Below are 72,089 nucleotides of genomic sequence, written 5' to 3'. Positions count from 1 at the left end.
TATTCAAGACTGTTAGAGATTTGGAAAATGAATTAAGTTAGCGACGTCTAAAGGGAAAAACCGTAAACACGATTTTTTCGTGACTATATTTTTTCAAACGGTTCCCATGATATCTTCAATGATGACCGAATAACTTGAAATTTGGAGTGAATCGTGAGGACATGTTCTTTTAACACCCAGGGCATAGTTTTCATAATCTAATTTTTTTCTTACTTATTTCATAAAGATGAATAAAAATCGTCTTCTGGTGTTCCCGATGTTCCCAGTTTTTTAGTTTTTTATATTTTTTAATCATCTTGACTCAAGTCATAGCGACACTCATATTGATCGAGATATTTCTTGACTTTTTCATCTCAGATAAACATAACGAGCGACAACCACAAACATACTTTTTCCAAAAGGGACTGTACAAGATCACTTGCATTTCGTTTAATTCTGTTGTTATTATTATTTATCTTTTACTGGCGTGATTAATAACATTTCCTTTTCTTTATAGTTTTGTGTTACATTTATTTGGATAATATAAACCTTACAACTATGCTTATAAAGTATCCATTTAGCTCAAAGCAACAACTCACATACACAAAACCTAGCTACCAACTAAAGGAAGCCATTATCGCTATAACAAATTCTAATTATTTTCATCAAAAATAAGTTATATACATTCTTGAAATATGAAATATCTCAACAAATTCCTTATGGATAATAAAAACTTGCAAAAGTGTACCTGAAAATTGACGATCTAAAGTTGAGTACCCCCATAACGCATCCTGTGTATCAATTAGTTCTGATAAATAATCTGTACCATGCTGTCGTCAAAATTTAATTCCTCTATCTATTTGGTGAACTGGAAAGTAATGTTGTTTTTGCAATTTTAAATATTTGTTTATCACTCATCAACTCATGATTTTTATCAATCTGGCATTGAAAATTTGGCACACCTGATGGCAAAAGGCTGCTGATAACGAGGGCGATTTCATAATTAATTAAAAATAGAGATTTATTAAAAATTTGTTTGAATTTAATGTAAAAGAAACGACATTACTTTCCAGTCTACCTAATACAATTGCAAAACCCGAAATAAATTCCGAATTCCGTAACACGTCCGGTCCCGAGGATCTCCGGTAAGGAATCGTGTGTACCTGTACCGCGGTCGGCGTAGAAATTGGACACGTGGGGAAGCGTCGGGTCGAGCGATGCGTGTCCCACGCGAGTGGTCGCTCGTGACGACGATTTTCGTGAATCGAGCGAACGGCGTACACACAGGTACGGCAACAGCATCTGAGGATAAAGCAATTTACGTGTGGACTCCTTGCCACAGATGGACGGGACCACAACCACGGAACGCCCCTTGCGTTACACATATGTTACAAGTTCCCTTCCGTCCCTTACTCTTCTCCCTTCTCGGTTCCTCAGCGAGCGGCACTCCTTACCGTGCACTCCTTCCTGGACAGATTAATGTTTCGTTCGGTCAGCACGAAAGACGGCTCCTGTGGGAACACCAAGGCATGGCTTTGTCGACGTTAATCCCGAGCGACGAATACTTGGCGAACGGTGACGAAGAACTCCTAACGAGACTGACAAGAAGTGTACGACTTCTTACGTGTCCTCTATCACTTTTAAAGAATCTTTGAGCAGTAGTTTTGGAAATATCAGGTTGTCTCGAAATTTTTTTTCACGACTTATTTTCATTATTCAACTGTACACGACTACTTCTTTACAAAGCCGCTATCATTCCAATATGAACGTATGGAATTCAACTCTGGGGATGCGCCAAGAAAAGTAATATAAATTTAATTCAGAGATTCCAAAACAAAACACTAAGGATCATAACTGCTGCACCATGGTATGTCACTGGTGATACCCTCCATAAAGATTTAGGGATATAGTATGTCAATGAGTACGTAAACAAATTTGCAACTACATATAAAAATAAAATAACAAATCATCCGAATGAATTAGCTAAGATGCTAAACCAAACACCAACAACGAGAAGACTAAAGAGACAAAAGCCAACTGATCTACAAATGTAATTGATAAATTTTAATCGTTACTGGAAACGCTGCTGAGCGTCGCCCACACGTGCGACACACACATTGATCAAATTTGCTAGTCTCCAAGAGCTAGTTATAAATTTTCTGTTTAAAAAAAAAAAGACTATACTCGATTAATACTCGATTTATGCGCTATTATATTGGAGTAACTCCAATTTTTGCGCTCCATCCCTTAAGGGACTTTCTTTCTGGTGCAAATCTAAATTTTGTCTCCTGACTTGTTAACATTAATAAAATGACATTATTCAATTATGCACGACAGATATTCGAATTAAGTTATTATTTAGTTATTGTTATTATTTGGATGATTTTAATTCTTGTGCTTCCTTATTTCAATTTTGCATGCGGTGTGTGAGCTTGTATGTACTTACAATTATTAGGATATATTATTTGTACATTAATGTATACATGAAAGCACTGTTATCTTTTATAATAAACTGTTTAGTTAGTAATATTAGCAAGTTACGAGACAAAACTTGCATTTGCACCGAGAGGGAAGTCCCTTAGAGGATGAAGCGCAAAGATCGAAATTGCTCTTATACGATAATTAGCGCATAAATCGCGCATGCTTTTCTGTCAATATTGCTTACCGTTAATATGTGAGGGGTGCTTACTGGCAGCCTACTCAACCCTCCCATTTAAATAAATTTTTTTGCATCAAACGGAGTGACCGCAAAATTTTTTTCTTACGGATTTGAAGAGCGCATACATAGTGCATTATTATGCAATTTTTTCCTTAAATTTTATTTAAGTGAGCGGGCTAGTTAGTTATACGCTTTACATCCGTAAATCTCAGTTAGTATCAACTATGCTTTGCGTTTCATTAACAACAATTTGCTTGATGGGTACGTGCCAATTTACCAACACTGCTTGTTATCAGTTACTACTGATGTATACGCTACTGATATTTACACAACTCGCAAACATTCACGTTTTGGGACTAGATAGTTCGAACTGAAGAAGTAAGAAACCCGTAGAGAGAGAAGAAAATAAAAGAGCGACACTTCGAGGAATCGAAGGCTGCTTTCTGTCCTTTAGCGAGGCATTAACCAAAATGTTGCAACCATCACGCAAACATTTGTTACTGGGAATCACAGGCGCGCGAAATGATGAATAATTCGGTTGCCATGCAGCTTTGTACGCCACGAAAAATAGTGAGGAAAAAGTACGAAAATAAAAGAAACGTCGAAGGCTCGTGGTCGCTGCAACTCGAGCCACAAAATTGCTTCCAGGTACGGAAACAGGCGAAGCTGGTCAATTACAAAAATAGCAGAAGCTTCTTTATTCGAACCTCCGTTACCCAAGTGCTTTACTATCGAAACACCTGATTTTGCGACAGTTGTGTTATCCGAATACTGTGTGTTAGGTTGTTTTAAGTGGCAGGGTACTCTAGAAGGCATAAAAATGTTAATATATTCTAAAAGGCATAAAGGTTTGTACAACAACCAGAAATCGTCTTTTTTGTACATTGTTTTGAAACTGTTTGTTGGATTATCAATACGTTTAACGAAGAATGAACTTATTGTTCTTTGTTCAAAATTGAATCGGCGTTCTCCGAAGCGTTTCACTCCTACGTATCGCCGTCGATACTTTGTTTTAAAAGTCGAACTGTGGCGACGTGAAACATAAACACTCGGGAGATATCAGAGAACCCTGATTTTCATCTGGTGTCCAAGTTTAGTTAGTTGAGGATGAGATCTCATAACGTAATGACGTCCATGCCGTCGTGAAAAATAAAATTTATTTCTTTTAAAATCTAAATGGTATTAATAAATTTGGTCTCCCATATCCAATACCGTTGCACAACTAGCGTATGGCATATCTTCAGCCGGAACACGACAGAAGCTGTGACTCTCCACGGACATGTAGGGTTTAGGTACTCTTTGAAAAATGTCGTATTTTTTGTTAACAAGAAAGGCGTATCACCAAAATAAGAGCAATTGTACATCATATTCGAAAGATATGGAGGTCGTTTCCAGCATCTTACACCGAAAAATTAATAATGGAGGAGATTGGACACCTTACTAGGTAAATGCGTATTAGTGTTTTAGGTGTAGATTCGACCCATATAAAATTATGTACAAATATATAAACATTCACAGAAATATAGCCGACACGTTCTTATGTGCAGCCTGTAGAATATGACCGCTGTCAGTGTTTATCTAACAATGGCGCCAAGAAGAAGCAGGAATCTAGGGATTGTCGCCATTCATTGTTAGCCAACCATCATTTGTTTTCACGTACTCTACCCAAATATGAAGCAAACAGAGATGGTGCGTTTTCATCGGGCGACGGACACGTTCCGTTCCAGTTTCGCCGCGGTTGTCCGTACGATGATCGTTGGATAACGGTGACCCTGAAGGCGGCAGCGGGTAACCCCATAGCCGTGAACCTTCTTTTCTCGTGCATCGTTGACAATGGAAATCCACGATCGTCTCGCGGGGGTCTGCACGCGATGACCTCCGCACTTCCTGAGGACGCACGAGGAGGAAACGTTTCTAACGGGAGCGTGGCCCCGGCTTTCTGGCCGAAGGCCTCGCCCTTTTGTTCTGCGACGGGCAATTCCACCTAGACGAAATCGCGGCGTTAGACACGCGAAAGAGTTTGCGAAGGAATACGGACGGCAAAATCGCGAAACCGATTCTTCAAGTGGCGAATCGAAACGACGGCAATTGGTAGAATGAACTACAATAGTCCTCGACAAAATGAGACAAATTGAGACTAGAAATTTTGAATTAGTGGAGGTAGGTCGAAATTTATTCCAGGAATCTAGATTTCTCACCTGAGGCTGAGATCTAGGTACGCTTGAATCGTTTTATGAAGACAGCGAGCCGTTAAGTGTGAGTACAACAAAGTGTTGCTTATGATTTGGCAGGCAAAAACGATCCCAGAAAACTAGATACTATAAGCAATTCTCCTTTATCGAAACGACGGCAATTGGTAGAATGAACTACAATAGTCCTCGACAAAATGAGACAAATTGAGACTAGAAATCATAAATTAGTGGAGGTAGGTCGAAATTTATTCCAGGAATCTAGATTTCTCACCTGGGGCTGAAATCTAGCAACGCTTGAACGTTTTATGAAGAGAGTGAGCCTTTCAGAGTGTGTACAACAATTTGTTATTTATGATTTGGTTGATATGATTGACTCATGTCGAATGTTCAGTAGCAGAAAAAGATGAAAATATTTGTGAGTTTTGTTAACAAAGCTAGGAGTAAAACTTTGGATTTGTATTCTCAATAAATCATTTTATTGCGTAACTAACTATTTTAATTTTTTCTTATAAAAACGTCTGTATTAGGCTGTTTTAATATGAGAGAAATAGGAGGGCGGCCAACTTTGGAGCACTTTAAAGTGTTAACTACGATTATTTTCATGATAAAATAAATTATCTCAATTCTTAAGAAATTAATGAATATGTGTGCAGGACTAGGGTACAACAAAAATTCCTTATCGATTTAAGGTGGAAAAAATCCAACAGAATACTTGAAAATTGACGCTCCATATTAGAGTACCTCCTAAGATACCCCATAAAGGACACTCTATTCGACTGATGCACCCCCTGGAATCGTGAAAGGGATGAATCCGGTGGTCGCGTGTACTCCAGCCGGCACGGTCGCGAGATTACAGGCCAGCTCGAGGCCTCGCTTCGATGTAAATCAATCTGCCGTGGAGCTTCCCCGAGGGTTTCGCCTAAACCGTTCGGTTCTGCAACGAAAGGTAGAATGGCAGAAACGTGGCACGGTGTCGGGCCCTCCGCTCGAGACTGCGTCCTCTTCTTGTTGCTCTCGCGCGTCGATCCGAGCACCGCGAGGTTTCGAAGCTAGGACGGAAGAGAAAAAGGAAGAAAGCCGACCGAGCGTGAATGGCGGGACTACCGTTGGTCGTTCATCAACTAGAAGACGATCAGCGACAAAATCGGGCCGGCTACATTTATTGAAAATTACTGCTCGCGTGCGAGTCGCTCGAACGCCGATGAAGGAACAGGGGTGAAAAAGGTGCAGCAGAGCGGTCCTCGCGATTATGCTAACCGAGCGGCGCTTGCCTCAATGAGTCGAAACAATTTAAAGCGTGATATCTTTACACCACGGACCATCCGGTGTCGGATCTTGCCCGCGGGCGCTAACCGAAAATTCACCGGACGATCTGCTCTGAAAGAAAAAAATTAATCAACGCCGAGTTTTCGTACTTGAACTAGATCTGAGTATATTTCAATAGAAATATGAATTTCTAGGTAGTTTATGTTGCTTCTCGAGCGATTCTAGTCTGAAACTTAATACACGATCTGTGTAAAAAGAAACCGAACTTTTGCTATAAAAAGAAAAAAGTCTCCCTCTGCGTCAATACAGAGTATAGACCGCGTAATGAACATTTCGAAGGACCTTTGCAGCTCCTGTTTTGGTACCCCGTTTAGTACGGTGGTTACAGTGACCTGAATCTCCGAAATATTGCTATAATGTGTTTCTTTCATTGGAATTGGCATTGTTACCTTGGATCATTCACCCTACACGCCTGATCTGTCTCCCTGCGATTACTTTCTTTTCGCAAAATTGAAAATTCCAATGAAAGAGACACATTATAACAACATTTCGAAAATTCAGGCCGCTGTAACTGCCGTACTAAACGGGCTACCAAAACAGGAGCTGCAAAGGTTCTTCGAAATGTTAATTACGTGGTCTACACGCTGTATTGACACAGAGGAAGATTATTTTGAATAAATAAACGTGTATGTAGAAACTTTACTTATACTTTTTTCTATTTATTGCAAAAGTTCGGTTTCTTTTTAGACAGACCGTGTGTAAACTTAATAATATTTCTAGTCTGAAACGTCAATCAGTATACGACTTAACCCTAGGTAAATGTATATGTATAACTCGGTAAATGTATTAGGTTGTCCCAAAAGTTTCTTTCGCTTTATTAATAAGTAATACGTGCACAATAGTTTGTTTTATATTACATTACTGATTTGTGCACGATTCATTTTGATCCATTACTGTCACAACAGGAATATCTATGAAATTAGATTGTCTATTTCTATAAACACCACCACATAAAATAATTGAGTGCAATTCGCGAAAGAAACTTTCGGGACTACCTAATATAATCGAAGTTATTTCCCTTCTATAAGAAATTCTAATAAAATTATTTATTGTCCTCGTTATTCTATATAAAAAATTAATTGCAATATGTATAAACGACTACGCGTTGCACATACTTATTTTTAATTAATATTAATATTGATTACATATTTAATTTTGTTTAGCCTTTTCCTGCGTATATTTATATCAAACAATTTGCAATCTAACAAAAGTTTCTTGCTTTTGTATAGTTCATAGTATCTATATGAATAATTTAAACAAAAATAGTTAACTGTAAATTCTTATTTACATAATTATTATAATAAAAGCAATAGTCAAAAATTCTATGTTTTACAGACAAAAATTTATTTTCTTCTAAACTATAGTCAATATTGAAACAATACTTTAAGCGCTTATTAAGTGCATACTAAAGTATTTTTCAGAATTTATTTCTTGGTTAACTTTTTTACTATAAATAAATAATCTCTGAAGTACATCTGAATCGGATTCTTATTTTTCAATTTGTTCGAAATACATTATGTTAATTTATTTTTCCAAGTAAAATATGTTTTATGCACTGAACGCAACAAAATTATAATCTGTTTAATTTTCATATATCTTCTAGTCAATGAATTTCATCGAAGTATATAAATGAAGATAACGGATTACAATCAGCAGCATGAATTAGAATTTAATTTCATTTATTCCAATGGATTTAGCAGTGTAAAAAAGATTAAACCGCTATAGCTACAGAATAATAGGAATCACTGTACTTAATATTCACTTGATATGCTCAGTGGAAACTAACAATGGAGATTTAAACCGAGACTCGATTCAAGCTCCCTGTAAAATTTAAATGATACACAAAGAATTAGCTTTCGTTCAACCGTATAATACGTACATTTGGATTTTAATATCGACCCTTATTGTGGGACCATTTAATAAAAGAAGACAATTTAAAATCACCTACGATTAATACTATTAATAATTAGGAGTGCAGTTTTTATATTACTTTTATAAATAGCTACATTAATACTCAAAAGTCTGGGAAGTAGAATAAATATAAATTATTTCTAAAAGAATCTTGACAATTAAAAATAGAATAAATATAGTAGAACCATGGTCCTAATTAATTAAAACTTGTAACTTGTAATAGTAGTATAAAAATTATACTCCTCTAATTATTAATTTGACTAATCATAAATAAATGTTTGAGTCAAAAGTTAAGAGTCGAAACGTAAATTCAAATACACAAATACGCATAAATTAACTGCGTATGCGTCACTGTAATTACACCAGAAAACATTTATTCGAGGTAAACAAGAAAAACTGATCGTCAAATTGTATTTTTTACTGACACGCAAAACCGAATTTTTATACAAAGTAACGCATGCGTACATTCGGTCGACAATACAATTATCAGGATTTTTTTTTTCTACTATTCTCGCCGAGTGAAAATGTCTATTCCACGCACGAGTTGCCATCGAAACGAGCAATCAGTAAAATGGTACAAAAGAAAACGCAAAGCATGGCCATTTAGCGTCGCGACGCATCCAATTTTCCGGGCTCTAATTCGGACGATGGTCAACGCGTTTCGTTGCATGCCCCGGAGCCTCGTGTTCTCCGTGGCGAAAAGAGGGACGAAATCGCGAACGAGGGACGTTTTCGTATCCACGTTTTCCGCCTTAATTAATAACGTGTACGTTTATGCGATCACCGCAATTCATTACGCTGGTCGCTTCAAAGCGACGATTCTTCGCGGAATGGACGAACAAACTTGCGGGCGGACATTAATTATATTCCAAATTATCGTGCTCATTTGCAATCGCGATTGCAACGTTAGTTCGTTTTCCTCTAAACTGCTGCAAAGTTGGCTTATTCAACGATTAATTAACTTCTAGAGATTCAAGTTTTTAACACGTTGATACACTCTCAAGTTTGACTTCGTTTCATAAACTGAAATAACATTGTTGATCAAATTAATTATGAAATCCCTTTATTTATATTAAACTGTAAATAGTTTTGGGTCCTAATGATCTAATAAAAGGTTTGGATTATGATTTGAAAAAAAAAGTTCCATGTAATATGTGATTTATTTGAAAGAAAAATTAATAAGCAGAGTTTTAAAGCATGTTCTTTGAGTGTTGTTTTAATGCTTGAAATATAAATAAATTATAAATTGAACTTATAAATATAAACGATTTGTAATTTGCAAGGGTATGATATTTTTAAAACAATTAGCAGAATGTAAAGCAGGTTAGTGATGACAATTTTTGCTATTGGAAACTATTGAACACACTGGATGAACAACTTTGTACCTAAATATTTTTTTATTGTTTTAGAAATTTATTGTCGTTTATTATCATAAGCTGCGAGTTTTATGCATTCATGACATACAATACTATATTTAACATCCATAAAATACACATAATGTATGTGAAAGACATTCTACAATGAATGTAATAAGTTTTTGTTGTGTTTAGCATGTATTTATTATATTAGTTTATATCATAAATGCATAAAATCTCTAGTCTAATTATCCTTTAAGAAACCATTACAACTTTAAGAAACAGTTCACAACTCACATAGATCGTTACGTCTACTCTATTTTAAGATTTTTGCAAACAAAAGTGAAAAAACAAATACTTATAAATTTAGAAATCAAGTAACATCGATGAGAAAACGTGATGAAATAATTTAATAAATAACGAATGTGAAAATCAACGCGGTATTCGCTAATGTTGAATAATAAATGGCATAGTGACTCTACCGTTTTATGACTTTATTTTGAAGTTGTCATCCCAGTCGCTACTTGTTAACAGTAACTACTTAACAAAATAAGTCGAGAGTTCGACGTAAGGAGAGAGACCCGACTTTGGTTACTTCCCTCTATATATTAATGTGTTGTAATCATTAGACTCCGGATCTTACTAATGCAAAATAAAATCATCGCGAACGTGCCTACAAAAATTGAACCTAAATGGGAATTTTTTTTATTCTGCAAATGTTATAACATGAACTTTACTTTCAATCGTTTTTATATACTTGCATATTGTTTGCATGTTGTAGGTTCTTGCGTATTCAAATTTTCTATAAATGCATAAAGATCCGCAGTCTTGTAATCATATTTATGAAAGTTGTATTAATAAATATATTTCTCCTTATTATATAAATAGAATAACACGTTTCTCTAATTTTTAAAACCCTATTCCCTTTTTTCCACTAGTTCTTTGTTTCGTATAACCTAGATTTGCATAAGATAGCATTTTTTAGAACCGATAACAACCGTGTTATACAGATGTTACTATACGGTTTGGTCACGCGTATCGCTAAAGAGTTGCCAGTCCAAGAAGCTAAGCCCTCCGTCCATCAATTTAGAAAAACGAACTCCAATCGAATTGTTCGAAACTTGTAAGTTACAAGTTTGAGTCAAAGTTTGAGTACGTTTACTTCGAATACATTTTTTTATCCGGCAGTAATCGAATAAAGATAAAGTTACGTATCTTTATTCAATTTTCTATTTGTTCAGAAATATATCGACAGTGGCTTGGATCGTGGCAGCGACATCGGCTGATGTGGATTGTTTATATTGTTCCTTATGCGTTCTATGCGTACCATCGCGGCAATAATCGAGGTTCATTTATATACGATCCTCACGTAATATCTTTATAAAGTAAATAAATATTTACTTTATACAGTGCAAACCGCGCGTGAACAGTTCAGTTACACCTTAACCCATTAACCAAATCTGACACTATTTAAATAATTTTTTTATCTAAATAATGCCCATCTCTGCTTGTAACCCGGTGTAACTGCGTGATCGTCACGAACAATTGGACCCCGAAATCTCGAAAACTGCGGAGCTCCGGAATTTTTAGGGCTGCGAAGCGATGAAAAGAGACCGCCGCTTTAGGCGGTCGCGTCTCCGGGCACGGCCATCGGCATATGCGGCTCGCGTGCATCGATGCAACCGTAGGATCGCAGTAACAGGTGCAGATGCAGAGGAAGCGATCGTTAGCCCGACAGCCCGCGGTGCATGTGCGCCTATTATGATTTCTTTCGTAATTAGTCTCCCTCCTCTGTCTCTCTCCTCCCTTCTCCGCGTCTCTTTTAACGCGTATTCGGGTGTGTACCTATTATTTATTTCGTTGCACGCATGCACGGAACCGAAGAACATGTGCCAGCCTTTGTCGTTCGCGGTCCTCTCCGAGTTGTCTTCGGGGACATTGGTGCTAATGTCAAAAATGACCTTGAACTTTTCAACGGAGGTCTCTACACCCCATTCGCAGTGACGTTTATCCCTCTGGCTGGAACTGACGTAAGTATTACGTTATTTCGAAAGTTTCTTTCACGACTTATACTCGTCATCTGGCAGTGTTTATATAAATAAATAATCTTATCCGTCAGAAATTGGTTTCATCCTTTTCAATCGTCGTCTAATTATTGTGGAGGACATTTAACCCTTTGCGGTCGTATTAAATTTAGGCATGGCTATTGTTCTGGTCGGAATTAATTTCCGAAGAACGAGCAGTGATATTAATTCTTTTGTGGACTTTAGATATATGTTTACACAATAATCTGTTTTAATGCAACGTTATTATGTAAAAATTATATTTTATAGTTCTCCATCGTGTGGTATCTTTCGGTAACTTTCTTCTTGCCATTTTGGAGTATTGTTTTTGTAATATTTTAAGAAACCAGAATGCTTAATTACACTTAAACACAATTTGTAAAATATTATTTGGAATTCTACCAAATATTTTCGACTATTTGGTATTTATTACAATCTGTTACAGAAAAACTGACAATATTCAATCTATTTGTCCTTGAAAAATTTAACATGTAGATATTTCATCCACTGGTTCCTATATTCTTGTATAACTTAATATAAATAATAAATTACACAGTAATATAAAGCCTTAAGTCACTCTAATAACTCTATAATAACCCATGAATACCTATTGAACAAAATGAAACCATCACAATGTAATCCCTCTGCAACAAGCAAAACAATTAAACGCCTACCGTTTGAGTGTAAAAGATTTGGAACTGAAAAAGAAAGTATCGACTAAGTTTAAACAAATCCTAATGTCTCAAGACCATAGACGAAACACCCTAAACTATCTAAGAGAACTTCACTTTAAGATAAACCTTTACAATCAAATTTAACTTACAATTAGACATTTTCGTCGCAAATAACGAAGGCAGTCAATGCGACGTAAAGAACCTAATTAAAACAATCCAAAAAGCAAATTAACGTACGCGTGCTTGCGTCACGAATTCCACCTTGAAACGTGTAGAAAATGGACGATCTGTTTCGCGCGTGCCCCGAAAATGTTACTAGTCCACCTCCAGCACCGAATGACGCTGTTTATGGCAAGGAAGCGATTTACATCGTCACGTTACAATTTCAATCGGTTAATTGCTCACGTTTACAACGTGCTATTGTCGCTACAGCCACGGGAAATTTACCGAAAGCGTTAGCGAAAACAATGAAGGGAATGTATGACGCACTAACTCCACGAACGGTCTTGAAATTTATGGATCTTTTGAAATAAATCGTAAGATCGATTGAAATATAGACCGATGAACGAAAGTATTAGCCCGACACATCGTGCATTATACAATGTGCACTTATAACAGATCACCTGTACAACTCGTTTATTTTTAACCCTTCACACTCGTGTATTCTCTCTGATGGAACATCGTTTAATAAACTTTTTGAAAAAATGCTTCCTTGAAGTTTTCTATTCAAATGTCACGACAAAGTAAATCAAGCAGTGGTATACACGATGCGTAATTGTCTCCCACAACCGATCCCATGAAAAAACATAAAACGTAATAGCAACCTACATTTTTGTACATTTTCACTATATTATTATTTTTATTATTATTATTATTATTATTATTATTATATAATATTAATAAATATTTTTGACGATGACCGATGTGCATTCAAACAGACAAATAACAGATCGTATTTGTTGTTATAACGTCATTTTTTTTTTATTTTAAAATGAAGCAGGCAGAAAGTTGCGAAAAGTGGATAGGAAAAGAATGATGTGTACGATATACGGATATAGTGCTGTGAGTGATTGCAAGTGCCTATATTAATCCAATAGGTTCAAAATTGGTGATTTTGATATTATCGATAAGTTTCGATTAGGACGGCCTAAGAAGATGAAAGATGAGAACTGCTGGCTTAGTTGATGAGGATTTGGGCCAAACACAATAGCTGCAGAACAACTAGTTATATAAAGCAAAAAAGACCGTTTACTAGCAAAGGATGACATCCAATTATTCCATAAAAATATTTCGTTATGACTAGACTGCGGATCTTTATGCAAAATAAAATCTTCACGAAAGTGCCTACAAAAATTGAACCTAAATAATTCTTGCATATTGTGTGCATTTTGTAGGTTCTTGGAGATTCAAATTTTCTATAAATGCATAAAGATCCGCTATCTAGTTATGACGAAGAAACAAACGTTATTGGAACTTGAATGGGAAATTCTAACCATAGAGATATTATAGATAAAACAGGAGAGACATAGGCCAGCCTGTAACTGAAAATATCTTATCATTAGAAAAAGAAAAAAACCTCGATACTCTATCTCTATGCTTTTATTAATGTGAATATAAAATATATATGTAACTATTAAAAGTCAATCTTCTGCCCTAAAGATGGCAAAAGGTAATAGAAAGCTAGGGAAAATATTGTAATCAAAAGTAATGTACAGATTACAGTTAGTTGATAAAGTAATTCGGCGGAATCTACAAAACTTTATCCAAACACCTAATAAATCCCAAAGATCACCGGAAAAACAACAATTCAAACGAGAATATAGCAACGCATCAAGTGCCAATTTAAGTATGCTCGTTACAAAAATTACCTTTTTCACTCGCGGTTTTCTCTTTGTCGTTGGCAATGTTACCCGGCTACAATTCGAAGACTCCTCGATAGGACTGGGTGCCCATCGAAACGGTGCAATGCTCGAGTTATGCGATAGACCCAAGATTCCGTGAGGTATATATCCGAGAAAGCGTCTTGCCAAGGGATTTCGCCGAGGGTTGGCTGTTTGCGCCTCTCGACAAATAAGGGGAAGTCGTTATCCCCTGAATGGGAGGAGTAATTAACTGCTTCTACCTCCTTTCTGTCCGCTCCACCTCTCAGCCAGCATCCTTCCTTTCCGGCTTCGGCTTCTACTCGAAGGAGCAGACTTAAGGAGGCCCGCTTAGGCTTTCACGGGGTCGTGTCTTCATTATTCACGCTAATCTGCTTCGCCTCGCGCTCCGACCGCCTCGATCTCACCCCTTCTACTCCTTCAGTCAGCGAGCTCTCTCGGTTAGTTTATAATTTAACGAAAATTATACAACTACGATCTATTGCTATCAAACGATCCTTTTCTACCTTTCTCCTATTCCGAGATTCAGGAACCTACCAGAATTGAAGAACACACTTTATCAACAGTACATTTTATCAAGATTATTAGAAAATATACCTAAACATGAATTACTACCTTTTTAGGAACCTATGAATCAGCGAATAGTCTTTTAATTTATGTCTTTTTACAATTCTCTTGTATACTACAGCTAAGCAGACTTATAAAATTATCCGAACACGCTGGTGACTCAAATGTTCTACGAATGTGACTGTAACACTTAATTATTTGAATATTTTGAGCACTGATCAAGCATATGAATATTTGCGGTATTTGCATAATATGATGTGGACTATAAATCAAATAATTTCAGTCCTGGAGCAAATAATTGAATATATACAGCAAAACCTCCGTTATGTGAACTAATTAAAGTACAAAAGTGTTCAAAAGATAAGAGAAAATAAGAGAATTTTTACGTAACAGAATAAGGAGTCAACTTTACTTAATACCTACTTATAACAAAATGGAATAAAATCAAGGCTGCTTAATGCTGGGTAGTTGGCCGGAAGCCCCACAAACTAGAGGTCTAATCGGGTACGTTGATCTCAACTGTTGCTCAAATACATTTATAAAAATTAATGTGAGTTTTGGCGACAGTGGTTATCAAAATTTCTCATCGTCTTCCGAACTATATCAACGTGTTTTTAAATGGCTTCCACTTATGTGTATAAATCGTGATATCTTGAAGACCATGAATTTTACGCAAATTAATTACGTAAAATAAGAATATGTAAATTTGCCCAGGACTCCATAATGGATTCAATTCATTTCTAAATAATTTCATGTATAGGACATGAAATTAAAACGAAATAATAGTGTTAAGTTCCCCTTTTTTTTAAGAAAATTAAAGAAATGAATCCTATAGAAGAGAAATTCTCGATCTTTTTTAGAAAGTAACTTATGGGTATTTTTGCATTAAACAAAGCAAAGTTTTTAAACTGATTGAAGTTGTTGGACTTTCTCCACAATCAAGTTTTTCAATGATATCGCATAATTCTTTAATTGCCAATGGTACGTCAATACTACCATTATACGTTCTACATATATCAATTAAATAATGCATCATCGAGGGTAGATTTCATTCTATAGAGAGGAATATGTAAACACTTGTATGTTTATGTACATATAGTATCGTGATAAGAAATATACGATCCATAAAATAGAACGATCATATAACAGAGGTTCTACTGTACTTTCATATTTCAATAATCATATTCAACGTTTATTCGCAATATTTGAATATTTATAAAATACTTAGCTGTTGAATTATTCAAATAGAATGAGATTAACGAAATATGTAACAACGCAAATTCCCTATCCCAGCACTAACGTTTCTTCCTCTCAAAAGTACTACCAAGCAAAAGTAGCTCTAATAAGTAAGACAATTAAACGTAGACTCGTCAACGCTCATTATCAGTGAAATCGTTAATACATGCAAATAATTCGGAAATCATAAAAAAAACTCAGCGACAAAAGGGATGCAATAAAAATTCCATAGTTCAGAGAACACTATTAGCTGTGATGTCCCAATGATTTCCCTAAATTCCACGTGTAACTTTAAATTCTGGCATATAGTGTAGTAATTATAAAGAACCTAAGAAAGTATAAAGTTTAATTTGAGGTAACAACAGAACTGAGCAAAATCTTATTCGAACAATAAGTAACGAATAATAACATTGTACATTTATGAACAATTATTTAAATAAACTTTTATTTGTTCAACATGAAAATAAACTCGTTTTATAATACAGCATGTAATTGTTATCGAACGGATAAAAGATAAAACGTTGTTTACCTTTTATTATTATTTGAGATTTCTATCTAGATAAGTATTTTGCCCACCTCTGATTAGCAACAAGTATTTCCAATTTTCGTTGCGGACCACCTTCGAAAGACACCCCGCGGTGTTCACCAAATTATGATGAATTGTTTTCTCTATTAACTGACAACGCCGACAAACGCGGAACCACAGTACCCCCTACTGAGATAATTCTTCACCAATTTTGAGCCGCTGATTGATCATTCTGACCTAGCAAACAACTCTTGCAAATAGATCGCCGTGATGAAACCTCCATGTCCTTTTCCTTGATTGTGCTTGTACAAACGAAAAGAAAACTCAAAGTTTCAAGCAACATAAGGTGCAAACCAAATAAAATGTGCAGCTTTCCGTTCTAAAAAATAACATTTAAGTTGGGGAGACTTTTACAATAATAGTTACTAACATTATTCACAGAATTACTGTGTTTGTATACATAATTACTACGCTAGAAGCATATTTGTATCACCCTGTTTATAATGTAACAATACAGGGCGAGTTGACATGTTAAAAATATAAGTGTTGCATTGCTGACTTCGCATTACAAAATCTTTTTTTACAATCCGTGACCGCATACGTGGTATTATAATTCTTAATTCTGCGGCACATAATACCTGAGATGTGTAAAGATTTAGCCGTATGTCGATTGTTTATACATGATGTAACGTAAATTGTAACAAAATTATAGAAATATGATAAAAAAAAGCAGCTTTTATTACTTGACACTGAAACAAGTGGTGCTGTTATTGCTTGCTAGCTCATATGATTTTTACAACGAGGTAGAGAGCCAAAAATTGGTAAATCAATAAACACCAGTTTAAGAAGAACAGATAACAAATCGGTGTATCGGTATATTGATAACATAGGGAAAATGCTCTCCTCATTCTGCAAAGCAATCAAAATGAATCGTAGATAGCAATATACAGATGCGCTTCCAGGTTATCGAGCAACAACTATATAACCAAAGAAAGGGGTCTGTAAAAGTATACACCTGGAAGTATAGAATAAATTGTTCAAAATTGTTTGAGTATGGTAAAAAGTACAGGAACGTATTCATGTATAAAAGATGTAAATCTAGAACTGAAATATAAATGCTATGAAACGTTATATATTCCTGTTAACCAACACTTTTAGGGAGCTTCCGATAGCATCTACTTATCATACACCATTGTAGCATAAAAATGCATTTGTTATGATATAAATGCACGACTTAAGTGTACAATGTCTGTTCCAATCTATCTCTTTATTGTGGTAGGTTTAGTAAGACGTTTTGACCTGGTGGCAAATAAGCTACTTGACGGGATTTAGACAGATTAAGAGCAATATCTTCGGCAGCTTCAATTCTTCTAAGTTCAACTAATCCATCGCCAGCTTCACCAAGAGACTTAGCGATTAAACTGGCAGCTTGTGCATCACCCTCAGCAGTAATGACGGCTGCTTTCTTTTGTTGTTCTGCCTTCTCTACTAAGAAACGTGCCTTTTCTGCTTCTTGCTGTGCTACCTGCTTCAACTCTACAGCCTGTGTGAACTCTTTTCCAAAGGTTAAATGCGTCTGAAACGTATAAAAAATGTACCAAAATTAGTACAACATATAAAAATGTATATTCAGAAACAAAAATTATTAAAGTGTACTCACAATAGAAATATCGTCTAAAATTAATCCAAACTGTGAAGCCCTTTCCGTTAAATCTTCGCTAACTTTCTGAGATACAATTTCCCTGTTGGTGATTAATTCTCCTGCATCGAACTGAGCAACTACAGCTTTCAATACTTCGGTAGTGATAGACGGCAGTACTCTGTCATCGTAATCTACGCCAAGAATAGTATAGATCTTTGGCAACGAATCTGGTACTGGTCTAAAGAGGATACGAAGCGTGATGTTAACATTTTGAAGATCTTTGCTTCCGGTAATGACAGGGACATTTCTTGGCCTAGATCGAATATCAAATATGATAGGTTTCTGTACCCAAGGAACAAAGAAATGTGTTCCTTCTCCTACAACATGATTCTTTATACCCGCAAATCTGTCGAAGATAACAGCCCTATGACCTCCATCCACTGTAAAAATGAAGGCACATATTTTTTTTAAAGATGAAGTATACAGATTTCTTATCACAGAGAAAGAAAGAAAACTAACCATTATAAAGGGCAGAGTTAACAACGCTTCCAGTCACAATCAGGCCTACACCAAGTTGTCCTAATCTATTGAAAAATTGTGCCATTTTGTAACGATGTACCTGAAACAACGTGTAAAACCTCACTGCAGGAAACACACAATTATATTCTGATGCAACACGACTAACACAAAATTATGGCCGAGTAATTCTAACCTAAAACTCGAAATAATTACAATTCGAATCCCACGTTAAGTAATTGTAGCGGAAACTTGATTTCTATTATTCTCTATGAACGAGAAACGCTAGAAATACCTTGGTTGTCCAAACCGAGCTAATACAAAGAACTTAAATACATAAAAATGTTTTAAACGACCGGCTCCGAAAAATTTCATTGAATTAATTTCACAATAGAAACAAAATGTCCATGCTCTCGATGATTCACTACACAATCGAAATAAAGTATAATCAAAGTTCTTATATCGGCATAATCAATCCTTACGTAATAAATTCCGTCTTTGAAGTTGGAATTATAACTTTTCTTCTCGCGTGGTATACATGCGTTGATAAAAGGAAAATGGAGTCTATAAACGGGTCAAGGAGGAACCCGACAGAGGCGCCACTTAAAGATCGCTTCTTGAGAGGCAAATTTGATTGTACTTACATACTTGTTAGCGTCAATAACATTCGTTTAAATAATGTGTATAAAAATGACATTTTCAACGACAAACAGTCACGGTACATCGACTTTGAATCGCGTCGAAAACTAATCCTTTGCACTCGGTTGTTTCTTTTGAGGGACATCGTAAGTCTAATTGTAAGTCTAAAGTACCACTTAGAGGACATCGAAGTTTATTAATAATTACACAAGATAAACTTATGCCATAAAGAACGAACCAATATATGGTTTATAAATCGAGTTATATAAAAAAAAATACCATATGGTATTCCGTCAGAAAAGAAGCAGCAGCGAAAACGAGTTCGATATTTTATACAGATATGTTGAAAAATGTAAACATTAATATAGAGAAAGATAAGGTGTAAGAGAATAAACTAACTACTGGGTGTAACAGCTAAACTGTTACAGAGCGATAATGCCTAAACTATCGTCGATACAACCGTGAAAAAAAAATGATGTGAAAAATATCCTCTTGGACTATTCAAAATACGTGTAATTCTGTATTAAAGCTCAAATTAAACCTACCTTACGTGAAAACTTCAACAGTACTAAACAAATACATCAAGTCATCTGTTTCGACAAATACTCATCATTAGATAACAAGATTTAAATACTTCACATTTTCCACTCCTAACAGTCGTCGCTAATAACCATATTTAAGATGTTGATGCAACGTTAAATCTATACAAAAAATATCTTAGAGGAAAAAATTAGTAGGTTGGAGGGGGCCTATCTTATATGACTATTGTCTTTTTTTTATTCAGATACTAAATTCTTCCTTTACAATTTTTTTGTATCAACGATAGTTTAGGCATTATCGCTCCGTAACAATTTAGTTGCTCCACTATGTATAAACAATATATAATATACCATACTATACAAAAAAATTATGAGAAAGTAAATTTTTTTATTTACAATAAATATGCTCCTCGATGCTTGCAAATTCATATAAATCAAATAATATTATAATACGTTATTTAATTTCAAAGCTACACTATATAATATATGTTCGCGTACAATTGCCATCGAAATAGGTCGGCCACTAAAAGGTTCCGAGGAAAAAGGGTTAATGACATTTTGGAACGTTGAAGAATAAAAAAAAAACGCCCCCGGGTGGGCTCGAACCACCAACCTTTCGGTTAACAGCCGAACGCGCTAGCCGATTGCGCCACGGAGGCAACTTGTTCAATCGATTCAATAATTCATTACATAAAAAGATTGAATAAAATTGAGATAAAAATAAATTTTATTTACATTGATATGGAACAAAATAACTCTGAATTAAAAGTAATGACATTTCCTTTTATTATCAACTATAAAATAAATACATCATGGATAAAACGTTACATGCGAAATTATAAGAGGCGAAATGATAATTTAATTAAAAATAAGAAACAACCGTTTGGAATCAGCTTTTTGTGTCCGGTAAGATTATTTGTAAATAACTGAAATATCGATTTATTTGGCACAATGATCAGTACTTAAACTAATGAAATTCTTTTATCTTTTGACACAGTAGGTATTTCAAATAAATATTGATACAATATGTACTTCTTTTAAATAAACTTTAGCATAGTCTAAGGAGTAAATAATCACAGGTTACCCAAAAATAAACATTTATTTCGCAACTTCTTTCTACATTATCATTCTGCGTAACTCTAAAACAGGTAAAGTCTCTTGTTTTATAAAATTATTGAATATCTATGATTGTGATAATCTCTGCTGTACACATTTTGTAAGATGGCTGTAATGTATGAATGATCCTGCGTTGATACTTTAGTTATCAACAATTTTATATGTTACTGAGTCATGTCCCTTTTCGTTGTTCATGGCACCGCATAAACCAAACGTATGTCCCCGAAGCTTAGTATTTGCTACCACGGTCACGCTGTTTGGCGTGTAAAGGATGGTTATCGGTGTCCATGTTGATTGGATAATCAAGTGGTCGTAGTTTGAGCTTAATCTGTGAAAAGAAAACACATTGTTATCGTATCTGTGTCATACCTTATTCAGGAGTGTTAAATTAGAAATTGTGACATTAAACTTAGAGAATACAGCTATCTCTTCTTTACACAATCCCTCCTTAAATCGAAGTCACTTTTCAACGTTTTTTAAAATAACCGATTTTCAAAAATGGGAATTGTTAGAAACAAAGATTTACACTGTGGATGTATTTGTATAGCAATTTTGTACTATTTGTTAACATTGGCATTGAACTTGAAAAAGGGAATTTCTCAATTTTTGTTAACAGATAAAGCATTCATATTGATTAACCCCTTCACTTACACGCTATCTCCCGATTGCTCGGGCTATATTGAACAGGAAAGTAGGAAATACGAAATACCACGAGACTGACTCGTGCTTATTGTGTATGGACCAAATTCCTTACCACGAGTGAGACTCGTATGATGCTCTATTTTCACATGCTTACACATACGTATAACTTATATTTACACTAAGTGAATGACAATTTTTTAAAATCAAGTTCACTTTAATTAGCAAATTCTATTATATTTTACGAGGACGGTGAAATCTGACTTCGCACAAAGGCACCCCTTATCCGCGGAGCGGCACTGATTAGAAGAGTAAATCTTTAGCAAAAGAAAAGTGTATATGGTTGTCCTTTTTCTAATCGGAAATCTTTACAACTTCACATTTAATGCTTTTATAGATATAGTTTCTCTAACATTTTCATCATTAGATTAAACATTTACATTAAAAATACCGACGAGAGAGAAGATAAGTTATATCTATAGAAACCAAAGTAAAGATTACAAAATATAGCTTTACATACTTCTTACTTAATGAATGGACTTATAATTTGTTTCACTGGTATTTTATTTCATTTACGATGAAATAAATGCCTAAATTATACGCATTTTATTGTTTCTTTTGCGATTTACACGGTTCGTCAGAAAAACACTATGATTCTACCGTGTAAGTCAAGGGATAAGTGTATACGTATGAACAGCAATTACTCGTGTAGAATTTGAAAGGGAATAAGATAGTAAACTTACTTTATAGCGTAAGATTCCATTTGGTCACTAGGCACTACGAAACCATTTGCGTAATCGCTTACATCCTTTCCGTTAACTACAACACTCAGGTTTGTACCATTGGGAAGTATTTTCAATGAATGCTCATTTAATTCCAGATACATGCCCAATTTTGTATCCATCACTTTTTGTAGAGCAACTACGTATATATGCTCTCTGGTATGGCGGACAGCAGACAAAACGGTCCAGCAGTCTTCAGAAATGTTTTTCGGAACGATGTTATTGTCGTAAGTGTTTACCACTTTAGGGTAAGCCGTACACATCCCTGCGAAAATCACAAAATTAATACCAATAGCGATTGGTAGCGAAACGGTTGTAATATGTGATTGCTTTAAGTTTATCAATAATGATTACAATATCAATAGTTGCAGATGAATGAAGCTGAAATTTTCTGCTTGTAACGATTGTACAATTGATGTACAATGTTGTAACTAACTTCTTCACTTTAATTTTATATCCCATTCATTTAAATTTTCGTTATTTTGTTAAATGCATGAATTATCAAGTAACTGCAAACTCACTGTTTCTATCCTGAACGTAATCGACCAGACTGTGAACAGGGAATTGAACGTTTTGCATCAACATATTCCAGACTTTGTCACCGAATGGTAGTTGAAGTAATTGATAGCCATTTATCGGGGTGATAACTCCTACGTCAACCATTGGTGTCCAGGTTGAATAGTTCAAGAGTACTTTCACGTTGCCCGGTGAAACGAGCTCCGAAGTGAAATTACTGTGTGCGAAGAAAATACCGTGCACGAATTTTTCTATCGTACTTGCTTGCATCGATACGTACTGAGGTACCTAAATAACGGAGAAACATTTAAATTATTCACGTCACTATGAAATACAAAACAATTTCACAATAGTAGACTTTAGGATATTTGAATTTTTTGGATAAAATATTAGGTGGACTGGAAAGTAATGTCGTTTATTTTACATTACATTCAAACAAATTTTTAATAAATTCCTTTTTTTAATCAATTATGTAATCGCTCTCGTTGTCAACAGCCTTTTGCCATTTAGTGTAAAAATTTTGAATGCCAGATCGATAAAAATCAATGAGCTAGTGAGTGATAAACAAGTATTTAAAATTCCAAAAACGACATTACTTTCCAGTCCACCTAATACTTGGACGATTTGTCAACATTGCAACTAGCTTCTTCAAGAATCAAAAGACATACTGCTGTTAATATATTGGTATATTGCATCAATATTGGTGTGTAGACCCTTGAAGAACCTACTCAAACGACACAGTTTAAACCCAGAAACCCCAATTAACGGTTTAATTACAGATTTATTTAGAAAGAGTCTACGTATATCTTAGAAAAAAACTTCCTGCATTAGTATACACGATGTGTCACTAATACAACCAGCACAGGGGTAATTCTTCACGTAAAACTGAATCTAAGGTATAGAATAAAGTTTTTTCATACAAGGCTGCATTTTCGAAAAATTTAGTTTTGAAATTTCGTTAGCCGCGCATACACTTAGACTCAGTTTGCTTCGTTCGTCCAGTCTGATTTGCAACCTCCATTATCAAACAAACGTTGCCTGTGATATTTGCAAAGGAAACGCTCTCATCTACAGGGTGTCCCAGAACTCCTGTAAGAGGCGGAAATGGGAGATAACTGAGACAATTCTGAACAACAATTTCCTTTGCACAAATGTCGGATGGGGCTTCGTTTTTGAATTATTAATGAAAACCCACCGACCAATCACAGCCAGTCCTGGCTCGAGCTTATGTTCTCTCGCGGCTGAGCGCGCGCTAATCGGACGCTGTAATTGGTCGGTGGTTTTTCGTTTATAATTCAAAAATGAAGCCCTCGCCGACATTTTTGCAAAGGAAATTGTTGTTCAGAATCGTCTCAGCTACCTCCCATTTCTGCCTCTTACAGGAGTTTTGAAGTACACTGTATATTTAGATTAAGATATTCGAGACGTTCACGGTCCAGTCTTCATAGTGAATTCTAACCGAGGCTTTCGAATGTTAACTTTGGATAAATTATCTAGCTTCTTCGGGGATCAAATAATGCAGTAATATTCCATCTTGGACTCGAAAGCCTCAGTTATAAGTAAACTGCGGATTTTTATGCATTTATAGAAAATCTGAGCGTACAAGAAACTACAAAATGGACACAGCAGCCAATAATATAAAAAATATTGAAAGTAAAGTTCATATTATAATACTTGCGGAGTAAGTATATAAATTCCTATTTAGCTTCAGTTTTTGTAGGTACATTTACAAAGATTTCATTTTGCATAAAGATCCGCAGTCTAATTATAAGAAATTGTTGCTCAGATTCCTCGTTATAGTGTACTATATAATTCCTTCGACGATTAAAAGTTACCTTCTTTAATGCCATGTTCACGGTGTATCTCCTCAAAGTCGTGTCGAGTACAGCTTTTTTGACGCATTCGAAAGTTTTAGGAACGTGCGATTTCTCGGTTTGGAGAAGCTCATTGTTAATGTGGTTTTGACAAGCTTGGCCAAGTTCATCGTTCGCCGGGTGCTCGTGTTTCTGTTCGTCCGACTGCTCACCCTTCATGGTTATCGAGACATCCATTTCGTCCCGCACACATTTGTTGTCAGTAGTTTTTCCCATAACTACCGTTAGTTTTCCGGTTGTTTCCTTCTTTGTAACGGTGTGGTTGAATGGGTCGCTGTCAAATTCTGGATACTCCACGTGTCCGTCGATGCACACCTGAAGGAATAGAACAAAACGATAATTATTTTCCGTTCGATACTCTCCTGGCATGTGACTTTTATATCATAGATCCTTCGAACCTTGTGGTTCATCTCTTTTGGAATAATGCGAGTGAACATGGCCTTCAAGCGGTTAGACGTGTGTCCTGCCGATAGCTGAATGTCAACGTTTCCATCCCAGTGTAGTTTGGATATGTTGCTTTCACCTTTAACGTTTATGGTACCACGGATGTCGATCTTCCTAGCTTCGAGAGCAGACATTTTCGCAGAGGGTGTATCTTTAATTTGGATTTTGAAACTGTAGTCAACCTAATTCCATGCGAACAAAGAAAACAGATGGCAAAATTATGGAAAGGATCTGAATGCATTATACGTTCATACATCTTCTACCCATACATAATAATAACTCGCAGCAATATTCGAAAGCTGTACTGTACCGCTAAGAAACTGCATTTTTATTTAATATATGCTATAGTACAACTTTTGTCATTTTTATGTTTATCTTGATTTTTGTACTTGTAATATGTATTACGCCTGCGTACTAAAGGGTTCTCTCGTTACTAAACAAGTGAATAACAATTAAATATATATGTATACATTTTTCATTGTTATTCGTGTATATATACATATATATACATAATATAATATTATGTATATACACGTGAACTAATGGCGTCGCTGACAATGGAAGTACACGATCTATAACTCGAGTTCCCGAATGAAACTTAGCAGAGATGAAGATCTGATAAAAGTTGGAGGCAATCTCAACTTCTAGACGCTGCTGTGTTTAAGAGAATATTTTTTGCCTCAGCGTGGATGGACTAACCTACAACTTCTGCGTAATATTTGGTTTCGAGCATTGGTGTACAGTTCATCGCATGTGCAATTAGGTTTAACATTCATTGGTCATTGCAGCAACCCTTCCAGAGTCTGCCCAGCACTTATACACGCTTCTATCCTACAGTAGAATGGCCTGGTGCCTATGATTTTCGCTATTCGCGAGATTTTCCTACCAAGATCTCTAATTATCGATGCAATTATCAATAAAAGTATCATTATTGACCTGCACCCAAAGTTTCATCCAGCAATTGGAATTACAGTTTAATTGTTAATATTTGAAATCATTAGTTCGTGTGCTTGCATTGCGTCGATAACAAGATCTATAGGATCTATAGGAACCAGCCCTGAACTATAGGATAACACTGCGCGTAAGTTATATTTCTTAACTTACCTGCTCAGCAGGATAAACGGCACTGGGTTCAACCTTCATCAGATTCGAGCAACTTGCGCTTTGCGACGAGATCATGTCGTTCGTTATCTTCTGTCGGAGTCTTAGAAGAATCTGCGTGTATTTCTTCAAGCTCCTACGCATTGAAAAATAAAGTTTGATTACTATCTTTGTCCATGAATCGTTTCGAAAGTTCACTGTCCATTTCATGCTTACATGGGAGCAGTGTGGTCAACTGACAATACGTTAAACCATTCGGCGATAGGCAGAGGAGTGACATGACCCTCGCAATTGTATATTCCCATGTAATACCGAAGCGCATTGTCTCTCACATGCACGTCGAGTTGGTGCACCTTGTTGCTGATGCCACCAGTGACAGTCTCAATATGAGAGCACTGGGGACAACTCGTCGACAACGCTTCGCTCGCGTCGTCCATGACACTGACGAAGTTTTTGGCGTGAGTCAATAATCCCATCGTTGAATACTCTGTCTTTGGTTGCCTCGACACTGAAAATACAACGTTCTGCGTTGCGGCATCGAAGGATATCGCCATACTGAGTGGTACGACAATGTCGCGAGTTCCTGTTCTACGAACGGCGTGCCAAGCATTGACGAGGGGATTATAGACCGACATGAAGTATTCGCCGTGCTTCCACTCCTGGTATCTAAACTTCACTTGCATATTCACGACTTTCTCCTCTGTCGAATGAACAACGTTCAATCTTACAGAGTCCAGGACTGGTGTTTTCGTAGCCAGGACTGCTGGCACACCAAAGTCGGTAGCCACGTGCATTTCGTAGTTGTCCTCGTAGAATATGTGCTGCGCGTTCACTTGTTTATCGTGGTCCGCGATCAACTGCTTCCACCAGTTCAATTTCGAGAGAAGTTGCTTAAAGTCGAGGATGTTTTGATGGAGCACCGCGACAACGTTGTCATTCGCGCCAGTTAGAATTACGTATAGACTGCCAGGCTTGGGGAATTTCTCGTTACGATCCACATCTTCCATCAGTCTCTTCAAGTTCTGCTTGGTGATCTCTGTTGCAGCGCTACCGAAAAACTCATCCTGAATAGCTTGTATGATGAAGGGTACGCCTTCCGCGTACCAGTGAACCTACGATGACGATAAAAAAGTAGGTAATGCAGTAGTCAACGAGGGTGCCTGAAAATTCTCTGGTTAGTATCAGACACTGTCACGTGGTGGACTATTTTGCACTCTACTTGAAAAGGGTAGTCAATAGTTACGGAATAGTTTCGGTGTCATAATAAGTTCATAATTTGGAAATAGTGATCGTTTTGCGAAACGCAATGTTACTACATTTGTTACTGCGGATTTATTAATTGAATTCATCGATAAGACTTATCAACAATAGCAGATTCTGTCTTACAATTAATTTACATTTGTACGAGAAAAAAAAATAATTCAGGTCTGAAAGGGTTAAGAGATTGTTTAAGTTATTACTGGTACCACGTCTAACAAGGAGAGGCCGCGAATTGGGGTGTCACCGGTTTGAATCAGTTTTTAACACAGTATAGTACTCTAATAGGAGAGTATTTGAGCAGAGTGGCAAGGTGCATTATTTCGGCGTTTTAGAGAAAACTTAATTTTAAAAATATGACGCCGCAACGCTTCCTATCTTCGGTTCCGTTATAATAGTTACACAAACATTAGTTACACAAACGACTATTTTTACTCCGTAAATTTTAATTATGATTAAATAACAGCATTTTATTCATTTACTTAAAAGTAAAAAAAGTAAGTAAAAAAGAAGTTATCTGAGAAATATTGCAAAATTTTTAAGCAAACAACAAAATTGTCGGTAAAATTAATTTAATTTTACAGGAATAAATACTTGTGATTACGTAAAATAAAAAAAAAATCATATTTCTCAAATTAATTTAAAACTAAACCTATTACGGCCGGTGAAATGTCCGTTTTCAAACATCTGTGTACAGTTTCGTATTATACACAATCTTACCATATTAAATACAAGTTCAGCTTCATGTCCAAAAAAAGCTTGACAAGTTACATATTGCAAAGGCAAACAAAACCTTGAAAATCTGTTCTAAATTCAAAAAATATACATTGGTAAATGTGTCTTTGAAAATATAATTATTTGTCAAAAAATGTGACGCATATGAATAAGAAATGCGTATTTTTTTGTTTACATACGAGACATTATGACATTATCTTTCGTCAGTTGCTTCTTACGTTTACAATAAAATGAAAAAAAAAAAGGAATTTTGTTTCACCGTTTTGTAAAAATTGTTTCAAATATTGCTCAATCTGATACCAAACAAAATATTTTTGCATTTCATCGAAGGAAGTGCCTTTAAGACCGTGGTAGAAATAAGTACAAATGAAATGTCAGTAGGTTTAGCGTTAGTGAATTTTTCTGTTAATAGAGCCTCTAAAATAAAATAATCAGTGATACTCACGCCCAATCGACTAGCAGGCTTGCGACCAATGGTCGAGTAGAGATTCATTGAGCCAACATACGGCAAGCCGAACGTAGGATCCATGAGCAAGGACATTTTCACAGCTTCGCTGTGGCCGTACTTGTGATCGTGGGAATCAATGTGGAATTTGGTCGAAAGTGAACCACGAATATTCCTGTTTCTCGTGAACTGCAATATTTTCCTAGCCATTTCTTGAATCGGTAGAAGGCAAGGATCGGTGGAGGATGCCAATCCTTTGATGGTTTCTATGTGATAATTGTACAGGTGTTCGTCTTTCTCGTGGATCATGAACCAGTGCATTTGCATCATAGATCCTTTATGAAGCATTATGTGCATCAACACTTCGTAAGCACCGACTCTGAGTGGCATTGGAAGGCGGTTGTTGCTGAGAATTGGCCAAAGCAAGTTTTCAGAGCGAGTGATTTCCTTAACGGACACATCCTTGATGGCCCACATGGCATACGCACGGATCATAGAAGGGTTCGGATCTATTTCGACTTCACCCCTGATGATTGGCTCCAACAGGTATAAAACCTCCAATAGGCCAGTGTTCTTTAAGCCCATCAGGTACACTATCTTCATCTCCAGGCTTGGATGAGCTGGAGACGGTTATGAAACGTGTTAAAAATTATTAATATTAAACAACGATATCCCAAATCGAACGTTGTTTGTTACATACGCTCCGATTTTTGAATCTGAGTTAAGACCTACGAGTAAAAAGTGAAATTTTGAAGTCAGGCGAGTATTTTTTCAAGCAAATATCACAGAAAAATAAACCAATCTTTGTAAAATTTGAGAATTTAAAAAAATTCTATTTAAATTTATGAATTAAACAAGAAAATGATTTGTGGAATGAAACTTATTACAAATAAAAATCAATTAAAACTAAAATTTTGTAATTCATTCTACGCATACGAAACCCATTTTTAAAATCTATTTAAAGAATAAACTAATTAAAATGAATTTCATTTCATTAAATTAAAATTCTGTTCGACATTCTTAAATCTAAAAAAGATTTTATAGAAATATTGAAATTTTGTAAAAATTATTCTAACTAATTATGCCTTTTGCTTAAGAAAATATTCAACACGCTCCTTTATGTTTCCAAATGTGTAAATTTCACTTTTAATTTTAATTTTTAATTTTAATTTTAATTTTACAAATCTGATTAAAAAAAAATTATTGAATAAAAAAGTTCATTAGTATGACAGAAAAGAAAATCTCTGGCGAGAATGTAACACAATATTACGTTAAATTAAGATCAAGTTCGTTATTTGAAATTTCTTTACGCATACATTACCAGACTTACCAAATAATAATAAATACATACTTACATCTGAGTAAGCTAAATATTAAAAATTAGTTGGAATAGAAAATGTAAGATTTAACCAAGTGTACGTACTTTTAAGACCGTCCATTAGTTTCTCCATGTATAATCTCCGGTGAGGGGTGATGGTGCCGTCTTTGTATGCCTTGCGCATCAAAGTAGAGAAGCAAAGTATGCTAGCCTTCGTTACTTCAGGGGAATTAAGAGGTCCTACTAATGGCTCTAGGAACACCTCCATTTCTTGAAGCAGTGTTTCCGATGCAACTTTTACGTTCGACGGAAGTTTCGTGAGCAACATTGCGGCTGTCAAAGGGGAAACTTTCTTTTGTTGAATTACGTTTCTAATGAAGAGACACGCAGCTGTGGTTCCACTATTTGGCACTATTCCGAGGTATATATTTCTGAGAAACGAATACGAAAAGAATTAGGTCTAAAGGAAATCTTTCTGGTAGATATTTCGGTAATTAAGAGACTTATATTTACGCACTTCATCTTTTCATCATTCACGTTTGAAGGATTCTTAAGGCCGTTGAACACTTCCTCCATAGATTCAAGGTTCATAAAACGCATAAGGTATAGAATTCTATTGATCGTCTGACCATGCTTCCATCGTGGTTCACCCTGGCTCATGTGTTCTTCCTTGAGATAGTGGGCAGCCTCTTGCAACAAGTCCTTCATTTCATTTATAACTATCGGAAGCCTAACCGTATGTCGACCTTGAGTCACGTCCATGTCACCGGTAGCAGCGTAATACCTTTCCGGTATGGCGTAAGTAATTCGAGGGTCGACTGGAACCACGGCAAAACGCATCATACGGTCACTTGAACCGAATGGCTCCTCGAGGCCTTCGAAAATCATTGTTTGACTGAAAAAGTAAGTATTTTATTGTAAACAGTAATTCTTTCCTACGACGAGCGAGGCATATCATTTTCGACAGGATATCATATTTTTTTTTTTTTTATCAATTTCGAGGTAACTTTTACAATTCAATACTTTACTAAGTACTGAATCATTATGTCAAAGTGCACGACATAAACTTTTGAAATAATATAGATAGTAAATTTAACAAAATCTCGTATCTATGTCATGTACAATGACTGTCAGCTAAGGCGTTATTATTTTACATAATAAGTGGTTGTAATAGTGGTTGTTTATTTTTAATAATTTTGTCCACTGTTATAATAACATGAAATTTGTCCTCTTTTGCCACATTTGACACGATAACTCGACATGGGATCATCCGAAACCATCAAATGAAAAAGATGATTAAAGTATAGTTTTGTCGCTGTCGTCCGGATTACAATCAAATACCTCTGATTGGAAAAAAAATGACGGACCTTTACATTTTTTCAACACTTTTCTTGAACTTTAACAATTTAAGAATAAGGTTAAATATGAATGAATAATTATAATTTTAGTACGGACGATAACTACAAAACTATATTTTAATAATCTGTTTGATTTTTTGCTTTCGGCTGATCCAATGTTAAGTTATGCGTGAATTTACGTGTCAATCGTGGAAAAAGGACAAATTTCGTATGGCTATTAAGAAAAATGATTAAAAATAACCAGAGACAATTGTGTTCGTTAAAAACAAAATACAAAAGATCAATATTCAAGCTTTAAAGTGCTGCCATTTTTTAAGTTTTTAATGTTTCATAATAATTTTGGCGTGGGTCGTACCGACGTTAATATTAATGAAGATGTTTCTTGATTTTTTCGTTTCAGATAAGTAGAACGGTCGAAATCATGGCAACCACGAACATAATTTTTCAAGAGGGATAGTACAAGATCACTCGTGTTACGTTTAATTTTGATTATTTTTACCTGCAAAAAATTGTGGATGTTCTTAAAATGTGAATAAGTATGTGTGCAAAAACCTTTTTAAAAATTCCTTATAGATTAAAAAAAGAAATCCTCAAATAGATCTAAAAAATGACGCTGCAGACTAGAAGACCCAGTATACAGAAACTTGGCAAATTTCAGACTTTGTATCCAGTACTTTAACTAGAAACACGCCATGAAAATTGTCTTGAAACTGGTTAAAAAATAAAACGGGTACACTGTAAAATCTCCAAACTAGATAAATCCATTGACTTACTTGGTAAGTGTATAGTGGCCTTCGGCTCTAGCTTGCCAAGGAGAATACTTGATGTCTCCGTGGCCAATTAATTTTTTTATGAGGATATGGTGACCGTAGTTTTCGATCTCGAATACTCGGCTGTTGGTAGTAGTCACAGGACTCTATGCAGAAACGAGGAAAGAGAATGTATCAAGTCACGGATAAAATAATTTTGAAAACGAAGCGCTTGGAAGATTTACGATTTCTTGGTACCTCTTCTATGATGTGGCAATTTTGGTGTTCGATATTGTTGAACGTTTGGTAAGAGAAATCGGAGCAGGTCATAGGATCGTGCCTCTTGGTGACTACCAATCTGCGTGGCGGAATAAGGGGCGACTGGTCCACGTCGTAGGCCACGTTGCACAAGCCGTGGATGGTTCTCTAGTGGTAACAACCAAAGAGAACATTAAGACAAATCTACGGGATGTTCCCATCAGTCGTTACCTACCTCACGACTTATAAAACTGTCTCGATTTATGGGGTGCTGTTTGAAAATTTGACGCATATCCAGTTGAAGCATAGAGGCGATGGATCTCTTGATGTTCTTCGACCATGGGGTTTCGTTCTCAACAAATTTCAAACCCTCCAGCTAAAGAAGAAACATGAATGGATTTCGTTTTTATGTCCAATGTCCTTGCTATATCTTCTAGACACTTAGGCAAGAAACCATTTTAGACCATTTGAATTTTAGGAAAGTGGTGTGACATGACGAATGGCTGTAAAACTGATTTCCAAAACAATTATTAAGTTTTTTTACCAATATTCTCTCTAATAGGTGATAACGTGAATGAAGGAACCTATGAACAAGAAGCACGTATTCTTGTTTTATATTTTACTAGGTGCAATTGCCATAAGTTTCTCTTTCATGTAACAATAGAAGAATTGAAATAATTTACAATACTTGTACTAATATTTCGTTATAACTCTATGATTCTGTATAATTAAACACCACTTGGAACAAATGTTATTCATTTTAATAGAAGCTAACGAAACATCTAAAAATTAATACCACTGTCCATTTAGAATTTAGGGGACCTCTTTTTCTCCTTACAGTCGCTCCAAAATATTGGTTACGCGTAATTTTAACTATAGTAAAAATAAAATCCATATTCTTATTAACCAGTTAACTCAACCTCTTTGAAAAGTGTGTAAGAGAGTGACTAAAAAGTTCGTAGGAATTAAACGTCAAACAAAAAAAAAATGCAGCGAAAATACTTCGAATCTTTGTAAACCTAGTGTTAATGAAATAAATATGATGTATATTTGTTATTGCGCTTTTGTATGTACTAGTATATTACAATACATACATATGCATATAATAGAATTGTAAAAACTTATTTAAAAGATTTAAAGAAGAATGGAACATTAAACGTTTTGAGTTGGTTACCTGAAACTCCCGATTTAAATATTAGTGAACGTGTAATAGGATTATTTAAACAGAGCTCAAGGAAAAAGTGAGGTCAAAAATGCAAACGAAATGATGGTAAAACGTTTCGAGCGAAATAATAAAAAGATTATGTGAAAATTATTCAAGAAGAATCGATTCTGTCACAAGGGAAAAAGAAGTACTCAATATTAAATTCTCCTTTAAATTTATATTATTTTTATCTAATTTCGGAGAGTACACTGTGTAATATTATTGATAAAATAAAATATATAAGCTAAATAGAACTTTGTACTTTTTCTTTAGCTGTAAAAATGTATAAAATGTAATGTACCGTAAGTGACCTAAAACTTTTAGACAGTACTGTATAAACAAACACGTAAAGTTTGCAAAAGTTATCATCAACAGTGCCTGAGATCATATATAAGAAATTGTAGCTTGTTTTTAGAATTGTTAAATAGATGATTTCTTTATAATTAGATTGACACTTACCTGACCATACTTGTCAAAGACGATTACAAATGCTTCTTCGAATGAAGCGGCAGCATCTGAGACCGGAAGTGGTAGAGATGGAGGACGTTCGTCATAGTTCTTCTTCCCATTGAAGAGTCTATGCTTCACGTTCTTCACCTTAACGTAGTAGGCGTTCTTCAGCTTCGGGTCGCTGTTATACGCCTCTATGCTAAGACGACATTCTATGCCATATTCCGACGTGAATTCAGCCGGATATAGGAGTCCAGATTTCACATCGACTGTGTACTTGTAATTCGTCACTTTGTCACGGGGAAAGTAGTCTGTAAAAAAAGTTATTCTCAAGTTTCATGACTCGTCAGTCCTAAGAACATTTTTCAAAATTGCGTAATGGTCCATTTGTTAAACCTAGCACACGATTTTGGAGGCCTATCATGCTTTCGGAGTTCCATATACATCATACGTTGTTTTTATTATACCAATACTGTTGATAATCATTATTTTTTCAAATGTGAAGATGTAGGTTCCATTCTCGAGCCTGGACTGGCTAGTTACGCCAGGTATTTTTCGTTAATAATTCGAAAACGAAGCCTCATCCGACATTTTTGCAAAGGAAATTGTTGTTCATAATAATTTTATCTACCCCCCATTTCCGGCTCTAACAGGAATTCTGGAACACCCTGTATATAGAGAGTTCCACGTAACACGTTTCACGATTTTTCAAGTACTTGCGATAATCTGACAACAAAATATTTCAAGCAAATGTTGATCAGTTTTCGATTGACCATACATTGCAATAAAATAAAGTTCGATTTTTTTAAATGGCAGTTTGTATTTTTGACTTAATAGTATTGTAGTCTAATGTAATATGAACTTAGGATGACCTTGAAGGCAAAGAATGAAAATTTAAAAAATAGGTTCTTTTGATAGTTTTATATTTTTAAAAAAATCTTCATTTAGCTTACATAATATTTGTTGTACAGCCATTGTTAAGTTTAAAGATACCTAATTAGTAACTAGTAACTATATTATACATTATACTATACTGGTAGTAACAATACTAGTAACTATAATGCTGATATAACATTTGAAAAGAATAATATTTAATAATATCTGCCTACAAAATCTTAAAGAGCGATTATAAGTACCGCTGCATCTTGCACAGAGTTTCACAAAATGCCACACATGCCAAAAATATTAATTAATATTATTTTTTGTTGAGGGTAACAAATACTTAAAGCTATATATTATAATTTCAATTTGTTTAATTTCTTTTTGTAATTTCATTTTATGTAATAGAATGTGTTAAATTCCAATAAAATTACAAAAATGTTACTATTATTAATAACTAATAGTAAATAACTAATACTAATAGTTATGGAATATAACATTTTTTAATTTTACGATTACAAAACGTACTATTGTTAAAGATTTGCTGCGCTATTTAATATGAATACTTTTTATGTTCAATAAAAGGAGGGCTTTCGTTGTTTTAAGTTTAATACTAGTGTTCATAAACGAACTGTATTAAAACATAGCTGAACAAATATTTGCGTAGTATAAATTATACTTTTGACAGTTTCTATTTTTAGGTATCCGTTATTTTCAAAATCGCGTAAAAGCGAAATAGTCTAATCGAAAAATACCATGATCGAAAGTTAGGTGTATTTTGATTCCTCAAGTATATTGAAGCCAACGCATTATAAATCATAGTGTCGATACACCATGAATACGATGTATACGAAACTCAATAGGAACCTAAATGTCACTCATTATAAAAGATATAAACACGAGGAAGTAATTTAGACTCTACTGGACTCTAGAATGGTGTTTTAGGGTTATTTTTATGTCAACATACCTGGCACGGCTTGTGCCGCCACCACCGCCACCATCAATCCCAATATCGCTGAAAAATGGGAAAGTTATGATTAGAAATGCAAATTTTCGTTTCACGAACGGTTTCTGCGCGTTAAAATAATAAAAATGTCTTATCATTTCGTTTTTCATTACTTACCAATTAGAACATTCATCGTAGCGCGACACGCGAAGAATGACTACTGACGCTACCTCGAGGCTTTCCCCTTTTATAAGTCGAAAAATCGGTGAATACGGGTAAACGATAACCCCTCACGAGAGGGTGTTACGTGCCGGTGTAATCAATGCAAAAGATAACCCGTTCGGGTATCGTCGCAATTGCTCTTTTATATGAATGACTCTTCAAAATGTACATACCGCCTAATCGAGAGTTTTGCAGAGTTCTACTCTCCTCATTGTTCTTTAACGTTTTCGCAGAAATAGATAATTGAATACGTAACAGAGTTTGTTTTTTCATCCTTCATTTTCATCTTTTCGTTCTCATTAAGCATTTTGAGGCACCATATGACATTGATCACTTTTATTTATTAAAAATTTACGCAAGATATTTTGGCTACAATCTAATATTATTACTATTTACCAGTTTTAAAACTTATTTTAATCAATTAACCGAATATATTAATTTGAGAAGACCTACCAAAAAGATCACAAACAATGTAACAATAATATAGTAATGATAATAATAATATCATAATTGTCTAAAATACTCAACGTTTTTTAGGATAAGAAATATTGTATGAATGCAAAAATGGTTAGATAAACCGGGTGTATCCTAATTCGTGTGAGCCTCCTTACCGATACATAAAGGCACATAAATCATGAACAAATTTATGAATCCTATGCACTCTGGATTTTCTAATTTCAATTTATTTTGTCGAGTCTTACTCGACGTAGGACTGTAAAGAATTAAAACGACAAATTTTAATAACAAACTCAGTAATACCTTATTCGATTAAACTGTTTGTTTACAATGTTAAATAACTTCTGATTTTCCTTAACGAAACATTAACTAAATCTTATATTGATTTTATAATAAAACAAATGCAGGAATTAATTAAAAGAAATTCCATTAAATATAGTTCTTGGCAAGACCTATTGCTTGATTCTATCGTTTCCCAAATTAAAATCTGCTGCATTTATTTACGTGGCTCTTTAGACCTCCGTGCGCTTAGTAACTCACTATTTCATTAATAACTTATTCACTAAATTCATTAATACGACTACGTATTAATAATAGCGTTATTGCACATTTTTTTAACTTATAACATCTAATTTCTTCGAGTAAATTGGTGTTATATAATTGATTAGAATAATTGAAGGATAATCTTTATCTCTCTTTAACCTGGAATTGAATAAAATTAAATAATTTTATGCTTCCATTTAATTTAATGTGGTGCTTTACAAATTTGGTACATCCTGTACCGGCATAAACAAAGAAAATGATCATTTAAATGTTGGAAGATAAGTTATATAGATATGTATGTTTTTAGTTAGTTGTTTATGAAGCACATTAGACTTTACATGTTTCTCAGTTACTATTAATGGTGCCGAAAATTTGTATGGAATAAAAAAGTGTTCAAACTTTGTTTCTCGATAATTATACGTATTATATGCATTTTTACTGTCAAAGCAATAGTAAGCGAGATAACGTACATACTAAGATTAATTAAAGTTCCCCTTACTTTAAACAAGAGGTACTATTCGACCACGTTAAATTGTCGTCGAATCAAATTCGCCGCTCCACCGCTCGTATCATACCATTTATTAACGCGACTAACCATCACAAAATAGTTATTGCACGGAACCGTGCGGCTCACATCAAAAGTCTACCGAGCGACAAAGAAAGGCAAAGAGAAACAAGAATTGGCGTAACAGTGAAACATTACAGCGATCGAACAACTACTTAACACTTTATTTACCGGGAGCCTATTTTTAGGCTTTTTAATTGCAATATTTAGCTATTCGAATTTATTTACTGTGTCGATGGTTGTCTACTTACAATGTTCAGTGTTTGGAAACAGACTTGGCTTTCAACGTAACAGTATGGAGGCATTATTGTCAGCCTAGATTGGCATATGATACTGTGGAAAATTCTTTTCTGAATTACAGTCTGTTTCTAAATAGCCCGGTAGATAAAGTGTTAAGTTTCCCGTGTCCGTGATTTTGTGACATATTACTATGTACTGGGTGGAGCGAGCGACCCAGTCCCTTTGCCTCGATCCCTTCTAGTTTGTAGACCACTCGGCAACTTAACGTGCTCAGTCAGTAAATTGGATTTTAAGTCAGGAAACCCTATACTTCATATAAAATATATCACATTTCTGCGTTTTATTTATATCGAGTCAAGATTCACGTTAATTTGCAGTAGAATCTCCGGTATGTAAATTAATTGGGGAACAAAAATGTTAATTCTATGGTAAACAAATTTTCATCTAATAGAACGAGTGGTTGACACTCAGTTTTACTTAATACTTAAAACAAAATAAAATGAACTAAATACAATTTGTGCGTAGATAACTTCATATATATTTAGAATAGAAAATTAAAAAAAAAAAACAATCTTTAAACATCCTTCTTTTTAACAAAATTAAAAAAATAAATGTTATGGATCCCAAATTTTTGAGTTTTACCAGAAATAATTGACCCTCTCACGGATATTTTTTCATTTCTGTATTGAACAAATTTTGTTGTAAATAGTTTTTAATATCACATTTCCGTTTTTGTATATTGGTAATTGTAAAGTTTGCGACACTATATTTTTGTGCTAAACTTCTCGCACTTTCTTCATAATCAAGTTTCTTTATTATATCACATGTTTCTTTAATAAAATAATTTGCAACTGTGAATATTATATAATATTTTAAATAGAATTCATTTCGTAGAAGCAAATATGTAAATACTTCTATGTTTACATGTAAACAGTATTATAATATCAAACAAACAGTTCATGGAATAGAACGTTCACACAGAAGATCGTTCATATAATAATACGTTCACATAATGAAAATTCTATTACATTTCGTTTCCATAAGACTATGGGAATTCCATGGGAAAAGATTTAACGAATGCTTACCATTTGTTAACCATTCTGATAAAATAATCTTAAATTACAAGACAACAGTCCGTACATACTACTGATTTTATTTATTTACATTATCCCAATCTGAAATTGAAACGGAACTGGTAACGATAACCTCGTAGTCTTATGTTTTCGCGAAACGCAAATGATCAAGTAAATCGACCAAACAACCGAAATACTCTATTTCCCCGATTTACATGGAACATTCTCAGAATACCGTGTAAAACAAAGTCATGACTTTTTGTGTGAAGAAAATTATAAATTAAGAAAAAAGAATACGATTTAGTCAGTTATTTCATTATATTTATTTATGTCAACGTGAGATAAAAATGATATACATACAAGTGAATAACAAAAACATATAAAGCGATATTAAATTACAAATTTAATTATAGTTCCTACAGATATGACTTTCTTTTCACTTGTATTTTTTACATTTCTTTCAATATCATAAAGCCCATTAAATCATAATTGAATTATAAAAAATGCTAAGAAAACTATAATTATTTATCACTTGCCGTTAAATATGAAGTTTTACAAATTTCTTCGAAGTTAGGTGTATTTATCAATAAAGTCTAATAACTGAAATAATTTAATACTTTATTTACCTCATTTAATAAATGCTTCAAATCTTAATTTTAGTTCAAGAAAACCTAGCTAATGATGTATTGTGCGGTATGGATTGTACAAAAGTTTGTGTAAGACAGCTTTCTATTATACAATTTTTAATAATTTTTAATGATAAAATAATTTTAATAACAATAATTGTCCAAAAGATCTATGTAAATATTTATGTATTAGGTTGTCCCGAAAGTTTCTTTCGCGTGTTGCACTCAATTATTTTACGTGGCAGTATTTATATAAATAAACAATCTAATTTTATAGACATCGATATTGTAACAGTAATGAAGCGAAATGGATCGTGCACAATTCAGTAACGTAACATAAAACATTAAACATTGTGCATGTATTACTTATTAATAAAGCGAAAGAAACTTTTGGGGCGACCTAATATTTATAACACGTTAACCAATTAAACGATCACAATTGGTTTATATCGCTCGAATATAGCTAACGATAAATGGAACTTGTTATTGGATTTGCTATAGTAAAAATGTGGCAGAGCAATAAAAAGCATTCCTTGAAGTTCTCTTTATATTTTAAAAGTACAGATGTTCCAAGCTGAGCAATTGATTAAAGAGTTCAGTTGAATCTATCAATAATGTCCCCTTAAGCAACAAATCGGAAATTATTGCATATTTATCGTTACTCGTATCAGAAACCAATAATACATAAAAGAATAACAATAGTAATGAGGTTGTTTCGTTGAATTCGGTAAAAAACAATTTTCATCGTCGATAATCGTGCGATTATTTCGAAGAAAAATAGTATAACAACATTTTAAACAATATTGCATCATGCAAACGTGTGAACAATAATATCGTCAGTACTTGCGATTCGCGGGATATTAACTACCGTTCGCATATCAATTTCAAGCTTTGTGGAAACATTTATTTATGTTTTGCCAAGCTGTTAATATTTATTCAAGACGTGAATAATTAATTTTGTTGAAATAATACGTGGTTGCACGCGGTATTTACGTAAAGGCTCTTATGTTTGGTATGGTAACTCTCTTTTTGGTCGTAATTACGATTCATGAGATGTTGATTAACGTTTGCAGCAGTTAAACCATATGTTTACTTGATATGTTACTTAGGAAAATATTATTGTTAAAAAGGTCGTAAACAAATATTCGCAGAAAAGTGGTAACGAAACGGTAGACCTGTGATTGATAATCAAATAAATGTAACGATGCGGTTAGTGGCGCGTTAAATTCAGGAGAGGATCCAGATACCTTGCTTAAAGGAGGAAGGAAGAGAGAGAAGTACGTAAATGTTTATTTTTGACTTTTATCGAACTGCTCCGCACTTTCGCGGTGAAATAAAGAAGTTAAATAACGTATCAACTACAACTTTTTTTAGTTTAATACCGATGTTTAACAAACGAACTGTATTAACTATAAATACTAAAGGATGACTGCAGAAGTAGGTTCACAGTATAAATGTTTATTTTTGCAAATCAGTTATTATGAAAACTGATTTAAAAAAGTACAATGTAGATCGGGAGATAGATGTGATCAATGCTGTCCTCTCTCTAGGAGTCGTGCGCTGACTCGTGACTCTCGACGTTCTTCATAAAATGATCTTTTAATTTCTGCAGTGCTCTGCTACGATGAGAAATTCGATTCTTCGTTTCTTTCGGTAGTTCTGCGTAAGTTTTGTCGTAGTCCAAAGGCTGGAAGCAAGGATCCCAGCCGAAGTCTCGCGGTCCTCGCGGACTCACGATGGTCCCCTGTGTTCGACCTTGGAACAATAATACCGGATCTTCCGGTTCTCCGGCGCAATATGCAAAAGTGCAGACTGCTTCCGCGCTTTTATCTCCCCAGCCATGCAGCATCCGGTAAAGACCATCTGGACCGAGTTTGTCCAAAAACCATTTAATATAAGGACCAGGTAAGCCCATTAATGCGTTGAAACACAAACAGGTGTCCTCGATGATAACTGGACCCTTTACCAGATCCGCAGCAGCTCGACATTTGTTGCGACAAATGTCGTCTATCTCTCCCTGATACTCTGGAAGATCGACCTTTTTGCTCGTAATCTCTCGTGGAAAATTCTTTCCCAAAATAGCCACGAACTCCTCCAGTTTCTTCGCGTTTCCGGTCACGAATACTATGGGCTTCGACATCCTCTGGAATATAATATAAAGATTGCATTAAAATGTGAAAAAAAAAGAAGTTCTAATGATTGTACTCCTACAAAAAGTGACTTGTTTCTTATGAATCTCATAAACAAAGTACTCATATTTAAATAAAGTCCTGAACTTAGTAATAAACAACAAATATTTCACAAAAGATTCTTAAAGTCACGAATATCATGAATTCACAACAATTCACATATTCAAATACAGTACCGAGATTAGAATGGAAAATAGCAAGTATATCTTCAATTTTTCAAAATTACTACTTAGAAAGATTAAGATGTACTACAACGCATTAAATTTTATAAAAACTTAGTAGGCCCAATATCAGACATGTATTTATTTCTAAAAATAACAACAAACCTCGGAAACTACTTTTCACGAGGTCTGCAATCTTAAAACACCATTACAATATAATAAAAAAAGGAACTGTAATTTTGTATTTCGCGCTCTTCGTATAATTCAGCAGTTGGTAAGCATGCTGTCGCAGGACATGTGTGCAATGGAAACATGAAATGCGTTCATACTGTCTTCCAAAAAATGTCTGACTGAATTGCTATTAAAAAATATACACAGAAACTTGTCTTATTTTCATCGATGTCGCAAGAATTTGAAAACTTCGAAAACATTACAATAAAAATAATTACCGTTTAACAACCGTTGAAAAACGAAACGAAATATACACTTGTGGAACAACGTGTTTCCTCGACAGTGCTGCTAACTATAATCTGTTGTAATCCCTCGTCAAATTTGTAACATGCAAACAAATATTTATTTAGTTTTTAACAGCTTTTAAATGAAAAAGTAAATTTTGTAGATTCTTCACTTTGGATAATATTTAATTAGAAATACTCAAAGTAAGGAGAGTATCCCAACAAAGTTCTTTATAAAATAATTTATTACAAGTAAATTTTCATGTTCAATTTCGGTAGAAATTATTTAACGAATTTTATAGTAAACATGGTTATTTGTAGATTTCTTGAAAAGTATAGTTTGAAAATTTTTTAAATTACGAACCTTGAATTGTTTGCATATAGAAGGGTTTTTAGCGATTGGCCAGCGTGTGACTTAAAGTCTTTCTAATGCGGCTATGTTCATTGTAGAAAGCAAAGAAACAGCCCAAAAATGCCGAGTCAAGAGGTTGTGACTACAAAAGTGGTGGTTCACCCTTTGGTTTTATTGAGTGTAGTGGATCATTTTAATCGTATGGGAAAGATTGGTAATCAAAAAAGAGTTGTCGGTGTTCTTTTGGGTTGCTGGAGGGCCAAAGGTGTCCTGGACGTGTCAAACAGTTTTGCAGGTTAGAATGACTCTGCCAACGTTTATCCTTGGTTTTTAAAATTATTAAGCATTTCTGCGATGAATCCAATGTAATTTAATGTATTTGCAACCATTTTATAAATGAATCGTAATTTTGTATCACACAGTGACTTGCAATTTGACTAGTTTAAGTGATTTCATACTGATTCCAAAACCTGTGTAAATAAGAAATTCGAGTTAGAAAAGCCAATCGTTGTTGTCTTTCTTGCAGTGCCCTTTGATGAGGATGACAAAGACAAAAGCGTATGGTTCCTTGACCATGACTATTTGGAAAACATGTATGGAATGTTCAAAAAAGTTAATGGTAAGGATTCGATTTGATATACATACATTTGAAGTATATTAATGAATATATGAATTTAATATCTTATAAATTATTAGCTCGTGAAAAGGTAGTAGGATGGTATCACACCGGACCTAAATTACATCAAAATGATGTCGCTATTAACGAACTTATTAGGAGATACTGTCCTAATTCCGTGTTGGTCATCATCGATGCTAAACCCAAAGATCTTGGTCTTCCAACAGAAGCATATCAAGCTGTTGAAGAGGTTCACGATGTAAGTTCCATAGTACATAGTATATTTCATAATATACTAGTGCGTTTCTACTAGTATGTTTATTATTTTGAACATAATTGCAAACTCACATTATTTACAGGATGGATCGCCGACATCTAAAACCTTTGAACACATCCCTAGCGAAATTGGTGCAGAGGAAGCAGAAGAAGTAGGCGTAGAACACTTATTGAGAGATATTAAAGATACTACCGTCGGTACCCTTAGCCAGAGAATTACAAACCAGCTATTAGGTTTGAAAGGTCTTCATGAACAAATTAGGGAAATTAGAGACTACCTGCTCCAAGTTGGTAGTGGCAAATTACCGATAAATCATCAGATCGTTTACCAACTTCAGGACATTTTTAATCTACTACCCGATATGACGCAAAGTAGCTTCGTTGATTCGCTGTACGTGAAAACGAATGATCAAATGTTAGTTGTGTATCTCGCGGCTCTCGTTAGATCCGTAATCGCGCTACATAATTTGATTAATAATAAGTTAACCAATCGCGACGCGGAGAAAAAAGAAACAGATAAGAAGGAAGCGAAGAAGGAAGAGAAGAAAGAAGAGGAGAAGAAGGACGAGAAAGATAAAGCAAAAACTAAGAGTCAGTGAATAAAGTGAAATCGAGACTAACCTGTGCGATTGAGACTGTTAATCTTACGAAAGTTCACAAAACTCGCGAAGTTTGTTTATATATGTACAAATGTATTTCGTGCTTTTAAACAACCGGCATTTCGAGTTAACACCAAAAATAAACATGAATGACCTTATTCTTAAAGTGTTCCAGTATAGTATGACTTAAAAAAGCATTTACATTAGATAAAGGATATGATAGTAGAAACGCGGTTACACATTTTCACACTTTAAATCTAGGAAACAGAGAGTAATTAACATTGAAACATTTTTGCATGGCATAACACTACGAATGTGTTTGCTAAGTTCTTACTGTCAACTTGCCTTGTTTCTTTAGGAATGAGTGACAGATTCACTACATAACTTTTGTATAATGTATCGATGTTAACAAACTACGGCAATTTTCACGTGAACTGCTCAATCACTGTCAACAATTTGTCCATATGTATCGAAGTTTTCTATATTATCCGAGGATACTAGATCAGTTTCTCGTAACATAGGCGCTATAAACATATTTTCAAAAGACTTGAGCTTTCATAATTAACACACTGCGTTATTAATAAAAGAAACAAAGAGAATCGATCAATTGAACATACGGATTTATTTATTCTTTGTTAATATAAAGGGACTCTAGAATGATCAAGACGAGATGCACAGATCGATCGTGCACTCCTCGCTTTGTATCATATGAATTCATACTTAAACGTACGCGCGAACCGAAAACTAATGTACCGTGAAACAGCATTTTATCATGCTCGTATTTGTACGATACGTAACTTGAGATACACACTGTTTTTCATTAACAGACTTATTTCTTAATTTAACCTTTCAGGGACCTACAGACTCTGTTCATGAATCTTTCATGAAAAATTAATTCACTTTTCCCGCGTATTTAATCTAGAAAATTAAGTATTAATCCTTACCTCCCCAACCGGTAGTATCACTGCCAGAATTTTTGAATTTTATCATTATTATGTTTAGTGCATTGCAAAGCAATGTGTACTATACAGTATATCTATGAAAATATCTGCCATCATTTTTGAATATTTTATTCAATTTTATTTAATTTTTTCTGAAATATAAAGTCAATACAAAAGCCATGCAAAAATTAACGAAGAAGTAGACAATAGCGATAATGAATTTTACATTGAAGAATTTCATAATGATATCAATGATTTTGATAATTGCAATAACGAAGTTTATGCAAGGAAACGAAAAACTACTTCTAAATTATTCAGATGAAGACAACGATGTGAATGATTTTCCAATGAATTGGAAAAATGTGTTAGGCAATAAAGAAACACTGCAAAAGATTCCCTTTTGAATTAACAACAATTACGGAATCATTCCGAATTTTCAAATCACTTCTATGGGTGAACCGATTGAATATATTTTTCAATAAATAAACACATATACAAATTTAAAAATAAGTAAACAAAAGTTGTTGAAATATTCTACCTGGAACAATCGGGAGAATATTATTAGAAATAAAATAAAAAACTTCCCTGACGTTATTCTTAATAGAAGGCTTATTCTTCTTGGAAATTTAAAACACTGGTGTCCAAAATTTTATACAAAAATATATGATTTGGCAAGACGTTCAAAAAAAAAAGATTTCATGAAATATTTCAAGTGTTTCATATTAACGAATACGTGGTACAAAATTTAATTCTGAATACTAGATTGCAAAAGATTAGTAACTTTTTATAATGTCTGGATGACAAATTTAAAGAACATTTTATTCCATGCATGGAAACTTTGATCAATGGAACTATGGTCGGATATAAAGATAAAATATTTTTGATTACTGATAATTCAATGAAATCTAAAAAATGGAGAATGTGGATATACGTTTTGGCAAATGCAGAAACTGAATACATTTTGCTCTATTATGGAAAAATAACTACGGATAATTTAATCAAACCTAAATTTTCTTAAATACAAGGATAGTCTTGCATCTCTATAATAAATTATTACAAAAAGTACCCAAAGCAAAAGAATACCTTATTTTTACCAATAGGTATTTCAAAAAGAAAATGCATACCATCAATTATAATTAAATAAAAATTTTCAAGTTTACAAATAAACCATTAGCAATTCGAAGTAATAATTCTTTATTATTGACATGGAAAGACAAGAGGGTGGTAACTACGTCGAGTACCCGAGATACTGCAAAGATGTTAATTAAAACCTGACTAAAAAATTATGGAAACAATTATTTTTAGGAGATGGAGGGGGTTTACAAAATGCTGTAATTAATTCGTACGTTTTGCATACAGGTATCCGTTCACAAATATTTCATCAAGCAGTTCAGCGTACAATATTAATAAATAAATTAGTATGAGATGTTTGACAAGATTTTACGAAACGTGAAGAGATGGGTACTATAGGTAAGAAGGAAAGATGAACATAGAAAACCCTTGTAACTTCGAGTTTTTCTTGTTAAAAAAAAAAAAAAATTAAAGATTGTCTTATTTGGCCTGGTGCCGATAAAAGGCGTAGAACAACAAATTATTGTGCTACTTGCCACAGTAAACCAAGGCTAAATATCGGCAATTGTTTCCTTCGCTTTTACACAAAAGAAGAATATAAAAAATAAGTTGCACGTTCAAATTACAAAAGAATTATATAATTAGTTCTTCCGTTCTGTATTTTTAAGGACACCACACCAAAAAATTCTATTGAAATTAACATTTGTGGAAATAATTGTTAAAAAATATGTAGAAAGAACAGTAAAATACGAATTTTCTTTTTTATACTCTTATTTTGTGTTTGCCTAACATGTATAAATTTATAAATATTCTTACAAATAAAAAGCTATCTTATAAAACTTAAGCAGCGTATCATTCCATGATATTCTTCGAGTGATAAGAGTTAATCACTTAATAAATTAATCGTTAGGAATGTTTAATTTTTCACGTTTCTATACGAGAGTGTAAAATATAAGACATACCGGACCTAATAGAGTCAGTCTGCACGCACTTGTTTTTTCACCTGTACTGTACGGTACGCCCACGTAGGGTTCTAAATTGGTATCGTTGTAATGCTGAAAATACCAATTGAACGAACTGTCCTCGACGACTTCGGCGTTTTCGTCGGAGGATTCCTCTTTATCGAGAATTTGATCTTCCAAGTTTTCCACGTTCCGTTGGACAGCCTCAGCCACAGACTTTTGCTTCTCTGGCTCGGCAGAGAGCCCGAGGTGTGGCGAGGGGACTTTTGTTATAGTTGACCTCCCTAATGGACGTAAATTTGGTACCGATATGGAGGAGGGCACTTGACCGCCGGGAACCAGAAACGCTGAAAGAGCTGACGCTTCCGTTTCGCGTGGTAACAGAGATACGGATGAGTTCTGCCGATTCTCCAGGAAAGTCGATTGGAAGGTCGATGATGGTTCCGTCACAGTGGCCCTCGAAGCCTCTGTAAACAATTTAGTTCAAATTATTGTAAGGTAAAGTTATTTCAATCGTTTACTTCAACGTTTCAACCATTTTGTTTAGATCCTTTTCAAGAAGAATACACAATATGGCTCATCACTTTAAGTAGTTAGTCTTTCTTATCTGCGTCAGAGACATTCTTATTGCGTATGATCTTTAACGTAAGTAAAGCTAAACACCGCTATGACAATCTTTCCCCGTAACAATTCGCCGACGTCGTCTGGAACCTCTGCGATACCGATCAGACACTGACGACTAAATCAGAAATTTTGAGCCTCGAATGCTCAAAATCGTTTCATCTCCTATCCTTGACACATTGAGTACGTGTGACGAGATATCTCGTCTTTAGCAAACTGAATTAATAAGCCGATTAATATTAAATATTGTTAATAATTAATGTAACTATTGTCAGAAATTAATTTTTAGTTATTCCAGCTAACAGATATAACGATATAGAAACATTTCTCACGATTACTGCGTTCGATGAATGCTTATTCTGAACCGTGATTGCACCAACTGAATATTAATATCTGACAGTAGTTAAATTCATTATTAACGATACTTATTATTTAACACGTTGACTGCGGAGGACGTACGGTGTGCGTTCTGTAATTCCCGCCACAGCGGCGGCGGACGCACGGTGTGCGTTTCATCCTTTCTTCCTTTTAGAATGCTCCCCACCCTTGAATTTTCGATGTTTCGACTTGAAACTTGCTATATGGGCTCATCATTAGTCCATCTGTTTACCTTCTCGGTCGTTTCAGTCTTGGAAAAGAAAAAGTGTGTTTTCCGCTGTCTTGCTTCTCAACCTTTATTGTTGCTACCCGCCGTTCTTTCCGTTCCTTCCGCCGCGTGGTAGCAACCACGAATACGAACGCCGCAGTCAACGTGTTAAAATATTTCTGCCGAATTATATTAACAAAGTTTTTAAATTGCTACAGAACTTCTTGACAAAACAAAATGCTCTATCCTCGTTTGACCAACTGACGGGGCGCGTTAAATCTATTGACTATTGTTACAATTTTAGTTTTAATATTTCAAATCAGCAATGTTTTCCCTCCACTATAAAATTAATGTATGTGAATGAGAGAGCTCGGTTACGCGAGCTCCCCGCTTCCGGTGTCTTAGCGGAATGATAAAAGTGTGTTTTTCTGCGTTTTCAAAAACGTAAGATACTTTAAGTTTATATTATGATGTCTGTGAGTATCAAAAGGAAAGTTTATTTTGTTATTTTCATATTCAATACATATATGTACCTTGGAACTGAATTCCTTGTTTAATATTCTGTCTATGTCTAAAAACTTCATATATTTTAAGAACTACAATAAATGATATAATGATCTTACCACTCGATTCGTTCTGAATATTTGTTGCTGTCGTGGTAAATGTTTCTTGCAATTCCACCGCTTTAGAATCCCAAAAGGGGGTTTTCTCGTGCGTGGATGTTTCCATCGACATCTCTTTAACAGGACGTCCTTTCGTCGTCTCCAAAATCGTCCTTGGCGTCGTCCAGACAATTCTACTTGCAACTTCCGTTCGAGGCTTCTCCTCGACTTTAATGGGCGCTCGATTTTTTTCAAGATTCTCTCCATTGCGAATCTCAAAGGCCGCGGACGTTTCGTTCGCTTCTTGGGGGGACTCGTCTGCCGCGGTACTCGAATCCGAAGTTTTTGTTGAATTCACACTGCTAAAACATAACAAGAAAGGAAATTTAATCGTAATAATCTATTTATTCTACTTAGCCTTCATTATACAAGTATGACTAAGGGCCACATTAAGGGGCTACATGGATTTTGAGTGCCAAGAAGAATGCATCAGCTCTCATCGGCTCATTTTTTAATATTTCTTGATAAAAAATATATGAAATATTGTTCAAATGTTACTCTTTCGAACAACGTAAGTTAAAATAACACAATCCATTTAGTTTGTACGAAAAAATTTATAGAAAATGTGTTCTCTTTTTGGCCCTCAAAACCCATGTAACCTCTTAAAGCGGAATGCTTAAATTTCTTATGAGGAGATGTAGCTATTAAAAATATCTTTTTACAAAAGTTATTTGGTACAAAGAGAGACAAATCAATTTTAATAAGATAGCATATGTGAACTTATCGATCTATCGTACGAGGTCATGTAGGGTACAAAAATTAATTTGTTTTTTAAATCTCCAAAACGTTTCCAACTATGAAAGGTCCATATATCCATTGCGTACTGTATCCCTTTCAATCATGCAACTATTCTATAAAAAGTTTTTCAAACAATGCATACTGTGGAAGATAAATCAAGTTGTTTAAGTTACATGGACCAATTTGTATAACTCAGCTTTCCCTCGGGTTTTTACTTTTCATCAGCACTCTTTCCCATTTTTTTTGACACTAGATTTAAGACTTTCGCGAGTATTATTCCTTATAGTATGGTTTCCGGATGGTTACCGCGTCTGATTTCAGCTTGTTGCAGACGTTTCACAAACGTTGCAGTTTACCTTCAGGCGCTGTAGCATGCGCGTAAGCAGCTAGAGTACGGGTTTAGCGATCCCGAAGTACCGATCCTGAACATCGACAATTTGGGTAAGTCTAGATTCTTTTTTCACGCTTTTTAAAGGCAAATATTTAATTTCGTCACTTTCATCTGTACTATCGATTTTTCATTTCGAACTGTAGCGGAGTTCCTTTATTTTCGAATTTTGCTTTTAAAGACGTTAAGCGTCATACGGGGATTTAACTAATTCCCAAACTATTTTCTAAAATGCAGTGCTGTATTAATGTTATCCTTATCGATTTTTCGTTTCGAACTGTAGCGGAATTTCTTTACTTTTGAATTTTGGTTTTAAAAACGTTAAGCGTCATACGGGGATTTAACTAACATAAAGATCCTTAGTCTAGTAATAACTATGGCTGTATAATTAAAACACTTAAAATAAATACTGATACTGATACTGACGTTGCAGTCTGCACCATCAAGGCTAGGTAGCTCCGACACTGTAGTAACACCACAAGGAATAATACCTTGGAAAGCCTTAAATCTAATATCATAAGCCTTCACGGAGAGACTGTTTTTGACTCGATATACTCAGAGGGGTTTTTCTTGGTCAACTTTCGAATGATTCAAGAATTGAAAAAGCTCTAAGGGCAGTTTTGATCATCTTAATCGGCTAGGCCCTTTATTTACCAAGCTCAGGAAGTCTGCACATTTCTTTGGACTCTCACCTGCCCTTACTCCTGCTGAACGATGATCCTCGAGAATCGACCTCATTCGTAGCCATCGTCGACAATTCCTCCCTTTCTTTGGAGCTCTGTTTTGGTCTGTTCGTTCTAACATGGGTTCTTTCTACCTTGACTACCGTGCCATTTCCGCTCCTCCATCGTTTCTTCTCCTCTTGCGCGATGCTGGAATTCAGTTTATCCAGAGTTTCATTCTTAACTTGCCTTTGGTGGGTCAATCTGGGATCAACAATAGGTACAAAGCCACCCTGGCCACGTGGCAGAGGCACGAAACCACCTCTGTGGATCTCCGGTTCCGTAGGTGGAAACGTTCTGTAGCGACCTCTTCCTGGTCTACCGTCAGAGTTCTTCCGCTCAGACTTCTTCCCAGTATTTCCCCATAGGTTGAAATTAAGGCTGGGCAAGGGCACCCCGAAGAACGTGAAACCAGAGCTGCTGGGAGAAGGAGGCATCAAAGTGTTCTTCTTCACGGGGGTGGTAGCGTTCGAACTGGCTTGAGGCTTCTCTGGTGGTTGAATGATGTTCACCGTGTCCGTCGGCACAGTGATTGGCGACTGCGCCAATGTCGCGTTCGATGTGTCGTTTTTAACTTCTTGATAATCCTGGTACTCGTAAAAGTACTCGGCGTCTTGGGAGTTGGGAGGTTTCTGCGACGACGATTCTTTGATGTTCATGCGGAGTGGTACTACCTCCGTTGCTCCGAAAACTGGAAAAACAAAGTGTTATAAATAGACTGCAGATCTTTATGCAAAATAAAAACTTCGCGAACGTGTCTACAAAAATTGAACTTAAATAGGAATTTATTTTATTCTGCAGATGTTATAACATGTACTTTAGTTTCAATCTTTTTTATATTCTTGCATATTGTTTGCATTTTGTAGTTTCTTGCACATTCAAATTTCCTATAAATGCATAAAGATCCGCAGTCTAGTTATAAATGATATGACAAATAACAATATTTGGTAATCGAGAACCAGTGGAATATTTCATTGGAAAGAAGATCGAATATTTGGGGTATTTCCTATATCCTCTGTATAAAGGGACTGACGAGGAAATACAGGTGACTATTACACGTCTTGTAAGTCTTTAATTCTTTTATTATTCATAGAATCTTTGACATAGGAGAGCACTAGCTTGCGATAAAAAGACATGTCCAATAGTGTAATATTACAAAAACAGGTACATGACATTGTAATGTAAAAGGTGTTTTAGTGTCTTTGTCATTGAAAAATAAAGTAAAAAAATAAAAGGAAATCGTTAATATCGATTATATTGATTTACAAAGAAGAAAATCACCACAATTATTGTATGGTGCATCTTCGATCTACTACTGACAATTTCATTGCAAGAAGATGAGTTAACAGTGATGCTTAGATTATGGTTAGATTAGATATGCAATTTTATTTTTGAAAATTTAGGAATTTATTAATAGTGTCATGCAATGAGTTCCTAATAATAAAGACAGGAAATTGATATTATATCACAAAAGATGTATATTATCGAAATTGCCATTCGAAAACAAAGTAATTTGAAAATGGAAAGAACTCGTTCATTTTAATGATATTATTTTTTCAAGAAGAAAATCACCAAAGTGATAAGTGATAAGAAGTACCTTCGTTTCAACCTCGCAAATATTAGGTACGGAAAAAATGTTTGCGATTTTTTAGTTACCAAAAAACTAAAACCGAGTTTCGCTTAGTAATTCGCAAGTGTATTGCATAAAGTTGGTATCAGTGAAAAGCTTGCAAAACATAAAGGATGTTGAATGGGAAATTTTACCTTATCCTCCTAACAGTTTGGAACTATCAGCTATTTTAACTGATGTCTGTTTTATTTTTAATTAATAAAACTCGAAACTTGTATAAAAAGGAATGTACAAGCTTTTAGACCGACAGAAAAGATTTGTACAAATAAATGGTGAATACTTCGTTAAATAAAATTGTGTTTAAAAAAAGTTCCGAGTATTTGAAGTTCCGTGGATTTTTTCCGGTGCCTAATATTATTGAAGTAGTTTGGTATTTCCATTCTACAATTGTTCTCGAGAATTCTACTCACTGGAGGATGAGACGGGATAGGGTGCTGCGTCGATGAATTCAGCTTCACAGCCAGGATGAATGGGATCGATCTGCCTTTCTCGTTGACAGTCCTGTCTTGACAGTCGAATTTCCTTGAACAAAGATCCATCGGCGCATCTTGGCCCCTCGGACGAGGCTTGTTGCAACCACCCTCTCAACCACAACATTCCACAAGAGCACGAAAGTGGATTGCCTTTGACATGTAGAAACAGAATAAGTGATAATTTATCCATTAAATGCAGCAAACAATAAAATCCATGAATGAATTCTTTTATTTTTAATCGTTGATGGTAGTTGGAATACATTATCGATTTTTTTGTTATTGAAAACCAATTTCTTATTAAGTACTAAATAACAAATAATCTTTGCTTATTATATAGCTTGGTATAGATTGGTACAGAGTCAAATGCGAAATAAAATTTATTTCATGCTGTTTTGTGAATTATGACAATATTTTAAGATGGATATAAATTAAAAATATTTTGAAATAAATGCGTATTAATATTAGTAGTCTACCTATAACGAATACCCAATTATGCGAGTGCCCTTTTATGTGATTATACATACCATGTTAAATCTAGCAATATTATGCACAGCCCGTTAATACTCCGAATTACTTAATTATTTGTACAATGTGATTTAGTAACATCAAATTAATTTTTTAAATTTTCAAGAAACTCACAGGCATGAATATATAATAATCCCCAACGTGTTTACAAGATAATTCCCTTTTTCAGTATTTTTCAGATATATTTCCACGAAGCAAATATGCTATGTAAATATAAATAATTTAAAATAAACCTAATTTATATAATCTGTATAAATAATCTAGAAATCAATGGGTAAGTAGAGACCCTCAAAAGTCTTTCAAAGGTGAAACTGCTAAATTTACGTTTTAGATTCTTAATATTACATTTTTAAAATTATTACATAATCCTACCTACCATCTACAATTTCATTGCAAGTGAAAAATTAACAGTGCCACATAGAATTACATAAAAGAGGATTGCAGCGGAGTATAAAAACAAAAATAAAAATTTTAACATTCTCGTAATTAACTCGTTGCGGACTACCGCCGCAAAATATGCGTTCGACGGAAACCATCATTTTGGCGGGGAACTCATATATGCGTTTAGCGAAAACAATTGATAAGACCCGAAGACTCATATATGTAATGTACATGTGTGTCCTATGTAAACACGTCGCTGTGGCCGATAAACCCATATATCTAGTGAAAACAATTCATAGAAGCGAAAGATCTGCATATGTCTATAATTTGACATCTTAGAGTGCTATGAATGAAAATCGTTTAAAGAAGCGTTTCTGCTGAAACGTGCACTGGTAATTTTAGGTGACTATCGCGGCAAAGGGTTAACGGAGATTTTGATAAATCCAATTATGCCTGCTGTGCTGAAAAATATTAAATAAAGCGAACAATTGATTTCATTTACCGTCGATATCCAAAACAGCAATGTTCGATCTCAAACGTTTAAACGCTGCTTCCGAAACGGAAGCCATGCGGTTGCTCCTCAAACTGAGGACCCGAAGTCTCGGCATTTCGTCGAAAGGGGAGCCCTGGATGGCGCAAATCCGATTGTTATCCATCTGCAGCCAATGTAGAAAACGTATGTAAAACGATCCGCTATCTCCCTAATTAACGATTCAGCTATACGAATAATTGCTCTCCTAGCATAACGAACGTGGCCTCGCACCACGGTTCGTGGAGAAGTTTCACTTTCGACGAGAAAGTATTCTTCGTCGTTACTAAAGTCGATCCTCGCCGTCATTTTTTCTTCGTTATTGTTTTTCTTTTCGTTTTAAAATTGGATTATTTCACACGAAATCGTATACCTGTTAGAGTAACATTACGGAGTTTTACGAAATTTGAATATGTTATTAGCAATATTTGAACGTATGTCGAAGGATTTTTTGAAATTATAAAAATTATCGAATTTATAGTTGTTTGAAGTCCGATTTTTTTCTATAGATTATGACACATCCATCTTTTTGAAAGTTTTTCCATAAAGAGGATAAGTTGGTCTGCATTCCAATTTTTGTTCAAATTTTTAAAAGCACGAGTATCATAAAAACAAGCCTTTTATTTGATACAATTTTTTTTTTTTAGATAATCACAAATTTTTTCTTTTCGATGCAAGTTATATTTACTTGGTACTTTTATGTCTTCACTATAAGTCAGCGAAAGCTTAATTTTATCCGTTAGCTAGTTCAATTCTTAAAATTTATTGATAACAAGGTAGCATTGAACTTTAAACAATTTTAAAACTGACACTGTTAAAAGTTTAGTAAAATATTTCAAAATATGCTCAAATATCACTAAAGACTACGACATATTTAAATTTCGTAAAAATCCGAGTTGTTACTCCATAATTTCGCGTGAAATCACCCTTTTCAGTTATTCTAAAGTGTTACAATTTCAGCTATCAAACAAAAAAAATATAAATGTCGAATCGAGTAACCTCCTCCTATTCGAAGTCGGTTAAAAACTCCTTTATTACTCTCCTCAAGGACAATGTACATGAAACAAATTTTAATCTGGTGGAAAACTATGTAGATATTACAGGTAGGTAGATAGGTTGATTGTAAATTATTTAAATTAAAAAAAACTGTAAGATGGATTCGTGTGATAAGCAATCTGTGAAACGTGAAAGAGGATGTAGCTTCTGCGAAATCAATCATGAACTAAGAAAACATGATCCTGTACTCACTTTCAGTTCAACTAGCCACTCCATTGGCGCTAAACTGTTACTGGACACCCTGGACAGTCGATTATTGCTCAAGTCCAATACTTCCAGTGAACGAAGGCTCTCCAAACCAACGTAATCCAACGCAGGTAAATGATTATAGCTTAGATTGAGGAAGAGAAGGTGAGGCACGTTAATGAATGCATTGCTTGCAATTTCCTGGATCTGATTTTCTTGAAGTTCCGCACTTTGTAAGAGCGGTAACTCGGTGAAAGCACCGCTTGGAATCATCTGCAAACGTACAAAACAGGGAGAACACACAGATTCAGAAATCTCCAAGTTTTTCACGTTTGAATGAGTAGACCATATACCTCGATTTTGGTTTATAATTTTGGAGACAGTCTGTAGGATCTGCTAGAATAAGTTTCAATTACCTGCAACCGATTTTTCCCGAGCCTCAACGCTTGCAATTCCGGCAGAGCTCTAATAGCGTTCCTCTCGATGATCCTGAGATCGTTGTTTTCCAGATCGATCAAGGACAATCGCGGCAGACCATCGAACGCGCCCTCCCGGAGTTCACGAATACGATTTCTGACGAGCTTCAGCTCGAGCAAGGACGATAGGCTGCTGAGCGTTTCCGGCGACAGGATGTTCAGCTTGTTGAAGCTCAAGTCGAGAACCTGAAGAGCTGTTAAGCTGTGCAACGATCCGGGTAACTCGGTCAAAGTGTTGTGCGACGCGTACAGTTCACGAAGGTCTCTGTAATTAACGTCGTTTCCTCCCTTTGACATCAAGTCATTAACAGAAATAGTCATTTCCGACCAAAGCAGATCGGTTCATCCAAAGGCGTCACCTGATCGAGGCTTTGCACCAGAATGGCTAGCGACCTCTTCATCATTTAGATAGTTCGATTAACTATTAGAACGCTATGGATAACTCTCAATAGTGGATAATGATTATTGGGACGAATTGAATAGTTTTGTGATGTACTTACATTAGGACGGTCCCTATTTCAATGATTTTTCAAATCTAATTTCTTGTAAATACATAAAAAAAAAAGACTGCAAAATATAAGCCATTAAATGTTACATTAACACGTGCCCCAAACCTTCGAATGTTTTAAATGGAAAATACATGCAATTTTGTCAATCGATTCTCTTTTTTATAATTCTGATAAAAATTGATGAAATGATTTGAAATTTGGCATAATTATTACCTATATTAATAAGAACAATTTCTATTGAAAAATCTTTTGATATACTAAATTTTTGAATTATCTGAAAATTTCCTTCTTTCAATAACATGTTCATATTTATGTATAATTATGAAGACTAATACACTCAAGAGGGCTGAAATTTCAGTCAAGTACGTCATATGAAACTTGACAGTTACATATGTCAAGTATCAAAATTTACAAAAATCTATACACTTCATTATAGTGACAATATAACAAATGATAAAATATCGGATAATTTAATAATTACATACTTTCTCCGCTATTATACGTAATTGGCCATAACTTTCACGTACACTAAAATTTTCAAATAAAATCTACTTGATTTATGGTTTGCTATACCGTAACTCCAAAAAGTTTTCGTACATTGCATCAATAATTTTGTGATGCTACACTAATCGTGAAATAGAAGGGCATAAAAAAGAACATTCCTTGAGACAAATAGGAAAAATAGTCGAGAAGTCAACTCAGTTCACAATTCAGCGTATAATAAATCGATATAAGGAGACAAATTCTCGTGAAAAATAAAAACGAACAGATTGGGTCACAAAAGAAAAATCACACCACAGGCGTGTAGCATTTTAAGAAAAGTAAGTGAAAATTCAAAAATTATTATCCCACGGTTAGTTCAAATAATTCAAACCTATTACAATACAGCAGTACCTCAACTCATTATTCAATTTAGACAAATTTCTTGAATAGACATAGAGGGTACGAATATTTATGGGACTGACTGTATATTTAATTTTCTTATGAACGAATCGCTGAATCTTCATTGTACTTATCATACTAATGTTCGTATGATATATAGTGCGTGTGCAGTTGTGTGGTGTGTGTACAATGTATAATGTGTGTTTTGGGAATTACCTGATGTCTTTATTTATTTCAATTTGTTACGTTCCATGATAAAAACGTATGGGGTTCGAAACAATAAAATAAATAAATAAAATAAATAAAGACGTATAAATACATATTCTATTTTTCTGTAATACTAGGTTACATGAGATTTATGTGAATTAAATATTAAGAAAAAAGTCTTTAAAGTATTATTGAATTTGACCTATCAAGCTCTCTTTATGTGTTATGATTGTATTGCTCAAGTTTATAAAAAATCCTGACAGATAACTCATCAAAAGAGTTATTAATTAAAAGTATCTCTTACAACATATTCCGTTCCTTTAACATACTGCGTAAGCGGAAATAAAGTATGGTGTACGCAAACTTCTTGAAGCCACTATATGTTATTGTATTATACACATACATATGTATAAACTTACATGTATATACATATTCGTTAAAAAAAATTCAAAAGAATTGCCTCCTTTTTTCCAATCCGTCACCCTATCGTAACTTTTCAAATACACAGAAAGTATGTAGAAAACCAACGACACGCCAGGATGGTGCCACCTCGCAGCTAGAAGGGGACACTTAACGCGAGCATGAAGAACTTTCTAGGTACCAATTTGCCAGGTGACGCAACAAAACGACCACGAGTGAAACCGCTTTTCTGCCAGCGTGTTAACGCGCGGGTAAAAAAAACGCCTCGTCGTTGTAACGTTTTGTGAAACAAGAGTAACTCGAATGCGTAGCAGAAACGGCGTCGCTTTCGTCTAATCTTACCTGGTGCTCGCAAAGGTCACGTGAGGAATCTGCGCGAGGTTATTCCTGCTGAGGTCCAGCCTCTGGAGTCGAACGTTCTCTTGGAAGATGTCCGGCCTGAGAACTTCGAGTCGATTACCTCGCAAGCTTAGATCCATCAGAGATCTCAGCGGTCGGAAGCCTCTTCCGTGCAGGGTGACCAGTCGATTGTACTTCAAGTCCAGCTGCTCCAACCTGAATCAGTATCGGATTGTGCTATGAACATTATAAAATAGATGAAAGACGCAGGGAGTGATAATATGGAGGTTGAAGAATTGAAGGGAATAATGGAAGAATAATTATGATTATTCAAGCAGAAAGCATTACATACAAACAAGACTTAACCCTTTGCACTCCGCCGGCGCCGTTCCCTCTCATGGGACATCGTAATTTTAGCATATCATAAAATAGATAAAAGACACACGGAGTAATAATATGGAGGGCAAGAATTGAAGAGAATGATGGAAAAATAATTCTGATTATTCAAGCAGAAACCATCATACATACAAACAAGACTGGACCCTTTGCACTCGAGAAGTGACTGACTCTCGGTCACCACTAGGTTTGACGCAGTAAATCGGCCAACAATAATATTTGTTTAGATTTCATTTCTTTGGAACTCGAAGCGTCTATAAAATGGTTGTCGACAAGGTAAAGGTGACCTGATTAAGCTTAGCATTCGTGGCAATAGAATACTAAGAAAGCATCTCGAGTTGCTAGTAGATACCAGAAAGAAAGGCCTCGAGTGCAAAGGATTAAAATTTGGGGCATGGTCATATTGTAGAAGATGGTAAATGCAACTGCGGCTTTGAAACACAGGACCTGAACCACATGGTTTGGCAGTGTCCTTTGCTAAATATTCAAAGAACCGATCTAATGGAAAAGTTAAGCAAACTCTGTCTATTTCTACCATTTAATGTCCAACACTTAACATAAAAACATAAAATGCCACCTATTGTAAAATCACTTATACTCTACCGTAACGTTTCACCAAAAGACATTAAGCCCATAAATTTGTGTAACCTTTTGTACAACTAGTCATAAACCTCATGTACAGCTTTATAATTCTCTTATGAGAGTTCAACTTAATCTTAAATAAAAAAGAAAGTAATAAATGTCTGTAAATAGGCCGCATAATGCGTAGATTCTTTCCTGGGAAGCATCAGACTACCCAAAAGAAAGCAATAATCAAATAATAATTTAAGAATTTTACTATAGAAAATATATTAATTATTAACGCTTTCTATGTTTGAGTTTTGTTTTGACTGGTACAGTTGGAAAAGGACCACCTTAAATACTTTTCTTTCGTTTAACTATCTATCTTTATTTACATCTCCTCAGCCTCGTTAAATAAGAGAATCCTACATTAATAAGTTATCACTGACCTGGATAGACCGTCGAAAACTCCGTCTTCCAGGATTCGCAAGGAGTTGTAGCCTAGGTTCAATTTCCTCAAACTGGATAAATTGGACAAGCTACCCGGCGGTATCCGTTCGATTCCGTTTGCGCTAAGATCCAAGGATCTCAGAACCGGAAGTGCTAGATCCTGAGAGGTCACAGATGGCAGGACAACGATACGGTTCATTGGCATGTGAAGATGTTCTATGTTTCGTGGGAGACCGGGAACGATCTCGAGCATTCGATTCCAACCGACGTCCAGTTCGTACAGATTGTTCAGATGATGAAACGTCAGAGGATGGAGAACGGAGAGCGCGTTACCAGAGACGTTGATGTGCTCGAGAGCTGGTGTGCCCAAAAATGATTCGGGTTCTATGAGTCCTATAGCATTCCCACTGATGTCTAAGCGCCTTAAACTTGGCAAATTCGCCAGCAAACGGGGCTCCACGTGACGAAAGTAATTTTCTGATAGATCCAGCCCCTGAAGTCAATATGGCGTAATAAATATTACGATGTCACGAAAAGGGTCTTTCGGCTGGGTTCAATCACATGAAATGGGTGCGAGATGAAATACTTGTAACCTTTAAAGGATAGGCCGCTTTGATTCTCTTATTTTTCGGAAATAATTGTTAAAATATAAATGTATTCGAATATATTCGATAAACGCCATCAGTTATGTTTCAATTTCGGGACCTGTATATTATTGTTTACTTTCATCTTTGTTTGGAGAACCGTTTCGAAATATAGTTAGTTGCGATCTATCGTCGAATAGAAACTGTCGAACATTATCAAATAAAACATATCAGTAATAGAACTTATAAAAAATCTATCGGAATATATCTATTATGCAAGTTTTAAAATGCATCAACATTTTTTTTTAGAAATTTTAGCAACTGCAAAGTAGCTTGCAGTGCTAAACTTGAGTGTATTCAACCAAATTTTATGGTGATTCGTCAAATATTCTCGAAGCTACAAGGACATTTGTAAAAATTTGTGTACTAGGTGCAAATTGTATTTGAAACTCTTATCTCGAAACATCTTAGGAATTGAACTGAACGCACGAAAGTATTTACAAAAGCTTTAAAACTATTATTTAGTTTTTAATTGAAGCTTTTTTCGATTCTATTGATATTATTCATTTTATAAACAATTTTAGACAAGTCCGAATAGAAGTGTTACTTGACTACTTTATCAGCGTCCACTGACCAAATAGTTGAATATATGTGATAATAATGTAATACAAAAATATTGGTGATCTATTGTTCTAAAAAAAATCACTGACACGATATACCTAGCTTTTATATTTAAACCACAATAACGTTTTTTATGTTAAAAATGAATCGAAAATTGTAAGGTGAAATTTAAGGGTACTTACTAGGTATAATATATTAATCTTTATAAAAAAGAATCATTTTATTCAAAATTTAATCAAAATTTGCCCTTTACAGCATGTTATTCGGTCCCATAGTTTAGAAGATAATCAAAAATGAAAATAATTCAAAGAGAAATGAATTGTAGGTCATTTATCACACGACAGAATTCGCCATAAACATATACATTTAAAAATCTAAATCTACATTACAATCAGTTAAATGCGTTCAGCTGTTACGAAGTACCTAACTGCATACTTACATAAACACTACAGTAACAATTGCACCTACGTGAATAAGAATAGTATTCCACGCGAGTGAAACCGCGGGGCGCAGCTAGTATTGTAATAAACTGTTTGAGTAATTCAGTAAACTATGGGAAAAATGGCGATCCAAAAAAAAGAACCGAGTCCTTGTGCTGAAGTAGCAATTATAAAAGCTATAATCTAAATATTTCATGTTAGACTCTATATCGAGTCCTAATATTATTAGACAGAAGTGAAAGTTTGCCTCTAAATTTCTAAACCGTAATAAAGTTGCTAGATTATAGTACGATCAGAATATAATAACGTAATTATAAAAAACGTAAATTATATTCAGACATTGAAATATTGTTTAAGAGTTCAAATAATTTAACCATCTCTTATTGCTTTCTACATATTTTCAGACGAAAAAAATCAACATTGATGGTCCCGACACGTTCAATTCATACGATTCTATTTCAAACCAACTAAAAATTTCGAACTATTTAAAGGTGGTGCTATAGTTATGCTCCGTAGTGTGGGTGCGACCTCTTAATGAATTCGAAAGACTCACTTTCAACGCCGGCAGATCCCAGAACGGTGCCTCTAACAAGTTCGACAGAGAATTGTTTTTCAGCCGAAGTTCCCTCAGAGCGGGCATCGCGGTGAAGGTCTCTCTCTGCAGAAAGGCCACTCTGTTGTGATCGAGGTGAAGTCTCTCCAATGTGGGATGACCTCTCAGCGCGCCAAAAGGTATCTCCTCGATTTGATTGTGGCTGACGTCGAGAAACTTCAGCCTGGGCAGCGCTTCCATAATCGATCTCAGCTCGCTTACATGACTCAGATCGTTGTTGATCAGCCACATCTCCTCCAGCGCGTTTCCAGGCCTCCGCGGGAAGAATTCCGGATGCACGCGGTGTATCAGATTGTGATTGAGATCCACGGTCTTCAGGGCCGGCATTCTTTGGAACGCTCCGGCGAACACCTCGGTAATCTGATTCCTTGACAAGTACAGCCGCGAGAGAACCGCGAGATCGACGAACGCGCCTTCCCCGAGACGATTTATCCGGTTCCGATCGAGTCGTATCGCCGATAAGGACGGCAGGTCCGTGCAGGCACGACCAATCATGCCCGCGTCGACTATCGCGTTACCCACCAGAGAGATTTCTTTCAGTTCGGGCAGATCTATCATCGACCGAGGGTGAACCCAATGAACACCGCAGTCGGTGATGTTCACCAGTTCCAGTCGTGGCAGGTCTCGAAAGAGTCCAGCCTCCAAGCGTATCAGGCGAGAGCTGCCGAATACATGCAGCTGTTCCAAACTGGGCAAATCGCGGAAATTCCTAGGAGCCAGCTCCAGCAAAGCTGGGGAATTGATTTGGAGGTATCTCAGCTTCGGGAGACCAGAGAATTTTGGAAGCTTCTTCATCACTCGGCTCTGCAAAGTTACTGCCTCGAGACCTTGCAAATTCTCGAGGCTGTCTACCGGCAAGGACCGCAGATCAGGCTCCACGACGAACAGTTCCAGTAACGAGTCGTGGAGACCTTCTAACCAGCCCGGAGACACTCTCTCCAAGCGATTATTTCGTAGCATCAGACGAAGAACGCGCAGAGTAGCGAAAACTCTACCTGGCAGGCTGGGCAGGTTGTTGTTCTCCAGAATCAGTTCGTCCACCGGTCGATCTAGGTAGTGGCTTACCGCTTTTAAGCCTTCTAAAACTTTCGGTAACTCGCTGTGACTGCACCTATCGGAGAACGACGAATGAGTTTCGACGCTACCTACTGGATAGCAACGAGTAGACTGCGGATCTTTAATAAAAATACGTTTTCAATTTGTAATCTCAAAATTTGTAAATCAAGTCGGACGAAAAACGTTTCTTGGCTACTTTATCGGCGTACGCTGACCAAATGATTTGATATACGTGAAAATAATGTAATACAAAAATATTGATTATCAATAGATCTAAGAAAAAGTCAGTGACATGATATACCTAGCTTTTATATTTAAAACACAATAACGTTTTTTATGTTAAAAAAGAATTGAAAATTATATGGTGAACTTTAAGGGTACATACTAGGTATAATATATTAATCATTATAAAAAAGAATCATTTTATCATCTGGATAATTTCATGAAGATAAAATTTCTCCTATACAGCATGTTATTAGATCCCATAGTTTAGGAGATAATGAAAAATGAAAATAATTCACAGAGAAATGAATTATAGGTCACTCATCACTAGACTGTAGATCTTTATGCATTTATAGAAAATTTGAATGTGCAAAAAATTACAAAATAGACACAGTATGCAAGAGTATAAAAAATACTGAGAGTAAAGTTCATATTATAATATTTGCAGAGTAAAATAAATTCCTATTTAGGTTCAATTTTTGTAGGCACGTTTGCCAAGATTTTATTGGGTTGTCCGGAATGTTCGTGCCTATTTTTAAGAAAAATTCAAAGGCATATTTGAATTTTGATGTATATTTATTGAATTATATATGTACCATTTTGTTCCCCAACTTTTCCACATTTTAAGAAACGTATACATGTTATTTGTTTTCAGCCATTCCGCCATACTCAGACCTGTGCCGTCTACTAAAAATCGGCATGGACTTTCCAGACAGCTAAATATTTTGCATAAAGATCGGCAGTATAGTAATGAGCAAGGGAATCCTTGTAAGGGATGTCACTTTTGTGTCTGGTTGTTTGTCATGAGCTATAGCTCGAATTAGGGTTCTTTGAATGAAAATTCAAAATCTAAAATGTTTGCGTTGAGAGAAGATTTTCGGTGTTGTCTATGAATACATACAGGATGTCCCAGTTTTTTCCGGCCAAACTTTGCCAGCGTGTTCTACACGCAAAAAGTAAGAAACAAATGTTATATGAACATATGCTCTTAAATGTTTTAGTAAGGAGTTATAATTAATAATACAACATGATAACGAACTGGCATTTCGTCGGTATTCGATATTTTGCAAATAAACTCTACATCATTTTCCGCAGAATATTGTTTTATTTGAGAAGTCCTAAGTCTGATTTGTTTAAAATAGGTAACCTGGAAGAAGACGTGCACCAAAATCTGTCGCAAAAACTACGCATAATTGAGACCAATGTTTCAATATTTAGTGTAAAATAATTGCCATTAAAAAAGAATACAAATAAGTAGTTTTAGCATTACTTAATGTTCTAGAAAGGTCTTACTTCAATATTCGTTACCATTTCAACAAAAATTTTTTTGGCTATTTTTCAGTTGTTGAAACTAGAATATCGCCTGAAGACACGTGTGACTCCCTCACGCTTGAATTTAAACTACTCGTGGTAAGTCGTAACGAGTTAAAGATAGTGCCAGGCATATGCGGTGGCTAGAATTTGTCATGTTCTTGGCGTCGGGACGCTACCGCGTCTCTAGATGTATAAGCTTTTCCAAATGCAGGATATAAAGGAGAATATACAATTGATCTCTCGCGCTTTTCTTCGCGAGAGGAGTATATACACTTGCCATATTTGTATCTCCATGTCACGAGTAGAGCATCTGCAAGGTAGAATCCTCTCCTGAGTAGGACATCCGTACTCCGAACTCGGCTGGCCGCTGGCACCGATGCAACACAGTGCCAGAAACCAGCCAGCTAGAAAGAGGCCTCCACCCTCCAGGGGTTTAACCATCGCGCATTTGGCCCTTGGTCTACGTTCTTAAATGCCAGCCCCACATTTTCTGCAAACAGAATTTTAGCTACGTTTCAATCGACCAACAATTGAAAAAGATACGTCCTTATGACTATGCTGAGGATATGCTTGCTTTATGGAGTACGTATACGAGTACATATGTATGAAAACATATGCTAGACGTATAGAGAATTTGTACATTTGTGCAAAATGTTATATTGACACTATTATATTATTTACAAAACGTATTTTATATGCATTTCATGTACATAAACGAAATTTATTGTAGAAATAACATTTTATTTTGATTTTACTCATAAGCTGCAATTGTTTGAACTAAGATGTCGATATTCGATATGATTTTATCTGTGAATATTAAAGAATATTAAAGAATATTTTAGAAAATGTGAATATTAAAGAAAGTCAGTGGGACAAAAATATAGGACATATGTTTAAAAAATGGAACGTACAAAACCAGTTTACCAATTTTGTTTAATAATCAGTATTTCGTAAGGCACCTTTATCTTTATTACGGAGATCATCCGTCTCGGTAATGATTTATATAATTTTGTAACCTTTTATTGACTTAATTTCTGCCATTCTTCCCCAATGCATCATTTTAATTCTTCAATAGTTTAAAACTATCGGCTATTAGGGTATGCGATTCTCGCAAGATTTTACCAGTAATTTTATATAATATTTAGATCTAGGAATCTTGCTAGGGAGTCAAGAATTTTTATTTTTTGATTTGTGAAAAATATTTGTACCATTTAAAGTAATTCTTGTTTGACTATTTCTAAAAATATGAATTTCAAAATTGGAGTTATTTTTGAAAGTAAGAATATTAAAACGAAAACTGTTTTCAAAAGTACGGATTTTAAATTTGAATTTATTTTTAAAGGCAAAAAAATTATAGACGATGTTTTTTCTAAATATAGGTGAGTCAAATTTGGTTATGTTTGAAACTAAAAATTTTATAAGTGCACGTATTTCAGAAAGCAAAAGTCATACAGTCTAAGTTATTTCTGGAAGTTGGAATGTGAAAGTTAAAATTATTTCTGACAGTAGAAATGTTAGAGTTGAAATTCTTTGTAAGAGTAGGAATTTTAAAATTACACTTATTTCACAAGATACAAATATTATAGTTGAGAGTTATGTATTAACTTTACAGTTAACTTACAATTGTTGATATAGAATACTTTTCTGAAAGTAACAACAAAATTGTATTAATTTCCCTTTTATTTAGAACTTTTCTTTCACTTGTTCCTACTATTTCAAATATAACTTGAAAACCCATAGACTTTAATATTTTTTAAGAACATACTGTACACTTCTGCTATTATTGATATGTTAGTAGCAATTAATATAAATTCTAAGATTCACAAACGTCTCAAATGGGCGTCATTTTGTCCACCGATTTTGTCGTCTATTTACATTTCTTTCCATTAATATCGTAAAGTTCATTCGACGAAAGCAATTTTCTGTGCGTTTACATAAAATACAAAATGCAATATATAAAGTATACCATATATGTATATATTTACGTATATCTCTAAATATAAACAAACACGTTGCGTGGCCTATCATTTTATTCCGCACTGTACTATCTAGAAAATTACTTGTGTGTCGAATAATCTTGAACAATGTGCCTACCATCTACTCTTGACGTAATTACTGAAGGTACATCGTTCTCGGATGCGAGTATATTTATTACAACACCTAATTCCCTCGAGCGTTAAAATATTCCATTCCCCTTTAATTCGCGAACGAAAACACGTGTCAACTTTCACAAATGTGACCGTGGATTTTGTTATGCGTTAGAATTCCCCTTGAGTGTCAATGTGTTTTCTATGTGTGCATCAAAGATCGCGTGTGCACACTTCTGCACGCTTATGTGTTGGTTACACGTCACGGTCGTAGACGACAAAATTAATGTTTTGTACCGTAAGTAAAGCTAAACACCGCTATGACAATCTTTCCCCGTAACAATTCGCCGGCGTCGTCTGGAACCTCTGCGATACCAATCAGACTGACGACTAAATCAGAAATTTTGAGCCTCGAATGCTCAAAATCGTTTCATCTCCTATCCTTAACACATTGAGTACGTGTGACGAGATATCTCGTCTTTAGCAAGCTGAATTAATAAGCCGATTAATATTAAATATTGTTAATAATTAATGTAACTATTGTCAGAAATTAATTTTTAGTTATCCCAGCTAACAGATATAACGATATGGAAAACGTTCTCACAATTACTGTGTTAGATGAATGCTTATTCTGAACCGTGATGGCACCAACTGAATATTAATATCTGACAGTAGTTAAATTAATTATTAACAATACTTATTATTTAAAGAATGATGGGGAATATGATTATGCTGTGGTATTGATGTTTCGTAAATTCTTTTGTGGATCGATCCAACGAGCCGTCGAATCGACCTGTCACGACATGTCACGCGGTTGTTGTTCACCCTTCCCCTTCTCTACTTCAATAGCGAGCCGCGACCCTCGACCGACGCAGGTACACGAGGGGTGAGAGCTCATTCTTCGACAATCCATCGGTCGATATGGATCTCGCGATCGCGCATCCGCGTCCCGCGTCTCTCCTATTTGTAGTTTCCCTTAGTATCTTAGTTCTCTTTGGTTTGGTTAGTTTTAAGGTTGCGTGTACGAGTGTTTCCTCTGCCAAATAATTATTAATCAACTTGTTTTGTTTGTTCGTAAGTCCATATTGGGCTCGTAACATCGTGCTCCATTTCGGTCACTATTGCTTGATGTGATAAGTGTATTGGCCGAGATCGGTTGCCGTCCTCTAGTGGGTCTGATTTGAGAAAGGGTCAATCAATGCCTCCGAGGAATCTTCTAGTCTCTGTACGCGTCAGGCGAAGTCCAGGCTCCCGGCGCAGCGCAGTTCAAAAGAGCCGTAAGACGGATGCAAGTCGTGTCCTGGACTCCTGACGATGTGCAGAGAGTAAAACTCCGTTTCGGACTTTACGACCGTCAGACATAGCTGGTGTCGCCAGGGCAGGGCAACCCGACGCGGTGCTACCTACGTCGTACACTGTGGGGTCGAATCTGGGCCCTCGGCAGCAGGTATGCAGGGAGTAGAGTACTGGCGGAGACGTTGATCGTCTTTCTCTCGAATCCCACCAGAGGAAACGGGACTGACTCTGTAAGTCCAGTTTCATGGTCGCGACGTGTCGCGATTTAGCTTCACTCCTCTTAGTTCAAATAATTATTTGGCAGAGTCAGACTTGGACTTTGGAAATCAAAGAGACTTTGTTTTCTTTGATTTCCACGGTTTCGTACTTAGTATTAAGCTCGTCAACTCTATGTAGAGTATGCATCTACGTATGTATACTCTATGTAGAGGAAGATCTAAGGAACTTTGATTCCTTCTATCTCCGGGTCTCCACTCGCAGCAACCTCCACGTGGTGAGACCTGGTAGTCGGTATTACTTGTGACGAACAATCCTTCGTCGCGAATGATATCGAGAGCTAATGGCTGCGAACTTGTAATAAGATCTTTAGATATAAAAAACGCAAAGAGTAAAGTGTAAAGTGTAAAGTGCAAAACTACAAAAGTGTAAAGTGCAAAAGTGTAAAGTATAAAATTCAAAAGTGCAAAAGTGTGAAAATGCAAAAATGTAAACTGCAAGAGTGTAAAGTTCAAAAATGTGAAGTGCAAACATGTAAAATGTAAAAGTATAAAGTGTAAATTTCAAAAGTGCAAAAGTGCAAAAGTGCAAAAGTGCAAAAGTGCAAAAGTGCAAAAGTGCAAAAGTGCAAAAGTGTAAAGTGTAAAGTGAAATTAGATTTAGATTAGCTGGAACAACATCAAGGAGCCGTAACTGGTATTAGTGGTCCGTAGTAGGGATGGTTTCTGTCCATTTATCGTATAGAAATTTGTACATTTAAGGAGATTTTACTGTAGTAACAAAAAAATGTTCCGTTACAATTGACTCTTAATGCCTCACAAACCAACGAAGGGCTTTTCTGAGAAAAAGAATGTCCTTTCCGCGGAAAATCATTGAGTATGGTACAGCAAGTGGCGGTTTGCAATCAGTTAGTTTAGTTAGTTAGATTTTCAATCTCTCCAACTCTTGCGTGTGCGCGAAGTCTGTAAGTTTTTTTGGAAATAATTGATTTAATGAAAGACCTGTATGCTAACGTTGGTTACGCATACATGGAGTAATAAAAAAATAATTTTTATTTAGAGTTTTTAGAAGACAAATTGAAAAACCTAAAAGAGTACCAAATATTAAATTCTCCTTTGAATTCATACTATTTTTATCTAATTCCGGACAGTACGTTATACAATAACATTGGTAAAATATTATGCTGGAATGTCCAATTGATGAAAATATCAGAACCTAAGAAAAACTTCCTATTGATATTAAACAATATTTAAATGTAAAAATATATATAAAAGGAATAATAAGTTATCCTGAGAAAGTAAAAATAATTGAAGATGTTTTGGATGTAATTAGTTGTAGGTAGTAAAAACTATTATACCGATATAAACTAAGCGATTAAATACAATGTAATAATACACAAAATGTAATAATGTAATAATGTATCGTAATGTGGTCGCTAATGGCTAAATAGCTAATCCAACATTAAATAAAATAATTAAAGAAACAAACATTGGTAAAATAAAATGTATAAGCTAAACTAAAATGTGTACTCTCAAAAGTGGCCTAATACATATGCTAAAGTTAAAAATGGGTCTGTCTCAAAGGGCCCGACACGGAAGAGTGAAGTCCCTTGACTTCATCTGGTAGAATGAAAACAAAGGTATTCTTCGAGGTTGCTGTCACGGGTGACCACGTGTGTTTCATAACGTATCTTCCGTAAGTACGAACAATCAGACGGCCTGAAAAGGCAGTCAAACATGAAGAATGTCGATATCGCATAATCGTTAATAAAAAAAAGAATAGACGGTTTAATTAAAATATTACGCGTACGCTTTAGACGACACAGTTCGACCAACTTAAGGGGAGCGCATCAGGATCGAGGAATACAGGTCACTGCACTCACGTGACTGCATTTGCATCGCGGCTCGAGTTGAACTAGTCCGTTCCGATTGCAAGGAAATTGTTTTTCGTCGTTCGATGAATGACAAAAAAACGATCCATTGGGTTTCATTCGAAACCACGCGAGTGTCCCAGCACACATTCCTCGATAAACGGATCATCGCGTGATTCGAACCTTTTCCACAAACAGCTGACATAATCGCCTGTTGCGTACGCTGCTAAAGCAAGTCGTAGTTCACAATGTGCACAATTGATACAGGTGCAGCGGCAATCTGTATTGTCAGTGTCATAGATTGTGACTGTGATCCAGCGATCGCATATCAATTCAGTGAAAGTGATACACAAGGTTCCTTGACTTTCCTTCTCCGCTCTCGTTCTTACCGAACACCGTCGAGTATAAACACTCTAAACGCCCGGAATTATGCAATTTTTAATCAGGGTAGTCGTATCTTACAAAAGACCTCCAATTGTCCCAAGCGATAAAAACGAAAAATTTATAATATTCGGTGTAGTCGTGAAAAGTAATTAATTATCGTTAAACAATTTTGTTCGTAGAACTGTGAGCATTTTCGAAACAAGAAATGTATAATGCTCTACAATAAAAGAAAGAAAAAAATGTGTATGAATAATTAATGAGGTATTCTAATCTATAATATGAATTTTCAAGTATTCTTTTGGAATTTATATCTTTAAATCCATAAGGATTTTTTTTATGGGATATTCCACACATATTCATTCGTACTTCAAGAATATACGTAATTTATTTTTAATGAACAAAATCAATAATTAAACGTAATACACGTTTAATTATTTAAAAAAAAATATATATATATATATACATATATTCATGTTTAGCACGATGTCGTTCGTTTTTTTCATCCGAAATCAAGAAATCAAGAAACATCTTCATTAATGTGAGCGTCGCTATGGCCTGTAACTGGATTAATTAAAACTGGAAATATACAAAACTAAGAACATCGTAAACTTTAAATATCAAATATTCAATATTTAAATATATTTTACGTCTTTTTTTATTTTAAACAAGACAACAAACAAGAAAATAAGACAACAAGACAATAATGTTATATGAAGTTTGTTTATAAACGCTTTGTTACGATATTATAAGCAAATATTGAATGTGACTTCTTGTAATGGGGAACGCTAAAACTTCTTGACTTCTACTTATGGGGAACGGTAAAACAGAATAGTGTACAGTACAGAAGTAAGTATACGTGAAGAATTAACTCAACGAATTACTAATTCAGTTGCTGAGATGCAGCAAAATCCTCAGAAAATTCAAAATGTGATACTATCCATATTACATCGATGTCAAGTTTATATCAATGCAGAAGGTGGTCATTTTGAAGTGACGAATTAAAAATTCTTAACGATCCTCGAACGTTAAGAAATATCTCGTAAATACAGGCAAAGTAAACACAATCAACCTGTATTATTCAGTTTTGAATCTGTTGTTTCGCACCTATTCAGTATCGTCAGAAAGCGTTTATAAACAAATTTCATATAACATTTTCTTCATGTTTACACTTATAGATCATGCTCTAACAATCTTGCCGGAAAAGTAAGAAACACCCTGTATATAGACCTGGGTTGATACTATTAACATAACCCATTAATTGCCTTTCTACCATGGCAACCTTTACTGTAATGTAACAAATAATGGTTGAAAACGTTTAACAACAATAAATAACTCGTTAAAACCACACCAAATATTACAGAATCCACGCGACAATTATTCCTAATTAACCCTTTGTACTCCTTAGGCCACCTGTACTGCCTAGGCACTTAAAGGCGTTCTACTCTATTTATCATTAAGTTTCAATAAGCGATGGTTGTCTAAATTCAATTAGTTATAAGATCAATATTAAAATCTACGTTAATTTTC

The 72,089-nt window shown here is 35.1% G+C and overlaps 5 protein-coding genes and 1 non-coding gene across 9 annotated transcripts; 1 reads left to right on the top strand and 5 right to left on the bottom strand.

Moving 5' to 3' along the window:
* Positions 1–15,769: 15,769 nt before the first annotated feature.
* LOC128889486 (protein l(2)37Cc) lies at positions 15,770–19,114 on the bottom strand. 3 transcript variants are annotated; one of them, XM_054147158.1, is made up of 4 exons: positions 19,009–19,114; positions 18,530–18,629; positions 18,029–18,450; positions 15,770–17,944 (listed from the first exon to the last, which is right to left on the bottom strand). In XM_054147158.1, the coding sequence occupies exons 2-4, from the start codon at positions 18,612–18,614 to the stop codon at positions 17,636–17,638; spliced, it is 816 nt and encodes a 271-aa protein (XP_054003133.1). In that variant the 5' UTR covers positions 18,615–18,629; positions 19,009–19,114; the 3' UTR covers positions 15,770–17,635. The 3 variants fall into 3 exon arrangements, with proteins under 3 accessions (XP_054003133.1, XP_054003134.1, XP_054003135.1); XM_054147159.1 differs by lacking the exon at positions 19,009–19,114 and adding an exon at positions 18,822–18,964; XM_054147160.1 differs by lacking the exon at positions 19,009–19,114 and adding an exon at positions 18,723–18,744.
* A 1,175-nt stretch (positions 19,115–20,289) lies between these two features.
* On the bottom strand, positions 20,290–20,363 carry Trnan-guu (transfer RNA asparagine (anticodon GUU)). The gene has a single exon. It is a non-coding gene; the product is annotated as a tRNA-Asn (tRNA).
* Positions 20,364–20,795: 432 nt separating this feature from the next.
* On the bottom strand, positions 20,796–35,968 carry LOC128889579 (uncharacterized). Its single transcript, XM_054147303.1, has 16 exons — positions 35,953–35,968; positions 35,797–35,844; positions 33,960–34,261; positions 32,532–32,672; positions 32,297–32,464; positions 32,063–32,205; positions 30,449–30,826; positions 30,037–30,362; positions 28,614–29,233; positions 26,393–27,288; positions 26,180–26,312; positions 25,030–25,257; positions 24,593–24,946; positions 22,763–23,045; positions 22,203–22,506; positions 20,796–21,148 (listed from the first exon to the last, which is right to left on the bottom strand). Exons 1-16 carry the CDS (start codon positions 35,966–35,968, stop codon positions 20,962–20,964), a joined length of 4,527 nt encoding a protein of 1,508 aa, XP_054003278.1. The 3' UTR covers positions 20,796–20,961.
* A 4,970-nt stretch (positions 35,969–40,938) lies between these two features.
* Positions 40,939–42,410, bottom strand: LOC128889494 (inosine triphosphate pyrophosphatase). Of its 2 annotated transcripts, none has more exons than XM_054147170.1 (2): positions 42,300–42,410; positions 40,939–41,643 (listed from the first exon to the last, which is right to left on the bottom strand). In XM_054147170.1, exon 2 carries the CDS (start codon positions 41,638–41,640, stop codon positions 41,047–41,049), a length of 594 nt encoding a protein of 197 aa, XP_054003145.1. In that variant the 5' UTR covers positions 41,641–41,643; positions 42,300–42,410; the 3' UTR covers positions 40,939–41,046. The 2 variants fall into 2 exon arrangements, with proteins under 2 accessions (XP_054003145.1, XP_054003146.1); XM_054147171.1 differs by lacking the exon at positions 42,300–42,410 and adding an exon at positions 42,016–42,242.
* A 319-nt stretch (positions 42,411–42,729) lies between these two features.
* LOC128889485 (26S proteasome non-ATPase regulatory subunit 7) lies at positions 42,730–44,976 on the top strand. Its single transcript, XM_054147157.1, has 4 exons — positions 42,730–42,952; positions 43,184–43,276; positions 43,354–43,532; positions 43,633–44,976. The coding sequence occupies exons 1-4, from the start codon at positions 42,778–42,780 to the stop codon at positions 44,146–44,148; spliced, it is 963 nt and encodes a 320-aa protein (XP_054003132.1). The 5' UTR covers positions 42,730–42,777; the 3' UTR covers positions 44,149–44,976.
* Positions 44,977–45,131: 155 nt separating this feature from the next.
* LOC128889578 (protein artichoke) lies at positions 45,132–65,150 on the bottom strand. The gene is made up of 11 exons (XM_054147302.1): positions 64,987–65,150; positions 62,058–63,228; positions 59,859–60,352; positions 58,456–58,668; positions 56,036–56,360; positions 55,626–55,892; positions 54,351–54,504; positions 52,880–53,092; positions 50,810–51,530; positions 48,953–49,293; positions 45,132–47,589 (listed from the first exon to the last, which is right to left on the bottom strand). The coding sequence occupies exons 1-11, from the start codon at positions 65,148–65,150 to the stop codon at positions 47,093–47,095; spliced, it is 4,560 nt and encodes a 1,519-aa protein (XP_054003277.1). The 3' UTR covers positions 45,132–47,092.
* Positions 65,151–72,089: the final 6,939 nt, after the last annotated feature.

The sequence above is a fragment of the Hylaeus anthracinus genome, unplaced genomic scaffold, assembly GCF_026225885.1.
Source record: "Hylaeus anthracinus isolate JK02 unplaced genomic scaffold, UHH_iyHylAnth1.0_haploid 11997, whole genome shotgun sequence".
Lineage (NCBI taxonomy): Eukaryota > Metazoa > Arthropoda > Insecta > Hymenoptera > Colletidae > Hylaeus > Hylaeus anthracinus.
The sequence above is the reverse complement of the archived record's forward strand: the minus strand, read 5'-3'. Positions and strand labels throughout refer to the sequence as shown.

Bases quoted from the DNA above. Each gene is read 5' to 3' on its own strand.
- LOC128889486 (XM_054147158.1), bottom strand. From the start codon at position 18,614: ATGGCACAATTTTTCAATAGATTAGGACAACTTGGTGTAGGCCTGATT. The intron at 18,451-18,529 runs GTTAGTTTTCTT...TCATTTTTACAG, and splicing joins TAACTCTGCCCTTTATAATG to TGGATGGAGGTCATAGGGCT. The intron at 17,945-18,028 runs GTGAGTACACTT...TATACGTTTCAG, and splicing joins TTTTAGACGATATTTCTATT to ACGCATTTAACCTTTGGAAA.
- LOC128889578 (XM_054147302.1), bottom strand. From the start codon at position 65,150: ATGGTTAAACCCCTGGAGGGTGGAGGCCTCTTTCTAGCTGGCTGGTTT. The intron at 60,353-62,057 runs GTGAGTCTTTCG...TATTGACTTCAG, and splicing joins GGGATCTGCCGGCGTTGAAA to GGGCTGGATCTATCAGAAAA. The intron at 54,505-55,625 runs GTGAGTACAGGA...CATTGGCTGCAG, and splicing joins AGTGGCTAGTTGAACTGAAA to ATGGATAACAATCGGATTTG.
- LOC128889485 (XM_054147157.1), top strand. From the start codon at position 42,778: ATGCCGAGTCAAGAGGTTGTGACTACAAAAGTGGTGGTTCACCCTTTG. The intron at 42,953-43,183 runs GTTAGAATGACT...TCTTTCTTGCAG, and splicing joins CGTGTCAAACAGTTTTGCAG to TGCCCTTTGATGAGGATGAC. The intron at 43,277-43,353 runs GTAAGGATTCGA...ATAAATTATTAG, and splicing joins AATGTTCAAAAAAGTTAATG to CTCGTGAAAAGGTAGTAGGA.
- LOC128889494 (XM_054147170.1), bottom strand. From the start codon at position 41,640: ATGTCGAAGCCCATAGTATTCGTGACCGGAAACGCGAAGAAACTGGAG.
- LOC128889579 (XM_054147303.1), bottom strand. The intron at 34,262-35,796 runs GTATGTTGACAT...CTTTTTTTACAG, and splicing joins GGCGGCACAAGCCGTGCCAG to ACTACTTTCCCCGTGACAAA. The intron at 22,507-22,762 runs GTGAGTTTGCAG...TGATTTTCGCAG, and splicing joins TTACGTTCAGGATAGAAACA to GGATGTGTACGGCTTACCCT.